The 71,252-nt window shown below is 31.9% G+C and overlaps 9 protein-coding genes across 16 annotated transcripts in view; 5 read left to right on the top strand and 4 right to left on the bottom strand.

The window, feature by feature from the left end:
- Positions 1-4,993, bottom strand: part of LOC130797279 (uncharacterized) — an 11,035-nt gene extending 6,042 nt beyond the window's left edge. The window contains exon 1 of the mRNA XM_057659822.1: positions 4,476-4,993. Within this exon, the coding sequence (XP_057515805.1) occupies positions 4,476-4,885 (410 nt within the window). The 5' untranslated portion in view covers positions 4,886-4,993. The remainder of the gene's footprint in view (positions 1-4,475) is intronic.
- Positions 4,994-6,205: 1,212 nt separating this feature from the next.
- On the top strand, positions 6,206-6,895 carry LOC130828458 (uncharacterized). The gene has a single exon (XM_057694446.1). The coding sequence runs from the start codon at positions 6,206-6,208 to the stop codon at positions 6,893-6,895; it is 690 nt and encodes a 229-aa protein (XP_057550429.1).
- A 7,271-nt stretch (positions 6,896-14,166) lies between these two features.
- LOC130797278 (E3 ubiquitin protein ligase DRIP2-like) lies at positions 14,167-20,479 on the top strand. The gene is made up of 7 exons (XM_057659821.1): positions 14,167-14,660; positions 17,014-17,113; positions 17,818-18,148; positions 18,390-18,796; positions 18,880-18,930; positions 19,241-19,313; positions 19,879-20,479. Exons 1-7 carry the CDS (start codon positions 14,537-14,539, stop codon positions 20,053-20,055), a joined length of 1,263 nt encoding a protein of 420 aa, XP_057515804.1. The 5' UTR covers positions 14,167-14,536; the 3' UTR covers positions 20,056-20,479.
- A 140-nt stretch (positions 20,480-20,619) lies between these two features.
- LOC130797276 (cellulose synthase-like protein E6) lies at positions 20,620-34,596 on the bottom strand. 7 transcript variants are annotated; one of them, XM_057659814.1, is made up of 10 exons: positions 34,351-34,596; positions 33,641-33,700; positions 31,584-33,022; positions 28,726-29,032; positions 28,225-28,365; positions 27,233-27,364; positions 26,855-27,067; positions 26,492-26,716; positions 21,966-22,310; positions 20,620-21,289 (listed from the first exon to the last, which is right to left on the bottom strand). In XM_057659814.1, the coding sequence occupies exons 3-10, from the start codon at positions 31,856-31,858 to the stop codon at positions 20,735-20,737; spliced, it is 2,193 nt and encodes a 730-aa protein (XP_057515797.1). In that variant the 5' UTR covers positions 31,859-33,022; positions 33,641-33,700; positions 34,351-34,596; the 3' UTR covers positions 20,620-20,734. The 7 variants fall into 7 exon arrangements, with proteins under 7 accessions (XP_057515797.1, XP_057515796.1, XP_057515799.1 ...); XM_057659813.1 differs by having other exon boundaries at positions 34,347-34,592; XM_057659816.1 differs by having other exon boundaries at positions 31,584-31,779; positions 34,347-34,592.
- An 853-nt stretch (positions 34,597-35,449) lies between these two features.
- On the top strand, positions 35,450-40,707 carry LOC130797275 (prefoldin subunit 4). Its single transcript, XM_057659812.1, has 3 exons — positions 35,450-35,607; positions 35,708-35,818; positions 40,257-40,707. Exons 1-3 carry the CDS (start codon positions 35,599-35,601, stop codon positions 40,515-40,517), a joined length of 381 nt encoding a protein of 126 aa, XP_057515795.1. The 5' UTR covers positions 35,450-35,598; the 3' UTR covers positions 40,518-40,707.
- A 2,071-nt stretch (positions 40,708-42,778) lies between these two features.
- On the bottom strand, positions 42,779-43,645 carry LOC130828457 (PRA1 family protein E-like; the record flags this gene model as incomplete). The annotated part of the gene is made up of 1 exon (XM_057694445.1): positions 42,779-43,645. A coding segment is annotated over one exon (681 nt), but the record flags the coding sequence as incomplete, so codon positions are not given.
- A 12,142-nt stretch (positions 43,646-55,787) lies between these two features.
- On the top strand, positions 55,788-60,007 carry LOC130797274 (probable amidase At4g34880). The gene is made up of 5 exons (XM_057659811.1): positions 55,788-56,554; positions 57,156-57,370; positions 58,504-58,749; positions 58,976-59,168; positions 59,370-60,007. The coding sequence occupies exons 1-5, from the start codon at positions 55,970-55,972 to the stop codon at positions 59,742-59,744; spliced, it is 1,614 nt and encodes a 537-aa protein (XP_057515794.1). The 5' UTR covers positions 55,788-55,969; the 3' UTR covers positions 59,745-60,007.
- Positions 60,008-61,621: 1,614 nt separating this feature from the next.
- LOC130797270 (zinc finger CCCH domain-containing protein 43-like) lies at positions 61,622-68,511 on the top strand. Of its 2 annotated transcripts, none has more exons than XM_057659806.1 (8): positions 61,622-61,934; positions 62,398-62,798; positions 62,919-62,996; positions 65,050-65,166; positions 65,271-65,579; positions 66,885-67,139; positions 67,250-67,486; positions 68,067-68,511. In XM_057659806.1, the coding sequence occupies exons 2-8, from the start codon at positions 62,457-62,459 to the stop codon at positions 68,265-68,267; spliced, it is 1,539 nt and encodes a 512-aa protein (XP_057515789.1). In that variant the 5' UTR covers positions 61,622-61,934; positions 62,398-62,456; the 3' UTR covers positions 68,268-68,511. The 2 variants fall into 2 exon arrangements, with proteins under 2 accessions (XP_057515789.1, XP_057515790.1); XM_057659807.1 differs by having other exon boundaries at positions 61,659-61,934; positions 66,969-67,139.
- Positions 68,512-68,560: 49 nt separating this feature from the next.
- On the bottom strand, positions 68,561-69,814 carry LOC130797273 (protein NOI4-like). The gene is made up of 3 exons (XM_057659809.1): positions 69,653-69,814; positions 69,223-69,429; positions 68,561-68,893 (listed from the first exon to the last, which is right to left on the bottom strand). Exons 1-3 carry the CDS (start codon positions 69,659-69,661, stop codon positions 68,861-68,863), a joined length of 249 nt encoding a protein of 82 aa, XP_057515792.1. The 5' UTR covers positions 69,662-69,814; the 3' UTR covers positions 68,561-68,860.
- Positions 69,815-71,252: the final 1,438 nt, after the last annotated feature.

Below are 71,252 nucleotides of genomic sequence, written 5' to 3'. Positions count from 1 at the left end.
ACAATTACATTGCCCTGTTGGTTTACCAAATGGGGACACCGTTATTGCATCAATGGAGGGATCAGTGTATTTGTCAGATACGATCACTCTAAATCATGTTCTTTATGTTCCTAACTTAAGCTGTAATTTACTTTCGGTTTCGCAACTTAATGATAATTTGCAATCAATTGTCACATTTAATTCTGATGTGTGTTTGATACAAGACCAAATGAAGGCTCTGATTGGAACGGGAGTTAGGCGGGATGGACTATACTACTTTAGCAAACCAGAGGTGGTGTCTGCAGTTGAAGCTACATCTGATGTGGAATTGTGGCATAGGCGAATGGGACATCCTTCTGAGAGAGTAGTTAAGTTACTACCTCCTGTTAGTAGGTCTAAGAATAGTTTGAATAAAAGATGTGAAGTATGTTTTCGTGCTAAGCATCACAGAGACAAATTTCCTTTGAGTAATAACAATTGTTCTAGAATATTTGAGAAAGTTCATTGTGATTTGTGGGGTCCTTATAGACATGAGTCCTCGTGTGGTGCTCGTTATTTTTTGACAATTGTTGATGATTTTTCAAGGGCTGTGTGAATTTATTTGATGGTTGATAAAACGGAAGTTTTTTCTATGTTTATGACTTTTGTGGTAATGGTTGATAGACAATTAGGTCAAAAAATTAAAATCATACAAAGTGATAATGGTACTGAATTTAATTGCTTATTTGATTTTTTTCGTGCAACTGGTGTTATTTTCCAATCCTCTTGTGTGGGTACACCTCAACAAAATGGGAGGGTAGAAAGGAAACATAAACACATTTTGAGTGTGGGGAGAGCGTTGCGTTTTCAAGCCAACTTGCCTATTTATTTTTGGGGTGAGTGTGACCTTGCAGCCGCCCATTTAATAAACCGCACTCCAACTCCTATTCTACACAATAAAACACCCTTTGAAATTCTCTTTAATAAATTACCCAATTTTGATGCTATCCGCACCTTTGGATGTCTTTGCTTTGCTCATAATCAGAAAACAAAAGGGGACAAGTTTGCTTGTAAAAGTAGAAAATGTGTGTTTGTGGGGTATCCATTCGGGCAAAAAGGTTGGAGAGTATATGATTTAGATGCAAAAGAATTTTTTGTTTCTAGAGATGTCAAATTTATTGAAGATGTGTTCCCGTTTAGTTCTCTCGATGATGTTAATATTGAGTTCAATGAGGATTCTGTGGGTGACATTCATAAAGATTTTGCGGACTTGGGTGTATGTGATGACGATTGTGGTGTGGAGATGCATAGTTGTGATCAAGAAGGGGAAGGAACGAGTAGTGAGCATGGGAATAATAGGGATTCGCAGCAGCTCATTCCCAGCGGTCAGCCAGTGGGCGCTGCGAATCCCACCAGCACTGCCGCCCAGCTCTCTGACCACCAGGCAGCTTCTGCCCAGCAGCTCCAGCCCACGACCACGCAGCTTGATGCAGGCAGCAATGCACCGCAGCCCATTGAGGTCCTTAACGATCTACAACAGTCCTCTGAAAATATGGGTCGAGGTTTCCGTACTAAGTATCCATCAGTTAAGCTTCGTGATCATGTCACTCACACTATTTTTGCTAGTAGTCCATCCTACCCGGCTTCAGTTTCTGATCATCCTTCAGGTACTCCGTATCCTCTTGTACATTATATACATTGTGATAATTTTTCTGTAAATTACCGTAAGTTTGTTGCAGCTGTAGTTAGTACCAATGATCCTAAATCCTTTAAGGAGGCGATGAGATATGAGGGTTGGAGACAATCAATGAAGGAAGAAATACAGGCACTTGAAAACAATGGCACTTGGACCTTGGAGTTGCTTCCACCTGGTAAGAAAGCTCTAGGCAATCAGTGGGTTTACAGGACAAAGTTCTTGTCCAACGGTGAGATTGAAAGACTGAAATCCCGATTGGTTGTACTTGGAAATCATCAGCAGGCTGGTATTGATTATACTGAAACATTTGCTCCAGTTGCTAAAATGATTACTGTTCGTATTTTTTTAGCAATTGCAGCATCTAAGAATTGGGAACTTCACCAAATGGATGTCCACAATGCCTTCTTGCACGGTGATCTTGATGAAGAAGTCTACATGAAGTTGCCTCCCGGATTTGAGAGTCCCCATCCCAATATGGTTTGCCGATTGAGAAAGTCTTTGTATGGCTTGAAACAGGCTCCTAGATGTTGGTTTGCAAAGTTAGTCACAGCTTTGAAAGAGTATGGCTTTCTTCAATCTTATTCGGATTACTCTTTATTTACATACACTAAGACAGGTATACAGATTAATGTCTTGGTCTATGTTGATGATATTGTTATTTCTGGGAATGATTCCGCTGCTTTGTGTACTTTCAAGTCTTATCTTAGTGATTGTTTTAAACTGAAGGACTTGGGTCCTTTGAAATATTTTCTGGGAACAGAGGTTGCTAGAAGTTCTGCAGGTCTGTTCTTATGTCAACGAAAATATACTCTGAATATTATTTCTGAGGCAGGAGTGTTAGGAGCTAAGCCAAGCAGATTTCCCATAGAGCAAAACCATAAGCTTGGCTTGGCCAGTGGTGCTTTAATTGAAGATCCAGAATCGTATCGCAGGCTTGTTGGTCGATTGATATATCTTGCAGTTACTCGTCCAGATTTGGCATATTCTGTTCATATCTTGTCTCAGTTCATGCAGGAACCCAAAATTGAGCATTGGGAAGCGGCCTTGAGGGTCGTTCGATATTTGAAAGGGACACCGGGTCAAGGCATTCTTTTGAGTGCAGATTGTGATGTAACTCTACAGGGGTGGTGTGATTCAGATTGGGCAGCATGTCCACTCACTCGTCGTTCTCTTACAGGTTGGCTCGTGTTTCTTGGTAAATCTCCTGTGTCTTGGAAGACAAAGAAACAGCAAACTGTTTCTAGGTCCTCGGTTGAGGCTGAATATAGGTCTATGGCGGCCATTACTTGTGAGTTAAAATGGTTGAAAGGTTTATTGTTGAGTTTGGGAGTAAATCATCCAAAGGCAATTGAGTTGTTCTGCGACAGTCAATCCGCTTTGTATATTGCGAAGAATCCTGTTTTTCATGAACGAACGAAGCACATAGAAGTTGACTGTCATTTTGTTCGGGATGCAATCAATGAGGGCTTAATTTCTCCATCTCATGTTTCTACATCTTCCCAATTGGCAGACATTTTCACTAAGGCTCTTGGTAAAATGCAGTTTGATAATTTACTCTCCAAGTTGGGCATTCATGATCCTCATGCTCCAACTTGAGGGGGGTATTACGGGAATATTTGGTAAATATCTTTTGGGAGTATTGGGAATATTTGATTGGAATATAATCTTTGGGTAAATATCTTGTAATTAGGCATAATTGATGTAATTGGTTATTGTTTCCTTATTTTCATAGATTAGTATGTAAACATATATACACTTTCCTTGGTTAATGAAGACAGGCCAATTCCGTTATTCTCTACAAATTTTCACAGTTCAAGATTCCAACTTTCCGATTCAAGCTTGAACTCCACAAGAACTCCACCATGCCCCAACCACTTCATATTTAGAAGCTTAAATTTAATCGAAAATCTAGAAATTGGAATTTCAATTTTCAATTTTCAATCTTTACCAAAAATAGTATTGTGCATTCATAATTTTCCATCTTCAATTCTTCTACTTCTTCTTCATGGGTGGGTTAGACCCAAAGAATTATGAGCTCATCATCGGCGTGTTTGAGATCGAAGGTCCAAGTTGGAATGTGTGTTGTATGAATTAGAGTTAATTAAAGGTCCAACATGAAGGAGTGATTTGAGAATTAATAATTGGCAAGAAGCAGAAGAATGGATAGTATGAAGAGTTTGAGAAATTGTTTGAGTGGTTTCATCACTTTCTTATTGCATGTTGCAGAACCCAGAAGACTTGAAAGTAAACATAAGCATGATTTCTGTTGTTTCTAATTCTCTTAAGACCGTTATAGTTCTGGGAATTCCTCACTGTCCTCACAAGCTTTAGGAGATAGTAACTCACTGTATTTTCAATGAACTACTTAGAACTTAAATGGCAGAGTTTAAGTAATTACCTTAATACTCCTAGAAAAATAAACAACTTAAAATAGGTAGATTTATATAGAAAATTCGGATCCCAAAATTAAGATAATTCAAATGTCAACCTGCAATCAGATTATATTAATGTACACATTACTAGTTTTAGGAATTGATTTTCAGAATTTAGAGGCTACTTTTAAAATATAATTGTTACTAATAATTCTTTAATGCTACGTCGAGGGAATAATATTTCATTTAGGCTCATATTTAATATTTGCAACCCAAAACACTCTAAGTTGAATTTGAATCAATTTTACCGTTGTTTTAAAAGTATAACTAGAATTGTGAATTCAAAAATTAATTTTCAAATTTTTTATTAAATATTTCAGAATTAAAATAAACAATTTGAAATATATAGTTATTCCCGAATACAACGTAATAGAATCGGAGTTGTATACCTCAAAATGGAAGAGAAGAAAGAGTTTAGAAGGTGGCTACAATGGTGATTGCTGGCGGTAGTTCTGTGTCGCCAGCAAAAAAGGTCGATTGATAATGGTTTTTGGCGGCACTTGTGACGGTTACACCAGGAATGGGTGGACATGGTGGCGTTGCGGCTGGCCAGAGGCGGCAATTGGTGGTTCAGTGCAGTAGACAAGAGGGAGACCATAACAGGCTCGTGGGAGAGGTGACTTGGTGCTGCAGGTGGGTTGGGTGCACTACTGACCGAAGGAACCAGCGACTTAGTTGGATGGCTGACCGCCAGTCGGAAGGTGAGAGAATCGGTGGCTAGGGTTTGAAGCCCTGAAATTCCAAACGTAAATCTCAAAAGAAAGGAATTTGGGTTCTGTTGCTGTGGCCTGTGGGGCATTTCCAGCTGAAAACTTGTTTTAAGGAAGAGTTTTGTGTTTCTCTATCATTAAGAAAATTATAGAGCGTAGCCCTAACCTTTTTGTCGGTTCTCAACGGAAGTGATTCCATGTAGTCCTCTTAAGTTCTTCATTGTGATTTCTTGCTTTGTTTACACTCAGTTCCCTTCAAATCATACTTCAAAATGGAAAATTAGGTGAAATTTGATAGGTTTAAATGGTAATACATTTATAATTTTTAAATGTATTTACTAAATCCTAAAATTTAGGGGTTTTAAGGTGTTGTGTATTTAAAGGCGATTTTGGTGTGCTTTTTGTTGGGTTTTAATCATGCTTTGATGTTTCGTGATTTTTTTTTGTGCACGTGTGTTTAGATTCAGTATGAATGATGTGGTGCTTAGATTTGTATACAAGAACAAAGACACTATGTTGATGATATAAACTTGGTGAATCTACTTGATACTTCCTCCTATGCAGCCTAATTATCTCATTTGATTTTTCACGGATTTTAAGGTGGGTCAAAATGGAACCCTTAGGATAGGAGACAGAGTGATGTTATGGATTTTTATTGAATTGATTAAGGGATTAATGATTCCCTCCAAATTTGAACATACTTGTGTGCATTTAAAAATGGTGAATACTTTTCACCTTTAAAAGTGGTTATAACCGAAAATTACATAGTTCGGGTTAATAATCTAAAATACATACGTCCTACAAATAAGTGCTACAATTACATTACATACTTAGTCCGGAAAATTAAAAAAATTACATAGTTCAATTACTTAATCTCGGACAACCTTCTCAAATCTTCAACAGATTCAGTGTAGTTCAAATCTTTGTTGATCATGTGGGTGCGGATTTGTTTCCGATCACTGACTTCAGATTTTTCACGTTAACAACAAAATCGATGCATTAAAATTCTCATAAATTGTCACGGTATTGTAAACAACCAAAATTTCATTTTTGTAAGAAATCATCATTGTACCATCACATTTTTATTCAAAAATCCAAAATGGATATCCAAAAAAATACAGAAAGCAGAAACCAAACAGCAAACTAAAGGGCAGAATAGGCGCCAAATTAAAAATAGAAACCCAAACAGCAAATAAAAAGGGAGAACAGGCGCCAAAATCAATTCATCATTGGTGCCATAAATGAAAATAGAACACAGAAACAAAGTGCTATAAATACCAAGGTCATCTATCACATTAATTACACCTACAAGTTAAAAGAAAATGGTTCCAAACAAGAATCTGTTGCCCTAACAAAAAACTCAAATAATGCAAAAATTATTGTGCAAATTAAACAAGAAGGAAAAACCGATGCTAGGTACAATTAATGAACTTGCAACAGAGTATGAAATGTGTAGGAAAACAATCACGAGATTATGGAAAGAAGTTCAAAAGCAAAGGGAAAACAACAACACAGCCATCAACCTCAACAACAAGAGGGTTGGGATACAGGCACCCAACAAAATTCAATTGGATGAGGAGAAGTTCAAGTCCATCAAATTTGAACTAAAAGGCATTCAACATTCAGTGGCAAAGAAAATGGAAGTATCACAGTCAACAGTGTGTAGGTGGAAAAAGGACAGAGTAATTAGAAAGCATACAAACACAATCAAACCCACACTAAATGATAATAACAAACTACACAGGTTAAGTTTGGCATTATCTAAGTTGCAATATGATGAACACATTGATACGTTGAAGTTTAAGCCACATACTAACATTGTTCATATTGATGAAAAGCATTTTTATCTAACTCGGGAATCACAGACTTACTACCTAGCACTGAGTGAAGTAGAACCACATAGGGAAAGTCAATCCAAAAGATTCATTCCAAAAATAATGTTCATGTGTGCTGTTGCAAATCCAATTTTTTTAACTAATCGTGATGTGTTTTTTGATAGTAAGATAGAGATATGGCCTTTTATTACTCAAGAGCCTGCCAAAAGGAGCTCAAAGAATAGAAAGAAGGGGAATTGGAGACCAAACCAATACAATCAATAACCAAAGAGCACATGAGATCAATGTTCATCACTAATGTCCTAACCACCATAGGAGCTAAGTGTCCACACGGAATGTCAAAGCACATTTTTATTCAACGGGATAATGCAAAGCCTCACATAGCACACAATGACAATGAGTTTATGGAGGAGGCACTGAAAGATGATTTTTTTATACAACTTGTACAACAACCATTAAATTCTCCTGACATAAATGTACCTAGATCTAGGTTTTTTTAGGTCAATTCAGGCTTTGCAATATCAGAAAGCAGCCTACAATATACCACAATTACTAAGTGTTATGAATAATGCATTTGCCAATTTAGGTTCACAATGTTTAAGATTTGTGTTCATAACACTACAAGCATGCATGATTGAGACCATGAAAAGGCAAGGGGGTATTGACATCATATCCCACATATGAACAAATCCAAAGCTGCTAGGGAGAGAACATTGCCTGACTCTCTAAGTGTGGACAAACATTTATTCACAAGAATCAGTTCAGTGACAATGAATCAATTGGTGGACATGATAGGGTATCAAGGGGGTCTAGAAGAAGGTCAAAACAATGAACAACAGATCCAACAGCAAGACAACATCACCATCACAGTAAGCCAAAACAATGATCAACAGATCCACCAGCAAGACAACATCACCATCACAACAAGCCAAAATAACGAACAACAGAACCAACAGCAAGATTGAGGCACAACAACAAGTACACCAGTAGTTAAGAATCATTTGCAACAGCAATGAACAAAACATCCAACAAATAAAACGAAGACCTATTTTGGGAAGAACAGAACAAGAAGCAGAAACATGAACAACAACCTCAGTCAACATAATTTTGGGAAGAACAGAACAACAACCTCAAACCCAACACAGCAGCTTGAACAACAAGAACGAACACCAACCACTTACCATGTGAAGTATCATGCATTTTTTGGACAATTTTTGAGATCTTGAAAATAGGATGTTTCAGATCTAAACAACAAGTATAAAAATTTTGATGTTGTTTAAAATGAAACATTTGTACTCATGCTTACATTAATGAAAAAAATGGTTGTTTTTACAAAACTCTCAGAATGTTGCCATTTTTAGTGTGAAATCATTGAGCAAAAAGCAAACATGTTTGCGCTTGAAGTTTAGGAAAACAATCCAAACCCCTATTTTTTGTTCTTTTTTCTAGTGGCAAAAAAAGTTGCTCTCACGTGAAGATCATTGAGCAACTGAAAATAATGCATCGAAAAACCCTAAAACACAAAAATCATCATTAGCCAGAACGCAACCACAGGAACAGAAACATACTCGAAAATGGCCCAAATTTGTCAAGCCAATCTTCATCCTCACAATCAGTGTTAGAGAAAACAACATCAATAAAGAACACTCACGATCAGGATAAAGATCATGCTCATAAGTGTAAATGGGTTCACCTTCAGAATCTAGTTCTCTACCCCACTTTGGATCTGTCTCAACTGAAGAGCATTCATCCTCATATGAGTCAAAAAAACTCATCATCAAAATACTTAGGGTTTGATAATGGCGATTTGGGGATTTTGAGAGGGAAACATTAGGGGAGTTAAGGCTCTTCAGAGGTGAGTTAATGGCGGATTTAGGGTTCTTGAGAGGGAAGGTTATTGGAGATTTAGGTTTTTCCATGAACACAGCTAACAGTGAATAACGCAAGAGAGAGAAGTAGGAGAAAAACAAAAAACAAAAAACACGAAGAAGAAACCAGAAACCCAGATCTAGGGTTTGAAGAACAATGAAGGAAAAGTTGAGAGTGAAGACAACGAAGAACAGAAAGGGAAAGGGGAATAGACAAGTAGGGTGGGTAACTTAGGGTTTAAATTGGAGGGAGGGATTAATTTGTGTTAAGATTAGGATTGTGTAATTGATTTTTTTAGGAAAAAAAAAAGAGAGTAAATTAGTTGAGTTTAATAAGGGTATAAAAGTAAATAAGTTAAGTAAAGTAAGGGTATAAGGGTAAACATTGCATACCAAAAATGGAAATGAGACATTCAGGGTGACTTGACCCTAAATAGAAATGAGACAGTTAGGCTGAATAGGAGGAAGTATTATTATTAAGTATTAGGATACACTTGAAAGAGAGATGGATAAACCATCAATTCAATTCTAAACTTAGATATGATGTTAAAAAGACAAATTTTGTAGAAAGCTTCAATGCAACATTAGATATTGATAGGTGTAAATTAGTTTTTACTTATATATAGTACTTTCTATTTGAAAAAAAATAATATTTACTGTAAGTGAAACAAAACTATATTTTTTATTTTTTTAAATATTATTTATTTTGTCATGATTGATACTTATATATAGTACTCCCTATTTGTATATGTTACCAAATATATATCATAGACAATGATATTATCAATACTTAGTTTGACATTAACCACTACAATTAAATTCTTAATGGTTTTAAAATTATAATCATGAAAGGACTATATTAAATTCAAAAGTATTGTTATTAATTTAGTCAAATTACATAAAAAAATGGTTGTACACAACTCATATATAGTCCTTGAATAACTATATGTTTGAGTTTCATCTTCATTTAAATTCATTACGTTAAAGTTTTTCATTGTTTGAATAATAATTTTAGAAAGAAAGAAAAAGAAGATAAATACTTGTGTGTTTAGGTGGCTTGTAAAGGGAAATAAAAGATTTTAGAAAGAAAGAAAAAGAAGAGAAATACTTGTGTGTTTAGGTGGCTTGTAAAGGGAAATGAAAGTAAATAAGAGAAAATGTGATCTATGAGCTTTAAGAAAAGGCCTAAATAAACTGAGCTATTCAATTCTCTTTGCTAATAAGGGATTTTAATTACAATTAATATATGTTCAGTTGTACAACAAAATTCAATTAAATGCAATTACAATGCCCAATACCTATTTAAAACCTAACTAATTTTTCTTAACTATCCCTTTTTTTTTACGATTAACAAAACATCTAATTGAAAACATTATTTTTATAATATATTTATGAGTTTTTGAATTTTTATTGATTTTTTTTATCAATTATGCTCCAACTAAATTTGAACTCTGATTTCCACTGCAATTGGATGTGCTAAGCTTGCTCTGGCAAGCAAGATTAAAATTCATGATTGAGAAGAGTCTGAATGTAGGAGTCTATATGTGCTCGGTCAAGCACTTTTATGGTTCTTCGGTCATGGGTGCTTGGGTGAGCACTTTTTTGCTCGGGCAAACACCTGGCAATGGCAAGCTACTTCCTTATCCAAACTAGCTAGTGATAGGGCGAGCATTTCATTCTTACTTGAGCGCGCACTTGTTCCCTTTCTATTTGCAATTCATCTTGTATAAGATCGTCTCACGGTGAGACAAGCCCATAACCTAAAATATTTTATTATTGGGCTGTTTAATCCAAGTATAAGGTATGTCTCACAGTAAAACTGTCTCATACAAGAACTCGTGTTCTATTTGAGAGATTTTATTTCCAATTCTCTTCCTTGCTCCCATACATAAACACCTTAAGTTATTGTAATATACCACATAAAGAGACATTCTTTGGAAGCTTATTGAAGGATTTTGGAGAGCAATTGTTTGTGAGATTTTAAATTCCCCAAAGGGAGGGTTTGAGTGTGAGATTACACTAGAAATCCTCAATTTTCTAACCTCTATTGCAAAAACTATACTAATTACATATTTTTAAAATAAAAATAATAATATAATATTTTTTCTTTATCTCGTCTTGTATGAGACGGGCCCATATAACTAACTCATTTTTCTAATTAATCACTTTAAAATTGTAAATATTGTTTGTAAAATAATTATTTACGAGAATTAAGAAAGATGAAATCTTTATGATTGTAATAATGATTAGGTAGATGGTGAAAATGTTTACATTGGTTTTAATTGTAAGTAGAAAATATGTAGAGCACATGAATTAAAAAAATGAAATTAGACATAGGATATATATGATTCTTTGTGGATTTGATATTTTATATTAAATTTAATTATAAATGAGAAATATATATGTACCACAAGAATATTATTGAGATTTTATTTTAAAAAATAATTTTGTCCAACATATATAAAAATAAAGGTTAAATATGAACAAAACTATGGTATGAAAATAGAAAGTTTATTTGTGGGAACAACAAAATAAATTTGCTCAAAATGATAAATGAAAACATCTTTTAGGATAAATGTATTATTGAGGTTGTGTACATCCAATTTTTTTATTATGTAAGTTTTATTGTGTACAAGCTCAATAATAAATTATCAAATTGATTATGATGAGTTGATGACTCCATACTTAATACTCTCTCTTTTTCACTTGTTCTATTTGATTTTGTCACATTTACTAATTCACTATTTTAATTTTAAATATTTTTAGTTATGCTTAAATAAAAATATTTTATAAGAAAATTGATATTAATAAAATTTACATTAAAACTAATCAAACAAATTTGGCTTCCATATGTTTTAAGTGCGCAATATTTGACATAAAAGATGTAAGGGAACGTCTCCAAAATTGTTCCGGGTAACCAGGATCTGTGGGTAGTCGTTTTTAATACACTCGAACAACTCTTCAACAGCTTCCATGTTATTGCTTCTTGGTGCAACATGGAATGGCGTGTTGCCTTGTTTATTAATCTCCATTAAAAAGTGCACAAAACTATCATTCTCATCATCAGTACCGCTGTTTTTGAGAAGGGAAATGAGGGTTTTGATGATCTCCTTTGATCCCCACTGGGCCGCTATATGAAGTGGTGTATCACCATTTTTGTTTTTCTGTAAGAGAAACTCTGGAAATTTATTAATGGCTGCTTTAAGGAGATCTAAGTGGCCGTACTGAACTGCTATGTGGACAATGTTGTTCTCAAGACCAGGTGTTTTGCGAACGCGGGCTTGTACTGCATTATAATTAGTTGCTTCATCTAGGACACTTAAATCACCTTTAATTGCCTTCTCGAATGTCAACTTTTGCATAATAATTATGCACCATTATATTGTTCGATAAATCTGAATTCGATTCTCGCTCCCCTAAATTGTTCGGCCATACAATAGCTAGTTCTTGGAGTTGGTTTTGGCTGAAAGTTTAACTGAACTTATTGTGAATATCAGTATAAAATAGAGAAAAGGTGGATGGATATAGCTAATTCAATGAAGAAGAGAAGTATATTACATAGGAGAGAAAACGACTGAAAGAGATTAATGACAGATTGACAGTCAACTTTGAAGGTTTGGATGAGAAAGACAAAAGGTGGAGATGCAAATTTAAGAACTTTTTGTTTGGATGATAATTAATTGAAAGAGATTGAATAGTTTTATAAATAGTTGAAAATAAATTAAATAATATAATAATTATATATGTAATTTTCTAATACCCATTTTCAGACCCCACCCACTATATTAATTAGACATAGTCAAGACTTAAAAGTATACTTGTGATGAATAATTGGATATACCCACCTTACATATAATCTATGTTCCCATTAATTATATATATGTTTTATTACAATCGATATTTCTTACGAATTTAATTGTATAAAGTAATACATTATAGATATGAAGCAGGCAGATATGGCGGGTCGAGTGATGATGCAACGGAGTAGGTGAATATGGGGTTGACCGAGTAAGTATGAAGCGAAACGGGTGGATATATATGAGTCGTGTAAGACTGGATCCGAAGGATACAAATGCAATTGTTGCTGAATATTAAGAAGGTCACCCTCGGCTTGTAGCACAACAGCTTGCAAGTCATTGATTTGGAATTCATCCTTCAAAATGGTTTTTAATATCTTCAGTTTTTGAGAAGTTTGAAAGCTTTTACAGCTTTGAATCGAAGAGCTTCAAGCATCTAAAATACTCTAAAGGAACCCATCCTGCTCAGCCTAATGATTAAAGAACTTAAAATTCTTCTTACCCCTAGGTTGCTTGATGAACTGAATCAACATACACATATGATCAAAGGAACCTTCATTCAAAAAAGAAACTTCAACATTAGGATAAGAGTTCACCCAAGCCTGATTACCAAGAACCCTGTCAATCTTGCTAAATACACGAGCCTCCCCACTTCTTTTATTCGACCAAGTAAAAAAACAACCATTAAAGTTCAAATCATGAAGGCCACAAGAATGCATACAATTTCGTAAAGGAAAAATCTCTTGTAACCGAACTGCATATCCAGTACACTCATTTACATCAGCCAAATAGTTGAAATCACCCAAAACAATCCAAGGACCACATGCCTTGATTGTTCACATTTCCTACATCAAGAGGGTTTGCAATCATAAATGATGGATTGTGAAATTAACTCCCCATATTCATTCCCAAAGCATAATTCATCAGGAAACTCATCAGTGATGCTCATGTCAATTAAAACTCTTGCAAACATCCCTCTTGTTCTACTAGTAGTAGCTGTATCAAATTTTTTAACTACCCCAAGCATACCAGCTATCTTACCTAGGCTTTTTTCAGCCCAATACATGACATTAAGACCTGGAAAACGAGTCCATATAGGCAACGTAAACAAGTTTTCTTTATCATAAGACATAGAGGCTACCCAAGATTTAACAATAAATGATTTTTTGTCAAACATAAACCCATTCATCTCACAAGCCTTTTCACCAGCTTGTTGTTCCATAACCTCACAAGGAAAACACCCTTAACCACCATCACAACTTTATCAATGCCCAGATCCTTCTTTATTATTATTATTATTAAATTGTAGTAAGATGTGTACATGAAATTTTATATATAGTACATTTTTTTACGGCAATAACTAATTAAGAATTAGTCCATGTTTATGTTTCATAAAAGTATTTATAAAATACAACTAGAGGAAAAAAATAATACCTTTCTCGTAAATTTTTGTAATATTTTCTATTTTCGACCCTTATATTTTCTTTTATAGAAATGTTCATGCAACTTTTTGAAAATTTTCATCTACTCATTTTAGTGACATCTATTACAAAATTTAAGAAGTGGTTTGTACTAATTGAGGAAATAATTAAATTCCTATGTCGATGAGAATTGCTAATTCCTACAAATTTATATCCTTTGAAAAATTCCTAAATTCATGGAAATTGTTTGTTTTTCTTTTTTGAAAGGAAGGAAATTATTTTAGACAAAAGAAATTTTCAATATTATAGAAATTGCTGATAACCATATGATAATTGTGAGTATAACCGTATAATAAATTAATTTTTTTTAAATAATAAGTATTTAAATGCAAACAAACTACCTTTAAATGTCTTTAATATTCCCTAATATTTGTTGTAAATTAATCGTAGGTCTTTCTCTCTCTATCCCTTTTTCTATACCTAATTAAAATTCAACTCTCTTATCTCTCTCTCTCTATTAGACAAAAAATAAAAAAATAAAAAAAACCCGAAACTAACGTCTATATAATTTCTTAGCTTTTTTTTTTTGTCAAAATAAAAAATCAATTCAAAACATTTTAAAAATCAAAAAATCTACCCAGAAATTGCATCCTGTTAAATTCCCCCCAAATTAATTCCCCAGATCCATTTTGATTTCTTCTCTTAATTCGACGTCTGAAATTAATCACTATACCCTCCATCCCACCTTCTCTCCAATTCATCCTCATCAGCAAAAAAGCTTATTCTAGAAAGAGAACGAGTGATTGAGTGTTGACGAAGATGTCGAATTCTCGTGGTCAGTTTGTAAGGGTGAGTAGAGCAGTGTTAGCGGCATGCATGACATGCCCTATTTGTAATAAGCTTGTTCGTCAGGCTACCACCATCTCCCTTTGTCTTCATACGTGTAAGTTAGCTTTTACTTTTCTGGGTTTTTAATTTCAATTGGGTATATTTTTACATTGCATTTGTGCTATGTTCGTTAATTGGGTACATGAGAATTGAATATTTTACATTACTTATGATTTTGTGGTTTAATCGTGAATTATTTGATCTGAGTTGTGTTCTTTCACTTCAATTTGGTACTTTCGAACGTAAATTATTTGTGGGTAAATGTTAATCATTATTCTTATTGATTGATTCTTAATACTTTCCCATTCCAAATTATTTACAAATTAGAAATATTGCCCTATTTATTTATGGCCGTTACGGGTAAATGTGAATCATTATTTTTATCGATTGGTTCTTATTACTTTCTCCGTTTCAAATTATATTCATGGCCCATAAATTGTGATTAGTTTTGATCTATAATTTAAAATATATTAAAGTGAGATCTTATTTAATTTGTGTGTAAAGTAAAATTTATTAATATCAAATTATATATTTAAGTTAAATTGTGTAAAAAGTGCAAAAAATGAGGAAGTATTAGTTATGTTTTCGTGATTTAATCGTGAATTGATTGATCTGGGCTTGTATTTTTTCATTTCGATTTGGTATTTTTGAACGTAGATTATTTTTGGGAATATTAAATTATTGCGGTTATTGATTTAATCTTTACGTGAAGTTTAATCTCGTTTTCATCATGCAAAATTTTAGCGTGATTGAAAACAATTGTTTCATGTTGATGACACGTAGTGTGATATAACAGATATTTTGATTGAATATGGGTTTTGGTTTGTCAATAAAGTCAAACACAGTTCTCTTTTTGGTCTACGCTGTAATTTGAAATCGTGTTTATGTTAATTAAATTCTTATCGTGTTTTCGAAGTCTAAAAAGTTTTTGTTTCGTGTTTCAGTCACTGAATGATAATTATTTGTGCCATGCTCATGTCATTGCTGTGGAAGCTACTGAATTTTCATTATTTGGGAATTAGTTAATGCCTATAGTTTGAAAGCCAATGATCTATAATTCTTTTGTTTTGAATTATAATGAATTCATAGCCTTAAAACAAGGTCGCATCGCATCGTCCGTATCTTAAAGGTAAAAACAACGAATCAACATTTCTCGTGTTGTAAAGGTGTAAAAAGTCTGCATTTTGGGTCATATCAAGGGATATTTTATAGTTTCGACCGACATTTAGGCGCGTTACCGTATCACCATTAGCTTACCTCGCGACGCTAACTCTATGAATGAATTAGATTAAAATGACTTGTCAAATCATGTGCACTTTTTATTCATGTGATGTTGGGGATATACTTACCACAAGGGTCAATCGGAAATAACTTTTTTGTTATCACTAACAAGGCTTAGGTTGCATACATCTGACCTCCCTTAATCCCACTTAGGTGGAGTGACTAAATGGCATTAGGGTAATAAAATGTTGTTAATTTCATAATCATTATCTAAACAATTGTGAAGGGATGATGACATGTTAATTAAAGAATGTTTATGTTATGTTTACGTAATTGCTGTTGAACTTACTTGTTTTTTTGTCTTTGAATGTAAATCAATGCTCCTGAAATGATATACTAAGCATCATGAGCTGATTCATGCTTTAGTTGGTTTTTATAATGTTTTCCTAGAATTACTGATGCAATTGGATCTACTGAATATTAATTTGATCGTGTATTATCAAAATTTTCATTATTTAAAGATAACATGATGGAAAATTTTCAGGTTGAAGGATTGATTTATACTTATGGTTGACGTTCTAATCATTTTAACATATTGTAATCATTGTGACTGATGGCTATGCCTTCTAGGTTTAAAACGATAAACATACATCAATTAATGACCTGTTGATTTACATGAAAGGATTTTCTCGTCCATGAGTGTTAATTCCTGGTAAACAATGGAGAAAGATGTTTCATTAAGTATAGTTGAGATTATGTAGTTTTAGATTACAGTTGATCGATTACATTTATTGGTTTTGAAATGCTAATGGTGTCATTAATATTTTTAGATGGTTTGATCTCTTAATCTCTGATGTTAAATGACTTACAGTGCTATAATTTTACTCTCATGTGTACCCTATTCTGATCTTTTCAATTACTTATTATACAGTTGTGAACCATATCAGTATATTTGGTAAACTAGATTTATGAATTTGCTGCTCAGCCTTTTCACTTTCTATACTCGGAATAATGTTGTAGCTTTATTGATTGCGTGAGCTTTTAGCTTGAATACTCCATGATGAGTTCCTAAATCCCCTTCGGTCAAAAGAATAAAGATATATCATGAGTGATGTGTTGAGATTTTGATGAATCAGGTGATTTTGGCTCTTCTGAATTCTGATGCATTAAAATTTTGCTTTTTTCAGTTTGCAAGCAATGTATTTACGATAAACTATCCGATGAGGATGTTGATAGCTGCCCAGTGTGTGATGTTAATCTTGGATGTATTCCAGAGGAAAAACTCAGGTGTGTTGCAATCTCTCTCTCGCTCTCCACCTCTTGCTTCCCTTGATTCTATGGTATTTGAAAAATGTAATTTAACATCTCATGGCAAATGACTTCCTTGATTAAATAGATGATAGTCATCAAAATAGTAGAATGCCCTGTTAATTTCTTCTATGATCAGATTTACCCTGAATTGGGTTATAGATTGGCATGAGGGAGGAGGGGAGTAGAGGTGGAATTGTATTACACTTATTGAAATCAAGAAGGTAAAAACCGAAGCTTCAAATGGATTTATAGTACTACCCATATCAACAAGGTGCATGTTCTTTTCAAGGTTACTCATTTGAAGAAAAATTCACTGTTAAGCATGCTTGGTGTGGTGCAGTCATAGGATCAGTGACCTCCTAGGAAGTCTATTGGGTGCACATGAGTGATGACAAATTCACCCAAAAAAGGCTTGTGTTGGTTTTTGGGGTCAATCAACAACCCCTATGGGTAATATCGCCAACCCGGACCAGTTCAGGGTGTTACAGAATTGTGGTGTCTAAATATATTGCTAGATTCAAAAATTTTTTGCTAATTGAGCTATGTCAATATATGGATACATGTGCGTGGAAATTGAATATTGAATTCTCTACATTTGCAATCGATATTAATAAGCTTTGATGTGCATAATTTTTCTTCTTTCTCTTGTCTAATTTGTATTCACCTTTGGCATAATGCAGGCCAGACAACAATCTGGCAGATATCAGGGCCAAGATTTTCCCTCCTAGAAGAAGACAAATTGCAGAACCTGAAGTTACCCCTGTGAATTCCCCTCCAGCTAAAAGAAAGGAGAGATCACTGTCATCGTTAGTGGTCAACACACCTAGAGTATCCATACAAGCTGGTGTCACTGGTAAAAGAAAAAGAGCTGGAAGAAAAGGTTCTGCACCAAGGGTTGCAAGTCCTGCCACTGAAGAAACTCCCAAGAAAGAGGAGTCTTCCGTGGAAGATCATCTTGATGGGTCAAGTTCACCTGAGACGTTAAATAAGATCATGCAAAATAAGAAGCAGGTAAATGTCACATTAACTTGTTCCTATAATGTCTATATGTATTGAACTCTTTTTGCCCCACATTTTTGTGAGTTATTTACTGAAACCTGATAACTTGCGGCCTTTTTTGTATGTCCAAACTCTTCAGTATTTTATATATACTTGAGTTGCCAATCACAGATTGATGTAGCAAATGTTTTACTGGTGTTTTAAATCTGTAATCTGTATTATGTTAATACATCAGTTTTCCTGATTTTTCCAGAGTTCTTCAACCAAATCTTCCAATGATCAGATTCGTGGTGAGCACATCAAGGGAAAAGTTGATGACTGGAAACCATTAAATACTCTTGTTGAAGCTGCTAATAGAAGCAAGTTCTCTAAGTCTAATTTACAAGGGCCTTCTCATGCTAAAGAAGAGCCATCGGGAGAACAAGATGTAAAGATGAATAAGAGGAAAATTGGGGAGAATGGACAGAGAACCGAAGTCCAGGATGACAAAAGTGGTGTGTCATCAGTCCCGGGGCCAGTAAAACGTAAAAGGATGCGCCCATCTAACAGAAACCGATCATCTGGAACTATAGAATTCAGTCCGCAGGTCATGGTCAATGAGACTTGTCGGAATTGGAAAGATGGTCCAGTTTGGTTTTCACTGGTTGCTGCTAAGAATCAGTAAGTGAACATAGCTTAGTCTATAATGTATTCTCACTTCTAGTTCCAATCGGTTTTTCATCATTTTTTATGTGTTGATTCAGGGTTGGAGAGGAACCTCTTCCACAAGTAACAGCAGCTTTCTTGAAAGTAAAGTGAGTTCTCAGCTCTCTCATCTAATATTAATTTTTTTTCCGTATTTTTGTTTGCATTAAGCCAAGAGAACATCAGTAGATTACATCAGTGAGAAATCAAATAGAATACTTGAATAACCTTGGATTCGGTCGCAAAAATGTATAGTTTTACACTTGTTATTATCTGGGTCTTATAGCTACCAGCAAAGGAAATATTCCTGATTGATTTTTGATACGTGTATCTATGTTTTTATCATGTGATCTACGATAACTGATTACTCATGTTTGCTTGTTACTGTATTAATACTTTTGTTACTTGTTACTCGTGTAGGGATGCAAACATGCCTGTCTCAACAATTCAAAAATACGTTGCAGCGAAACTTGATCTTGCAAGTGAGGCAGAGGTAAGTACTAAAATCCTCCATTGGGGGGGTAGTTAGACTTATGCAATTTGATTTGTGTGTTGATGTTTCTCATATTTTCCAGAAGCGAACGATGTTTGGTTAAAACGTATAAATGCTTGTATAGAAACTCGGTGCAAATGAATGCCAGATCAAAATTAATTTAATTGGAAGCTGGTTTTCTCGAATGTCATATATATAATCGCTGAATATCCATTAAATCTGCAATAGATACCTAAAGGCTGGTATTTGCTTTAGATGCCGTGTAATAGGCTTGCTTAATTTTAAGGCCCAAGGACTATCTTAGTTTACACAGTTTAGTCGTAGGTTTGAAGTTTCCGCACTTATTTGAAATTCACATGAAGAGTTCTTAGCCGCGCGTTAGTTTTAACATCTGATTTTTCTCAAGCTGTAATCGTGAAGCATTCTTAACATGAAATTTTCTGTTTAGGAGCAAAAGATGCTTGAAGGATCATGTTTCTTATAGATGATAGATCATCTTAGAATTTATCCAAACCCGTTTAATCTATACGTACAACATACTTACGGCAAAGGATATTATTTGCAGGTTCAAATTCTGTGCCAAGGACAACCTGTAATGCCTCACCTGACACTAAGCAGCCTACTGGATACATGGCTCCAAAATTCATCGTCCCAGAAGGTACATACATCGGTAGGCAACTCTGCTAAGGAGTTCGTGATGGTTCTCTCCTATGCACGCAAGGTTGAACCCTTCACTGTTTAATGCTGCAGCATTAATCGCCTTGATCCGTCTCCATTAAATTATCGTCGTCTTTAGTTAAATACAGTGACTTTTCTGCATCTTGCAGAGGAAAATGGTGTCATATTCAGTATCCAGCATTTACAATTTTTTTTTTTATATATTATAGAGCTACACATTGGTTATTTGCGAATTACAACCTACGTTTGTAAATGAGGTCAAATAACAGTTTTTAAAATTGGTATAGAATATAGACTATAGGTAGTTTAGCAATCTTTTCATTTTTCTGGTGCATTCTTATTCTTTTCATTTATTGTAGAGAAATTACCTTGAACACTATGGTTATGTACTACTACTAGTTTCCTATTCTTTTTATTTGATTGAAATTATTTTTAGTAATTGTAACTTTTTTTCCTATTATAGTAAATTGGAGAGTTAAATTAGTTGTACTTTTTTACTTACATTTGTTATTACAAATAAATCAATAATATTGTTTTTTTAGTTTTTAGAAGGGCATGATAGCTTACGTTCAATTTCTAACTTTGATTAAATTTATTTCAATTTATGTTACATTACACACATAGAACATTAAGCTTATAATACCATAGACTTTTTAGAGTATATGGAGTGAAAAATATTTACGAGTGTTTTAAATTACAATATATCGACGTCTTTTCGAATGTTTGTTGGTAATTTGTCATTGTTAAAACATTAAAAACAGAATACAAATAAAAAGAGCTATGAAGATTGCCTTAATGGTTACAAAGATGGGCATCTTGCCTTTATCATTCCTCAAAACACTCCCATACAAAGGCAAATTGATTAGAACCAAAACTCCACATAGTACAATTTGCAATGCCAATTTATCAATGAGCATCTCTCTTTCATTCTTCATCCCCATCATAACCTTCTTAACCATTGCCAAGAAGGTAAACAAATTCAACAATGCTATGGATTCCAAGATGACAAACATGGATGAATCAACCCCGAATTCCATGATATCGTTTTCGTATCTTTTCGACACATTTTTATCTGTTATTTTGGATGTTATCACAAATTTCATGCTAGAGAATCCCAAGAGTTTTAGAATTGTATCAATGATTGCCAAGAGGTAAGAGGTTGTTCTCTTGTACAACCACATTCTTTGTTCATTCCACCAGCCTAAAAGAGTGCTGCCGCAGTGTAGATATTCTCCTAGACTGTAAGAGTTCTTGGCTATGATGATATAACCAAAAGGAAGAAACCATGTGCTTGATATCTAACAACAAATCAATAAGGAAATCAACGTAAGTGATAGAGTATATAACAAAATGAGGGTTCAATCATCCGTTTAAGTTTTTAGTTGGTTTGGTTTTAGGGGCGGATCTAATATAAAATTAAATAACGCTGACAATATTCTGAAAAATTGTGCTTAACGAGGTTTGATCTCGAGTTAATGTTGTCATATAGCAAAACTCCTACCAACTTAATCAACACATATCTTATCATCTATAGGTATATGGTTTTATACATTACTTGAATGCACTTAGTTGACAACGTTGATAAGCCTTGGATCCGCCTTTGTTCAGTTCCTTGACATGGCATCAAAAACCAACATTACAGTAGGTCACAGACTCACAATATATGAGGTAGGTCTTGTGTGAACTAGAGGGTATGATGGAGTATATAACATATTCAAATGTTTTAGCCATCTGTTTAAACTTTTGATTGAGATTATTCTTTTGAGAATATAAAACAATAGAAAAACATGAAACTATTCTTTTCAACTGAATAGAAATTAACTAATTACTAGTGTATACAACATATATCTTGGAGGTTAACCATCAGCTTTAACATTTAATTGAAATGATTCCTTAACAACGTGACAGAAGATCACGAGCACTCAACTAAACAAGGAACAAGTGAAATAAAGTTGATGAAATAGAGTAAATTACCTCAGGAAATAAGGAAGTGCCTTTGAGCATATAAAGTGATGGGATGATGCAATAATAAAAGGTAGCAAAACAATTGAATGCCCAAAAATTATAGTGCAAGTAACCCAAAAAAAGACCAAAGCGTAGTCTTGCAAGTTGAAACAATAAAGAAGAATGGTATAACATGATCTCAACCCAACCAGCAGTCCATCTATTATGTTGGATTAAGCTATCGATCAATGTGATTGGAGCCACCCCTAAGAAAGCACGCCTTTCTGGATTCATCATCACTGATTTCCATCCTCGACAATGGATTCCCAACCCTGTTAGTATATCTTCAATGGCGCATCCATATTTCAAACCCATCTGTAATTTAATGTCACAATGCTCGGTGATTATGATATATTGGCTGGAGTTGTTGGTTGGCTTGATTAATATTGAAGTATTGATTGAGTTGGTAGTTGTTAAACACTATTTTTCATCAAATTTATAAGTCATTATCTTAACATATTAGACCTTATTGACCATAATTTATTGTTGGGATGGTTTGTCCCATATCGATGATTTATAGATGGTTTGCACACTTTATAAGTTATTAGAGCTCTTTCTTCTATTTTCATATGATTTTGAGATGGTATCTCCTTGCTTATGAAGTGTTACACCCCTTATTTTTCTAATTATATCCTAGCATTAATATTAATATATATCATAAGTTTAGCTCAATTTAACATGTCATCAGAGCTAGGGGTGTTCAAAACTGGGTAATCCGGGTACCCGCTTTTTCGGGTACCTAAATTGTGATCCGGTTTCGACCCGGTTTAAATCGGGTCGGAAACCGGATACCCGGTTTTCTTAGAATGTTTTTTTTTTTTTTTTTTTTTTTTGTCTTTTTTTCGTTTAACTATGCGTTTTTATCTCTATTTTTATTTAAAATATTTTTTTATATAAAATTCAAATACTAACTCTTCAAAAATATTTAGGTTAATTAGTCATAAAAGAAAAATTAAGAAAATTAAAGAATAATATTGTTACACATTGGTTTAAGTAAGAACAATTATACAAAAAAAATTTATCTACGGGAGAAAAATTATATTAAGATTCAACCCAAAATTAGCTTAATAGATACCATCATTATCTTACTTATGAAAAAGTAATAAAAAAATATAAAATAAAATAAAATAACCGGATACCGGGTACCCAGTTTGCAAAAATATGTAACCTGGATCCGGATCCGGTACCCGGTTTAAAAACCGGGTACCCGATCCGGATTATCGGCTTTACAAAAACCGGGTAAATAGAAGAGCTCTTTCTTCTATTTTCATATGATTTTGAAATGGTATCTCCTTGCTTATGAAGTGTTACACCCCTTATTTTTCTAATTATATCCTGGCATTAATATTAATATATATCATAAGTTTAGCTCAATTTAACATGTCATCAGAGCTAGGGGTGTTCAAAACTGGGTAATCCGGGTACCCGCTTTTTCGGGTACCTAAATTGTGATCCGGTTTCGACCCGGTTTAAATCGGGTCGGAAACCGGATACCCGGTTTTCTTAGAATGTTTTTTTTTATTTATTTTTTTTTTGTCTTTTTTTCGTTTAACTATGCGTTTTTATCTCTATTTTTATTTAAAATATTTTTTTATATAAAATTCAAATACTAACTCTTCAAAAATATTTAGGTTAATTAGTCATAAAAGAAAAATTAAGAAAATTAAAGAATAATATTGTTACACATTGGTTTAAGTAAGAACAATTATACAAAAAAAATTTATCTACGGGAGAAAAATTATATTAAGATTCAACCCAAAATTAGCTTAATAGATACCATCATTATCTTACTTATGAAAAAGTAATAAAAAAATATAAAATAAAATAAAATAACCGGATACCGGGTACCCAGTTTGCAAAAATATGTAACCTGGATCCGGATCCGGTACCCGGTTTAAAAACCGGGTACCCGATCCGGATTATCGGCTTTACAAAAACCGGGTAAATAGAAGAGCTCTTTCTTCTATTTTCATATGATTTTGAGATGGTATCTCCTTGCTTATGAAGTGTTACACCCCTTATTTTTCTAATTATATCCTGGCATTAATATTAATATATATCATAAGTTTAGCTCAATTTAACATGTCATCAGAGCTAGGGGTGTTCAAAACTGGGTAATCCGGGTACCCGCTTTTTCGGGTACCTAAATTGTGATCCGGTTTCGACCCGGTTTAAATCGGGTCGGAAACCGGATACCCGGTTTTCTTAGAATGTTTTTTTTTATTTTTTTTTTTTGTCTTTTTTTCGTTTAACTATGCGTTTTTATCTCTATTTTTATTTAAAATATTTTTTTATATAAAATTCAAATACTAACTCTTCAAAAATATTTAGGTTAATTAGTCATAAAAGAAAAATTAAGAAAATTAAAGAATAATATTGTTACACATTGGTTTAAGTAAGAACAATTATACAAAAAAAATTTATCTACGGGAGAAAAATTATATTAAGATTCAACCCAAAATTAGCTTAATAGATACCATCATTATCTTACTTATGAAAAAGTAATAAAAAAATATAAAATAAAATAAAATAACCGGATACCGGGTACCCAGTTTGCAAAAATATGTAACCTGGATCCGGATCCGGTACCCGGTTTAAAAACCGGGTACCCGATCCGGATTATCGGCTTTACAAAAACCGGGTAAATAGAAGAGCTCTTTCTTCTATTTTCATATGATTTTGAGATGGTATCTCCTTGCTTATGAAGTGTTACACCCCTTATTTTTCTAATTATATCCTGGCATTAATATTAATATATATCATAAGTTTAGCTCAATTTAACATGTCATCAGAGCTAGGGGTGTTCAAAACTGGGTAATCCGGGTACCCGCTTTTTCGGGTACCTAAATTGTGATCCGGTTTCGACCCGGTTTAAATCGGGTCGGAAACCGGATACCCGGTTTTCTTAGAATGTTTTTTTTTATTTTTTTTTTTTTTGTCTTTTTTTCGTTTAACTATGCGTTTTTATCTCTATTTTTATTTAAAATATTTTTTTATATAAAATTCAAATACTAACTCTTCAAAAATATTTAGGTTAATTAGTCATAAAAGAAAAATTAAGAAAATTAAAGAATAATATTGTTACACATTGGTTTAAGTAAGAACAATTATACAAAAAAAATTTATCTACGGGAGAAAAATTATATTAAGATTCAACCCAAAATTAGCTTAATAGATACCATCATTATCTTACTTATGAAAAAGTAATAAAAAAATATAAAATAAAATAAAATAACCGGATACCGGGTACCCAGTTTGCAAAAATATGTAACCTGGATCCGGATCCGGTACCCGGTTTAAAAACCGGGTACCCGATCCGGATTATCGGCTTTACAAAAACCGGGTAAATAGAAGAGCTCTTTCTTCTATTTTCATATGATTTTGAGATGGTATCTCCTTGCTTATGAAGTGTTACACCCCTTATTTTTCTAATTATATCCTGGCATTAATATTAATATATATCATAAGTTTAGCTCAATTTAACATGTCATCAGAGCTAGGGGTGTTCAAAACTGGGTAATCCGGGTACCCGCTTTTTCGGGTACCTAAATTGTGATCCGGTTTCGACCCGGTTTAAATCGGGTCGGAAACCGGATACCCGGTTTTCTTAGAATGTTTTTTTTTATTTTTTTTTTTTTGTCTTTTTTTCGTTTAACTATGCGTTTTTATCTCTATTTTTATTTAAAATATTTTTTTATATAAAATTCAAATACTAACTCTTCAAAAATATTTAGGTTAATTAGTCATAAAAGAAAAATTAAGAAAATTAAAGAATAATATTGTTACACATTGGTTTAAGTAAGAACAATTATACAAAAAAAATTTATCTACGGGAGAAAAATTATATTAAGATTCAACCCAAAATTAGCTTAATAGATACCATCATTATCTTACTTATGAAAAAGCAATAAAAAAATATAAAATAAAATAAAATAAAATAAAATAACCGGATACCGGGTACCCAGTTTGCAAAAATATGTAACCTGGATCCGGATCCGGTACCCGGTTTAAAAACCGGGTACCCGATCCGGATTATCGGCTTTACAAAAACCGGGTAAATTATCCGGTTTTGAAAACCGGATACCGGATAATCCGGATCGGATATTTCGGATCAGGTTTTTTTGCACACCCCTAATCAGAGCTAACGATTCTGATTAATTGGGATCCTAATTAATTACTCTCACATGTGAGGGGGTGTTGGGATGATTTGTCGTACGTCAATGAATTAACGATTGTACTTATAAGTCATTGGATCATTGGAGCGCTTCCTTCTTCCATTGTCATATGGTTTAGGACTGATGTCTCCTTGACTTATAATAAAGTAAGCACACCCCATAATTTACCAACTATATGATGACATTGATAATAAGTCCAATTCAATTTAATACTTTTAATCTGAATTTATTTTTAGTGAAATCAATTTTACAAACAAATCCTAACTTCTTAAGTTTTTTGTCATTAGCATTTTGAGAAAGAAAGAAGTAAAGAAATCGGACCTCTTTTCCCCATTGAGTGTTCATCTCATAAGTACAACTAGCAAGACCCTTGGCTTTATCTTCCAATTCATCCACTTTACCTTCCACATATATACCATTTTGCATATTCCACTCAAATTTATAGTCTTTGCTATACTTCCTTCCGTACAAAATCTCTCTTTGGTGAAAACAGCCCGTTCCAATATAGAATGCACCTCCTAACGCATCCATACCCGGCAACTCCACCTTCATGTACATAAACCAACAAATATGTTGTACGACTTAAACTCACTATACGAATATTCAAACATAATAAGTATTATATTACTTCTGTTCTTACAATCTCACATCAAAATAAAAAGAACGGAAAAATTAAAAACGTACTTGTTGGATGACTCTGATTGAGGCACCATAAATATTGTTCTTAGTGATATTTTCAAATACTTGGGGAAATTGTACAAATGCAATGCCTTGGCTCTTCTTCTCGTCCATGAAGAAACAAAGTGCGTCACGAATAGATTGTGAATTGTTTGAGTACATATCACAATCCACATTCAGGATTATTGGTGCATTGCTAATTTTTGAAGATATTCGAATCTGCATTTACAATTTTACATAATTATATCTTAATAATAGGCGTCAAGAGAATTAGGTAATGATCGTGCTATAATATAACGTGATACTATATAACACATCATAGTACATTACTACGTGTTACGTACAACTAAAATTAAATTTGAGTTGATGGCTGAATGAGATTACCAATGCATTCATAGCTCCAGCTTTAAAGTTGTGGAAGTGCTGAGGTCGCTTCTCTCGGGCTAAATAGACAAGAGTAGGTAAAGTGCACCCCTCAACATCTTTTGCCTTTGAATCTCTGTTATCTATTAATATCTACACGCAAAAACATTTGAGCTAGCTAGGAGATATACTGGCTCCGTTTGCAAGAAATTGTCACGATTATATATTGTATACAAATTGAGAAATAATGTGAACATTGAATTGTTTGGATAATATTAAAGAAGATTTATAATAAGTGAACATTGAATTGTTTGGATAATATTGAAGGAGAGTTAAGAACAGACTAAAAAGAAAGTGTGATAATTTTTTAAGTACAAAAGGAATATAAAGTAATTTCTTTGTCCCATTCATTTATCATCATTAGTTATTTTGATATGTCTTACTCATTTAGCATATTTTTTAATTTGGACAATAGTACACCACTTTCTTCTAACATTATTCATATATTTTATTTCTTATTTAATTTCATCCACACGATTTAATTTATCACTTCATTTATTACCAAATATTCATATATTGCTTAAAAATTTCCATCTTCAATGTGAACAATACTTGTTTAAAGGAAATCAAGTATTTGTTATAAGTATTGAAAATATGAGAGCCATAAACTAAATTCAATTAGAAAAAAAATTTGAAGAAACCAAACCCTAAACGAACTATACTTGTTCGAGTGCAGGTTATGACTTATGACCTTAGGCTTGGCACAAAGAACAATACAAGGATTTATGAAACTTCAATCATGAAGGTCCTACTTAGTTAAACTTTGAAAAATATTCACTAAAAATCAATTTAACTCAGCAAATATAGTTCCAATCGATAAAATTCAGCTTTAATTGATAAAAACAATTTTGATCGATAAAAACTAACCCTTTGACTTTAATTTGGAACCGCAACATATCTAACCCTTTAGAAATTTGTTTTAGAAAAATCATAAATGAAGAATTAGTAAATACCTGAAGGATAGTGTCATGGTCAATTTTAGAAGAAAATGAGCTTTTCCACTGCAAAAATCCTTTGTGCTGATCATACACTTCTGGAATTCGACCAATTTTTATTGATTCTTCGATTCGCTTTTGCATTTCTTCATAAATTTTCTATAAAAGACATATACGGTAAGATTTATATAAAATTATGATAAATAAATAAATAAATACACACAACATGAAAAATTGATAGAAACATACGTCTAAAACAAAGTAGTGCATGTAATAGATACATAAAAACACAAATAATAGAAAAGTACTTGTGAAACAAAGTAACACTTGTTACCAAAAAGAATCATTTATTAAAAAAAGGCCTGTACTTATTTATTAATTATAGAAAGATACGTGCATGTATAGACTATATAATATATCTTGAAGTTTTAACCATTAACTTGAACTTTTGGTTGAGTTGGTTATTTACAAAGCGTAAAACAAGACTTACATAAGTAGATTTAAATTTGGAAAGCATACCTTAATTTGTACAAAATTAGTAGAATGGTTGGTATCCATAGAGGCAAAATAGACAAGAGGAGACCTTGGCTCAACATTAAATTTTCTACAATAAGGCAACCAATATTTAGAGAATTTGGAAGCCTCAAAGAGAGAATAAAAGGTTAAAATAGAGCAGGCATCATCAGATAAATAAATGGTGAGCTTGTTTGGTGGGTAATTGTAAGCCATGACTGATAATACTGTGTTGATCACCATTATTGGTGGCTCTCTCACTGGATCTGCAGTACATACAAATATGTCCACCTTCGGTAGTTCATTCTCGTACCTATAATTACGAGAATCACAGTTATATATATGTTGTTGTATCTGGAGTTACCAGCAAACAAGAGTGCGTATTAGAACTCTTGATACAAATATGTGTCAAGGAACCAACTCAACCAAAAGCTTAAGCTGATGGTTGAGGCCCCAGGATATGTTATATACTCTATTATAGGATAAAATTGTAGAAACTAACAATATGTAGTAACATTATAAACATACTTGCAAAATTGTAGGTTCAAAGACGATCTATTCCAAATATTTTATTTGATGTTTATATAATTAATTAATTAACATTATTATTTGGTATATACTAAAAAAATAAATAATTTATCATTTATTATACGTAAAATATTTATAATAGGCATGCATACTGATATTACACTAGGGGATATCATAAATGTATAGAAACTAAGTACCGTCTATGTTATAAGAGTCATTCAAAGATATTTAGTGTTGTTTTTTATTATTTGCTTATTTGTTGTATAATATACGGTATTTTGTAATTTATACTTTAAAATAAATCATTTATTATACATAAAATTTATAGTACTATAAATATTACACTAGTATAGTTAATTAGGGGATTCATAATATATAAAAATTAACTAATTAATAACGATATGTCGATATATATTAATTTCTTAATTTTGACAGGAAAGAAGAATGATTTCAGTAAAAATAAGCTAAAAACAATCTACAATATTTTTAATTATAAAAGGATATTTAACCCGGATAATTGAATCTCTTATCATATATAGATTCATAGTGTAGCATATTGATTGATGGGAAATTGGGAAAGAATATCTAATCCCACTAAAAATAATCAACCAATCTACAATCTACTACGTTGGGTGATTTGATTTGAGTATTTTCTTGACCTAAATGGAAAAAATGAAGAAATGGAAAGGCCACTTTTTTTTTAGTCAAATGTGCTCTAAAAAGTCATAAAAAGTTGATGGAATCATTATGGAAAACTCATTAGTTCTTGATTTTCCATTATATAATCTACCATTACTATTGTGAGATATTGTCTATTCATGAGATAAATAATTTATTATATTTTTATAATTTATATTAATTGGGCTATGCAGTTTATTTATGAGGTGCGTGACACAGTAAGATCACCTCATATAACAATTTGTGTATAATATTGTTTCTTTGAATTCTAAAAGTCTAAATTCACATAGTTAACACTCATTTACAAACTTTATTTGATCTTTTGTTGAGTATAAAAAAAAATATATAATCAAGTAGAATTTTGATTCGGGTGTATTTCTAAAATATTAATTTATAAAATTTCATTTATGTGTTTATACACAGATTGTTAAAATAAAGTAATATAGCATTAAAAATATGAAATGATACATGATTTGAGAAAAAGAGAAAACATGGTGTGAGTCGGCTGTACTGGTATATATATGGAGGCAACCTTCTCGGATATAATCGTAATAAGGATTCATTTTTCCAGGTTTTACCAAACAAAAATTTAATCCGTCGGTCACACAATATTGGTAACATATTAGTAACATATTTCATTTTGGATTATTTAATTTTATTGGTTATATTTAAATTTATTTTTTTTACAAAAAGTGAATGAGAAAATAAATAAAGTCATGATCATAAACAAAGTTGTAGTCATCATCATTCCAACATTTCGCTCGAAAAAAAATCTGAATGAAGGAAGATAACAAACAATTCCTACTCATACTCCTTCTAAAGATTTTTAAACAATTTTCAGTTTTTGTGTTAATCACTTGATTAATCAAGGACTAATAATATTTGCACTATTGAAAATAAGCTGTCTACTGCGGATTTGGAGAACTCAATTGACAATAGAATTCTAATGGGTCCATACCTTTGTACTGTTGGCATTAAATCAAAATTAAATGATAATTTAAAGTAATATAATAGCTTGAGAAAATATTTCCAAACGTAGAATTCGGTTTTGTTAAATATGTTCTAACCCGACTTCACCTGACTAAATAAATTTATAATTATGTAAAAATTAATGTAGACACTAAACTTGATTTTAAATCGACCCAAAGCACGTGACTCGAAATCAATCCAATAAACATCTCTAGCTTTTTGATCGATCAAATAATTTAAACATATTCGTATAATGACTTAAGCTAGTTAAAAGCTGATTTTTAAGGTAAAACTAAAAATTACTTCTAATAGTTTTTTTCATTGACTTTTGCTTTTGGTCTACTTTTACTCTTACAAAGGTCCAATCATTAGCAAATAATTTTACCAAATAGCTAGCTTAAACAATTGTGTTATCAACCAATATTTTTCAGCTAATAATTTCACGTAACAATTTCAGCTAACAACAATAGTATTTGCCAAACATAGCCAAAGAGCAAATTTTATTGAATTCTGTTGAGATGATTTATCTCAAATCGATAAATTAAAAATGGTAATAATTTTCTGATTATATGCTAGCAATAAGTCCAATTTAATTTAACAAATTTTATCTGCTTTTGATATGAAAATTTCAAGTGAATTATGAGAACATGATGCAAATAAAAACAATATAGAAAATAGTTATAATTTACCTAAGAGAAAGTCGATCTTTAAAGGTAGTACGAAAAACAAGATTCCAACGAAGAACTTGAGTAAGTATCCAATAGAAAGTGAACCAAATTTCAGCCACAAATAATCCGACCCAAACCCATCTTCCTTCATCATCCTTGGAGCGAATATGAGTGATTCTATAAACCCATACAACAATTATTGATATTAAAATTGACCCTGCAAATAATTTGTTAATCAACCTTCCTTTAGCTTTCTTTGTTTCAAATAATGATTGATATTCTTCATCGTTTTCCATATTTCTTACGTCACTCTTTATACCTCTTGATTTTTTGAGTTGGAAGAATATGAAATACTTATTAAATACTAACTAGTATTGTCCAAATAAATAGACCTAAGCATTAAGTGAGTGCACCCGTCAATCACGTCAATTCCAATATTTAATATTTGTCTAACTTTATAATTGAATTAACCTATCTTTAAAATGAAATTTAAATTATATAAAAATTAATGTGAAAATAAGATCTGATTTTAAATAATTTGTAATACATGGCCTAAAATTGACCTAATAATTCAAATTAACACCTCCATAATAAACTCAAAATCTTACAAAATTCATAAATTGATGAAAACCGTCTAAATTCACCCAATTTAATCCTTTTTCATTTATGAAAGGTCAATCATTTTTTTGTGCAATGAAAAAAAAATCCAACAAAAAGAAGAAAAAAATTATAATTATGAACTTGTGGTTGGATCCAATCCTCCAATCATAAGAACGGTTTTCACAAATTCTCATTTCAGACAGTATTTTAAAAGGTCTTTTATATATGAGACGACTTCAAAATAAGGATCACATCCCACCCCATTCCACAACTCATATTATGTCAGAGGGTTACATGCTTAAGGTCAAAGGCTTAGTTGCGCAAAAGTGATACGGTAGAGGAAGGGGCAGGGTAGGGTTGGTTCAAGCACTAAAGGACAGGGGAGGGTATAACGCCCCTGAATTTCGAGTGACTAACTATACTATATTATATAGCATAATAATTCTACCGAAATTTCGGCAGAGTTCCATTTGAAAAATGGACTGCCTAAAACATTAATTTAGGACCGACGTCCAAAATATAAATCTGTTTCAACAAATCAATCATTCCATATTCCAAACTTTCAACTCCACATAGCTCAATCACCAATGCCTTTCCTAACTCGTAATTTCAGGCGTGTTATTCCACGATTATTATAAGAATAATCGCTAAGGAAAACTATCTAACCAAAATCTAAATCATAACTTATTTAAACTATTACAACCTAACCGAAAAGATTTAACGCAGATTAATATTTACATCTTTAAGTTTTAAAATACTAATTACACATAAAACTAAGGCGGAAAGAAATATTATAACTATATACACAAAATGAGAGGACGTAGCTCTCTGCCCATATCCCGACTCTAACCTTCAGGCACCTGCATATAACGACATGTAATATCAGCCAAATAGGCTAAGCTAGATTCCATACTGTGGATCCAAACATATATGCTGATAGGATACATTAAATATATCCTACAAACCATTTACTTTTCCAAACACAATACTAAAAAAAATCACTTTTCCTTCATTTTATGTTTTCATAAATTAGACACTGTTCATTTTTCTTTACTAAATCATTTTCTTTCAGTCAAATCTATGGAATGGAACGAACTTTATTTCCATTGGGCTAACTAGGCCCTCCGGATAACTATTATACAAAGATCCCTAGTGTGCACACCCCACAAACGGCCAAACCATAGCAGAAGATCTATGTCCAAGGTACTAATCAACGTACACCCAACTATTATGTAGCGTCAAGATAATCCCGACGAGGTTCCAATTCCTCGAGACACCACAAAGGTAATCCCAACCATTTTAAGACATTAAACAATTAGTAACTTTACTGTAATTATTTTATGATTTCAAGGTTCGAAAAACCACATTCTATATTAAGAAGACCATCTCCTTGAGCTTAAACCAATCTGAGCTAAAAAAAATACATATCTTTGTACTCTTTTCTTGTAACTATTAAAGATTCGAGTAAGAAATCTAACCTTTTAAATTACAGCAAACCAACTAGCACAATCAATACGACTCCTCAATGAAATCAGTATCTACAATATAAACAAACATGTATGTGTTTAATAATCAATGGTAGATTTGACTTGACTAGCTAATAAACTTTGTTTTATTTTATTTTATTTTTTTATGAAATATCAACTTTTTATTTGAATTTAATATAACTTATTAGTATGATTTATCTAATTAAACCACCAATATCTTTAATAACCAAAGTAATATTCACCATATCAAAATACTCCCTTAGTTTATTATTAATTAATACTAAAATTACTAATTTAATTTTGAAATTTCAGCAGAAACTTAAAATGGGAATAACTTCTTCCATACAGATCCAAATTATATGTTTTTCGAGCCTATTTTGGGTAAAATTTCAATACGAACAACTTTTGTGAAATAGTATATTTATAAAAACTGCTCAGAAACTGATTAAATTGGTATTTTTTGAAACTGCCAGAAATTCTTACGAATTTCTTCTACATAATACTTCAAGATAAATGATAGAAAATTAATAATCTAGGTTACTAATAAACACATAACTAACTCTTAATTACAATTAATTCATCCATAGAACCTCAAAATAAAAAAAAATTAAAAAAAAAAACCCAAATCAATTTCCCTACATAAACCCTATTTTGTAAAACTTAACAAAATCAAAATTAAATGAAAGATTGAACTTACCCACCATCAAATGAGATTAGAACTCAACAAAGCTCGGAAAATCACCACTTGAATGGGCCCTAAACGCTCAAAATGAACCGAAACCCTAAATTCTTGTCTCGTCCTTAGTTGGTTGAAGAAGTGTTCTTATAAGATGGTGAGGATTAATGGTGAAGATACAAATAGTAATGAGAATAAAAGATAGAGTAAAAGATATTGAGATGAGAGACATAAAATGAGAATAAGCATGATAAACAAATGAAATTATGTCTATCCTTCCACCGTTTCAACTATTTGTTTTATTATTATTATTATTATTATTATTATTATTATTATTATTATTATTATTATTATTTTTCTCCTATACTTTTTACCCTTAATTATACAAATATATCTCTTTGTTTATTGTTTTTAATATCTTTTAAATTATTATTATTTTATTATTATTATTATTATTATTATTATTATAGTATATATGAATTGAGATTAAAAAAAATTAGGGTGTTACAGAGGGGTTGATCCTTTTTAATTTTTATTTTTTTTTTTGTTAACAAAATAACATGTTATAAAATGTAGAAGGTTTTGAAGATATGCCACAAGCAAATGTGTTGTAAAGGTTGAATTATTAAAAATTATCCCGAAGGTGAAAATATGTATATTCAAGTCGGTTTAAAATTGGATTTTTTTTTTTACCATGTTCGTTTTATTTAATTGTTAACCTCTTTTCTATGTTGAGTCAAATCAAGTTCGGTTACAAGGCCGGGTAAATTTCGGGTCATCAAACATCGGTCTTCGGGTTAGTAGAATTATATATTGACAACAGACAAACGAAAGGTAAAGTTATTCAGAAATTTTTTTTTTTTTTTAATATATTATATTTTTAGGTTTAAGGGTTTGCCACAAGCAAATATGTTCCAAAGGTTAAATTATTAAAAATAATACAAAGATGAAATTATTCACAACAAATTTATCCCTAACATGGTCTCTCTAACACGGTATTGTATAAAAATTGCTACAGAAGTTTCGATAGAATTCGACTATCATGCTAGCTACTAGGTTATAATCTTGTATAATTTAATTTATACTATTTTAATCTACATCAACTTTAAAATTGTTAAAATTATTTTGTCAACATATACAATCATTAAATATACTTAAAAAACTTTTACAAAAACCGGCGAAATAGACCCAAAAGACGGTGACAAATAACCTCGCCTTATTCAGCATCTCCGTTTTTCAGAGTAAATCTATCTTCCTCCAATCTTCCAAAAACATGCAACAGGTTAATCTTGTCACCAATTTATTCGAAAATTTCCCTACTTTTTCTCATATTTTGTGTGCGACTACTTCATGAATTTTCATGTCTATGAATTCTAATATAGGGTTCAGGATCAGAGACTCAAGTCACTTGGGAAGATCAGCAAAACATCAACAAGTTTAGTAAACTCAATAATCGATTTCACGAGCTTGAAGATGAGATTAAATTCACTAAAGTATGTTTTTCTTTCTCTATATAATTGTTTCGATATCGATTTGGGTGTTTATATTTGATTGTATTGATGCTGTTCGGTCTTATGTTTGTTTGGTTTTCATGACATAAATGTTGAGGTTTTCTAGGTTAGCCTGTCATTGTAACCTGAATGTCGGCTTATTGAAGAAGATTGTTGTAGGGTTTGTAAGGTTTTTCTTAAATGCTTAAGTAATAATCAATATAAAGTGTAGACGTTGGGATGATTGAAAGATTGGATTTTTTTTTTTTTTTTTTTTTGTTAATTACATGTTCTCCCGGACATGTTAGGGTGTGTTTGGAACATGAGAATGAAAAGACTTATTTAGTGAAAATATGAGCGTGAAAGTGCTTGGCAAAGCTTATTAGAACTGAATTGAAATGAAATGAACTTAATTCAAGTGAATTGAACTGATTATGTGTGTTCTATTGCAGTTTATAATTTATTCACGTTGGAGTTTTTACCAGATTAGGATGACTTCAATGGAATGAATCTTAGGATTATCTACTTTGGTGTAGTCATTTATTTTCGTCTATTAGTTTGACGTCATTTTGTTGATGGCAAATGAACTAGACCCATTTGGGAATTGGGAATCATAAATCTTGATCTAAGCATATGATAAGCTAGGAAAAGTCCTTTTTTTGTTAAAAGTTTCTTAGATGAAGCTCAGCCACTTGTTTAATATTGAGGATTTTTTGGATGGGATATTCATACAACTCGAGGAATGTTTAGTTCTCAGAATCATTTGACTTGATATTGCTGTTTTAGTTGCAAGAAATCAGTTTTCATTGCCTGGTGTGGATGAGATGTTCTTGCTTTTGGGGGTGTTCAACTAATTAAAATTCTGTTTCTAGAAGTGTAACATGCTTATTTGTTGAGATGATATGCAAATTGGTTACCAATATAAGCACTATAAACAAATGAAAGGTAAACTTCTAACTTCTAACATTGTATTTCAACTTAGAAACTAGAGAAAGATTAATATTCTAGCTTCTTGTTTTGACAGACTGTTATTATAAAAGGAGAGAAAGATAACTTACATACAACTTATTAACTGCTTAACTAACTATATGCAGTAATAATAAAAGCAATTGTTGAGTTCTTCTTGTTGTTGAGCTAGAAGGTAACATGTAACGAGTTGTTGGGTGTAGCTTTGCCAAGTTCTTATGTGCCACCAACATAGTTGTGTCCACTAAATCTCTAATACCCCACCCTAAAGCTGGAAATTCGTAGAATTTGGCCCAATCCTAGATCAGAAAGGAGTTCTTTTTGATGGGATTAGAAAGAACTTAAGTAAACACATTTGTCAAATGTGAGAGATTGGGACATAAGGAAGATTAATGAGTCCTTCATGGACCTTTTTGCTTGTGAAAGGACAATCAAGCTCTATGTTTTTTGTTCATTCATGGAAAATTGGGCTCTTATTGGCATTCATAGAGGACTGATTATCACAATGGAGGATGATCAATTTGTGGCCTTGTACACTTTATTCTTGTAATATTGACCATTGAAGTGACTTCAATGGCAGCAAACACGATTTATCTATACTCTGCTTCAGAGGATGATTTAAAGATCATTCCTTATATTCAGGATTGCAGGATCATTGCCAAGCATAAGAATGCAAGGAGCAATTAATCTGTTGAATAAGCCTTGTAAAGTTAGCTAATCAGTAGCCTGCGACCTTATTTATTGGCCTAAAGTGCTGGAGATATTGCAGAGCATGATGCAATGCTTCAACCTGTGGAAGTCTGGGATGCTGCATGAATTGAATAGGCTTTGAAAAGGCTATAAAGGGTCTGGAAGACTATGTGTCAAGAAATTCAGCTTCTCGGCCAAGCATCTGTATGGAGAAGGATTATCGTAGAGGTGTTACCGGTATTTTAGAGATAACAAAAACACAATCTTGTATAAGTTCCTTAATAAAACTTTGTTGGGTATTAACAATACCTTAGGAAGGTGGCAGTCTGGCAGACATCAATGCCCAAGAAGAAAATTTCAGATTTACCCAAATTTTCAATATTGAAAGTTCCATCTTGTGTTACTCAGCCATCAACCTAGCAAGCCTTGTCGTGAAGCTTGCTTCATGTCATATAGAGTTCTATAGTTCGCATACGTTATGGCCTGGGTTAACTTGTTAAGTACACCCTAAGGAACCTTCATACGAACACCTACCAAATCCCTGTAAGAAAAGCGTTGTTGACAGCCAATTGAAACAAAGCCCCATGCTTGTTGGTTGCAATACCAATGAGGAGAAAAGGTCTCCAAATAAACGACTACATAATTATGTATAAAACCCTTGGCGACAAATTGGGCTGCCATTTATCTTTATAGAATAATGTCTGCCTTACATTTAATCTTATTTGCAGCCATCCACATTCTTTCCCGGTGGAAGAACTACAAGATCCCAAGTGTGATTCTCATGTAAGACTGGCAATCCCTTGGTCATGGCTTGAATTCTGTTGGGATCCTCGGAAGATAAATCCTAGGTTCAACAGAGTGGTAGGACTTTAAAATGGATGCTTGATGAGAAGAAGGGCGATCATCATAATGGATCAGATTACACCAATGTGTGGACTGAATTTGAGGGCTTAGGTTGCAAACATAGTCTTATAGATGAGTACGAGGCTAGTAGGCCTGGTTGACTTTCTTATTGATGGGTTTCAGAGGAAGAGATGCTAATATCATGTATTTCAGAAGAATAAAGAACTGGAGAGAGAATGCTATTGGAAGTTAAAACTAGGAGAAGAAGTGAGTGAGGGATAGAAAGAGGCATTATATTCTGTTACGGTAGGAAGATATATTTTGGAGCAAGAATTTGTACATTTTGGATCAAAGTGAAAAGATAAATGATGTTCAAAGAAAATAATGTTCCTAAAGATATAAGTGGTGTTGGTTTTTAGGCTTAATATTCTATTATCTTTTTTGACCATTAGGATAGCCCATGAAAATGCCAAGGAATAGCCATCAATCCAATTTGGATCAGTGAGCTTTGGGAGTAGAGATGTAATATAAGCATCCAAAGACTCAAAAGATGTCTAGTAAAGGTTTGGTTTCATATATTTACTCTTAAGGAGTAGAATATGCAAGAGTTTCTAGAGGCATGTGATTCACCGGATAAGTAGCACAAGGGACGCATTCCATCTTAAAGTGAATTGTATGATTGGATTGAGACCATAATTCTCTGTCGGTTTGCAATAAATGCTCTTGTTTCCATCCAACAATACGATTTTTCTTTGGTGTATAGGCACCACCTTTTGGTTGTTCAATGCCTTTGCTGCATAAAACATTGGAATGTCTCCCTCACAAAGTTCCTTGGCATTGTCTGTCCATGTCCATATGCAAACTGAACAACTAAAACGTGTCGCAACATGCTGTATAAAAATGTTTGAGACATCAACATCAGATTTTTATTTCAGCAGATGTGTCTATGCTGATCTAGAGTAGTCATCAAAAGTTACAAGCAAACTACATGGATTGCCAGTTTTATGTTTATACAGACCCCACAAAATGTATAAGCTGGAAAATCATGGTGCTTTTGATGCTACTACTAGGAAAAGAAGTTCTAGTTTGCTTTGCTGGAGGACATATATGACAAATGGCTTCTTTTACACTAACCTAGATCAAACACTGACTTAATTTTATTAACCAAATCATAAGTACCATTGGTAGACATCATGCACTGCACCAAAATAACGAGTCTTCATAAAAGAGATTGCTTAAACAGTGATCATGCTTCTCAATAATCTAGTGCCCTTTTGTTGCTTATCATGTCCCTGTGGCCTTTTTATTGAGTAGCCCTCAAACATGCACATTTCAGGTTTATATAAACGTCGCGGCCAAGCTCTTGACAAATATCTGGAGTGAAATGGCGATGAATGGAAAGTTGGGACAACGTTTAATCTTGTCTACAAGTGTGACTGTCCCAGAATGTGTAACATAAATTTTTCTTCCATCAGATATAGTTATTTAGTGATCATCAAAGAATGAGGAAAGGTTCAATGCCATCAAACCATTCTAACTTGGTTTAAATGTGATTTGTGGGTTTGCTATCTGCAATCCAGCCATTATCAAAATAAGATAGGAACAAAATGTTCCTGCTAAGAAAGCAAAATGAGTGTCTGTCTCCTCTAGTATGAGAAGAGGAGGATGCCTCATAAGTTTTCTGTTTGAAAACTGTTGAGCAATTGCCAGTGGAATGTTTTAATCATGGCTTAAACAGCTAGCACAAATTCAATCCTCATGGTGAACAGTATTTTCATTAGTTCAGCAGTTCATTACACATAATATCTCTGTTTTCCTTTCCAACTTGAATGTTTCATTCTGCCTTTTAAACAGTTTTCGCAAATTTGTCTTCCTTTTCATTTGTGTGCATGTCAAGTTTCTGACGTTATTGTAATTTGCCGATTCATCTTCCTCTTCTCAGGAAAAGTGTGATAATTTAGAGGATGCAAGTAACGAGCTGATCTTGACTGACGAGGAGATAGTGCGGTTTCAAATAGGTGAGGTATTTGCTCATGTGCCAAAGGATGAAGTAGAAACTCGTCTAGAGGAGATGAAAGAAGCGACTGTCAAAAATTTGGAGAAACTGGAAGATGAAAAGAAGTCCATAGTTTCACAAATGGCTGAATTGAAGAAAATCTTGTATGGCAAGTTTGGGGACTCCATCAATCTAGAAGAAGATTGAAGAATAAGATTTTGTTAACTTTTTTCCTCCCTTCATTGGATTATAAGCTTGCAAACTTTAACAAGCAACTATAAGAGATTTCACCCTGAATTGTTGTACAATTATATGATTATTGAGCTTTGTTGCTTTTTTCCCTGGATTTTGAAGCACAAATTTGCTTATCGGAAGTGGTACATTTGAGTGTTCTGAATTCCATAGCTGTTCATGCGGCTTTTTTTATAGAAGTGTAGCTATTAAAGAAAAAAAACAACATTGATAAGTAAAATTTGCCTAAGGTGTCATAATAAAGCTTTGATCTAAAGAGAGAATCAGATTTATGTCAGATGAAGCATATACTACTTTTCTTCGGAGAAAGATTTGATTCTCAACTCTTTTCCTCAACCTAACTTATAATCTTTAAAAAATAAAAAAAATAAAAACAAAAGTTCTTATCTAAAAGGGAATTGGGTTAAATCACGCACTTAACACTTCAAATTATGATGGAAAGATCAAAACACTTGATGTACTACCAACAAGTAGGGCCTGAGTTGGGTTCTCTTAAACTCTATTTGTTTGTTTTCAGGCTTTTTGTCTTGTTGTTACCTCTAATCAAAAACTCATAATTTCAACTCCTTCACCCTCATTAATATGTCATCTTGTTCAAAGATTATGCACAGGCAAGAGGCAACTCAATCATTCAATCATATCTACCAACCAAAAACTAGTAATCAATAGTCTATACCATGTCATGAGCCATTTGTTCTGCATTACAAGTAGAGCTAGCTATCTCAAATACAGCAATAGTCATCACACAGTACGTTATTCATCGAAATGTTAGCTCTAATTTCAAGCTCTTTTCAAATCACGATGATCACCAAGCCGCCAAAGCCATAAGGACTTAACTACAAAAAGAGGCAATAACAACCTCATACACCCTTTAGACCATTACAAGCTTATCTTATTATATTTCCCTGAAACCCTAAAAAAATGTTTTTAGCAATTACATCAGTACGCATTTAGTCTTATTAACACCAGATTATTTCTCTGAAGACAAATTGCATAAATAGTCTCCGTCCAGATTGCAACAATCACCTTAGCTCTCGGAGTCTTCTTGCTATTAATCTTACCCATTTCATTGATCCCATGGAGGAAGTTAGAGTGCCGAGGAGTAGAGCTGAGAAAGGTAGAGAATTTGTCTTCGACTTTCTTAGCATTATTAAACTGAAAGAACATGCTCGGTAGTTTCAGGCACCGAACTACGGAGTTTACAAGTATCATCCACATTCAATTTCCACATTTCAATCTTATCCAAAGTAGAGAGCTTATTCAGAACCATAAGCCACATGATGAACCTAGCATGGGGATTAGCAATATTTCTGATCATCAACCTACTCCAGCTTAAAGGATATCCTCTAGGTTTTTATTGTACACCTTATGAATAGATAAAGCACCAAAAGTACTAATCAATTCATCCATATTAATTTTAAGCTCTGTGAATAACTATTTCCTTCAATTAAGTTCACTACTCAATCCCTTCCTTTATCAATTAAGTCATAGTAAAAAAGTCAAGCTATAGCCCTATTTGGTAACATAGTGAGTTTGTTCGGCACAAAGGTAGTTGTCAGAGTAGTTGTTAGCTGCTATTGTAGCTCTTATATATTAAGAGTCTAATTCACTAGGTAGAGTATTATGGTAATTGTTCACACTAACACCATATTTGAGAAAAGAAAAGAAAAGAAGGAAAAAAAAAAAGAAGAAAAGGGGTAAGGAAGAAGAGTACATCTTGTTTGTTTAAAACGATAGGAAGGGAAAAACAATAAATTGTATTCTTAACAAATGTGTATGGTTTTCCTTCAAAACCTTTCCGGTTTAAAAGAGATGTATTCTTAACAAATGTGTATGGTTTTCCTCCAAATCTCTCCACTTGCTTTTGCTCCATTTCTCTCTATCCAAACACCTTCGTTTCTCTCTGTCCAAACAAAGTTTAACAGCCACCTGCTACACCGAACCCACCTACTAAAAGAATCTTTATAAAAGAGCACCCCATGGTTCATACTCCTCAATAAGGTAGTGAAATGCCCAAAATTGAACACAAATGCAATGCAGGAAGAAAAGAAAACAGCTAATAAGACATTGCTGACAGCCTGAAACCTTCAAAACCACCATATTCCCATTGACAAACCAACAAGCTATCTTTAAATCGAGCACAGCAACAAAATTTCTAATAACAATAATCTTTAAAGCTCAAATGCACAACAAAATTAAGCAAACAATACAAGAAAGAAATCAAACTTATTTTTTGGCTTTATAAATATCCAGTGTTACAACAAATTGAAAAATCTACCTAAATTCAACAATCATAATTCAACTACAATTAACAAAAAACACAGAAAAACAAAATTCCTCGTGTTACTTACTTTTGTGCAAATCATTCCCACCCCTTTTCTTGACTTGAGTACCCATGAAAATCAAACTATGGCATAGGTAGGTCTCAAAGGTTGACCTTCAGAAACCGAGATTAACCCACCATCAACTACATCATCTTCATCCAAGAACAAATCATCAACACTTCTAAAAGCAGCATGTAAACCCACAATCACAACACCAATTATAAGCGAAATCAATACATTCAACCCAACTTTGGTGAAAACCAAGGCTAAAATGGTGATTATAGAAAGCCCAAGAAGAACTATTCGATCATCAATTGAACGGCCGAAAACAACAACTGGGTCATCCCGTGAAAGATATAGGAAAATCCAAAGGACAAATATAGCTAAGAAAACAATCATAGAAATAGGGTGCCATAAAAGGCTGAGAAAAAGGATGGTGAGGATGATGAGGGAGTAATTGAAGCGGAAGTAGTTGATGTTACGACGAATACGAGCCATGGATTCGGAGTAGGAGGTGGGAAGAGAAAGTGAGGAGAGAGAGAGGAATTCTCGCCATGGCCGGCGGTGGGATATTAGGGTTCGAGTTTGGTGGGTGGTGCGTGTGATGAAAGTATCGACGGATGAGGCGGAGTTGGCAGCGGTGGTGGTGGTGGGAATTGTGCCGTAGTTTGGAATTGTGGGGGTGCTTTTGAAGACATTTTTCTTGATTTTAGGAGAGAATAAGGTATTGGAGTTGAATTGTTGTTTTAAAGGAAGATTTTAAGATTTCAACGGCCAACGGTGGAAAAAAAATTTTGACTTATTATGAGATTAATCTATATAATTAGTTAATTTTTTAAATAATTTTTTTAAATGTTAATTGATTACTTACACACTAAATGTAAATGAGTCAACTCAATAGAGATAGTCTCATAAAAGAATTTGTGAAAAATGTTTGGGATGGTTGGTAATAAATTGTTGTTCATGTTTTGATAATTCGCTTATTTGATCGATTGAAGGTGTTTACTATTTAAGTCAGCCAGATAAGTCATAAAAATATGACAACAAACCAATGGTCAAGAAAGGTTAATTGTGTTATCTTTTTACTTTCTCTGGTTTTAATAGTTGTTACATTTTTGTATTTCACGCTATCTAATACACGATTTTAATCTTTAATATCTTTAATTTCATATGATAAAAAATTCTAAAAAGTTAATATTATGAAAATATACATTAAGATTTAAGACGAATCAAACTAAATTCCGTTTGACTATATTTTATATTATACATGGAGAAATATATACCAAATAAGATCACTTGATGAACAATAGTTGCTATAGCAAATGTAGCAACTATTAAAAACTGGAGATAGTAAATTCGGTTAAAAGTCAGCTTTGTAGCTGAAAAGTCATTTATCAAGCTTTTTTTTATTTTATTTTTTGACCAATTAAACAATTAAAAATCAATTAAAAGTCATTTATCAAACATATTTTGATGGGTTGGTTATGTATAATAGGTACATTTGGAATTTGTTCTTTGCAATCTTGTTGAAGGATAAGCAAATACGAAACAGCCAAGTACAAATCTTTGAATCTCATATCTAAAGGATTACCATTTGGTTTTCAAAAGACCAAACCCAATTGATTGGCTCCCCAACTAACATTGTTGAGCAAAATAATAAGGAAAAATTATAGTGAATAATTTAACTTATTGTTCATTATTTGTAGATAGGGGTGTTTAAAATTAGGTATCGGGTCGACTTGGATTCGGAAATTCGAGTACCCACTTTTTTAGGTGCCTAAAAATGTGACCCGATTCCGACCCGGGTATCCATTCCGGATACTCAGTTTTGTTTATTTTCTAAAAATTGTTTTTTTTTTCCTTTTTTTTAACATTTTTTTTATATAAAATTCAAATTCTAAATTTCTAGAAATACTAACTTAATTAGTCATAAAATGCAATTGAAGGAGTAAAGCCGTAAAAGATGGGGAGAGTTTAGAGTTTAAAAGTTAAAATACAACCATAAGTTAATGAAACCATAAGTTAATGAAATGATAACTTTTTTTCAGGTATAGAAAGCTAAAACAAAATTCCAAACAACAAATTTATTTTCCAGGTATATGAAAATGAAGACTTGCACTTGTTTAATCAAGAAAGATGAAGAACCTTACCAATTATTAGAGTAAAACAATGATTGATACAGATATGCTTTCAAACGTAATAAAATGGAGGCCTAATTATACCAAATCATAGAAACAAATTACAAGAATTTCACCATTTAAATCATCAGTTCAGATTTCATAACTTGTGGGAGTATATTCAAAACTCCAATAACCTGTAGAAGCATTAAAAAAAATATTAAAAATAAATAAATAAATAAATAAATAAACCGGATATCGGGTACCTGGTATTACTAAAATTGATATCTGAATCCGACCCAAATACCCGGTTTATAAATCAGGTATCCGGTCCGAAATACCCTTTATTACAAATCGGATTAATTATCTGGTTTTTTAAACCAGATACCAGATAATCCGGGTCGAGTTTTGCAAACCGGGTTTTTTTGAACACCCCTACCTGTGAATAATTCCACCTTTTGAAATAATTTAACTTTTACTTTCATTTTGTTGTGAATGGACCATTTAAAATACAAATCGGTTATTCCATGTTAATACTAGCCATAACATTCAATAGGTCATCTTACTCCTTCTTTATAAGCTTACTTCCATGGAGTAACACCATACTCAACACTAAAAGTTTAAAGAGAAAAAAAAAAAAAAAAAAAAAAAAAAAAAAAAAAACATTATCTCTAATTTAGTGAAAATCTTAATAATTTTAAAAGATATGAATTCTAATTTCTCTTTTTCTCAAAGTGTTGATTCAATTTTCAGCAATTATGTGAAATGTGAGCATAGTTTCAAAGTAAAGTTGCAAAGGGCGAAAAAAAGCAGGTTTTCGAGCAGGTGAGAATTTTTATTTGTGTCTAAAATGAAAAAAAAGAGGTAGATGGAGACTTTAATGAAGGTTAAAGAGATTTTTTAATTAGAAAAAATAAAAGGTGTTTATATAAATGAAAAGGAAGAAGGATTACTGGTTACTGGTTGTAACCGGTTCTTTACAATAAAGGTTCATCCACAGCAAAAATTATGCAAATGTTGAATTATATAAAAAATTTTAAAAGGTGAATTATTAACAAAGAATGGGTAATAATTAGATTTTATTGGCTTACTAACCTCTGTAATGTCATCTTATCCCACTGTTCAAAAATAAGGGTGATGCACAAGTATGCGGAAACCATAGAGGGATTAAAATTCTAAGCCACACTATAAAGCTGTGGGAAAGATTGATTGAGAAAAGAATTAGACGAAAAACAGTTATTAGTGAGAAACAATTCGGATTCATGTCGGAAAGATCAACCACCGAGACAATTCATCTTTTGAGGAGACTGATAGAAAAGTATAGGGAGCGAAAGAAAGATTTGCATATGGTGTTCATTGACATGGAGAAAACGTACGATAGCATACCACGAAGCATTGTTTGGGGTAGCCTCAAGTATAGAGGTATTTCACGAAGGTACATTAAGGTAATACATAATATGTATAACAGAGTGTCGACTAACATACGTACACCGGTGGGTATGACAGAGTCTTTCCCAACTAAAGTGTGACTACATCAGGGATCAAATATAAGTCCTTTCATTTTTATGGTCATTATGGAGGAAATCTCTAAATCTATCTGGGAGAGCGTACCATGGTGCATGCTTTTCGCTGATGATATTGTTTTGGTCGCAGAAACAAAGGAGGAGGCTAATAGTAATTGGAAGAATGGAGGGAAGCCTTAGAGGATAAAGGGTAGCGCATAAGCCGTACGAAGACATAATACTTGCGATGCAATTTCAATGGGACCGAATCGATACGGGAGCCAGAGGTGACCATAGGGGGAGAAGTTGTTGCATGTATGTCCAAGTTCAAAGATTTGGGATCAGTGATTCAGAGTAATGGGGAGATTGATGGAGACGTTACTAATCGTATACAAGCGGGTTGGCTTAAGTGGCGAACAGCAACCGGGGTGCTTTGTGATAAAAAGTTCCTGAGGAGATTAAAAGGTAAATTTTACCGCGTTGCAATTAGGCCAATGTTGTTGTATAAGACAAAATGTTGGCCCGTAAAGAAGGTTTTCGAACAGAGGATGGAAGTAACAGAAATGTGTATGCTTAGGTGGATGTGTTGTAATACTATGATAGATAGGATAAGAAACCAGGAGTTCCGGGAGAAGTTAAGAGTTGCACCTCTCTCCGTAAAGATGCGGGGGAACAAATTGAGATGGTTTGGGCATGTGTAGAGAAAGACACGTGACGCCCCAGTAAGAATTATCGAGTGCATCATAGTGGAGGGCAAGAAAAGTCGAAGAAGACCTAGGAGAACGTGGGAGGAACATATTAAGAATGACATGCATGAACTTCACCTCTCAAAAGACCTGATCAGGGATAAAGGCAGTTGGCGGCGCCTTATCCACGTCTTAGATTACTAAACCCGTCCCTTTTGCCCATTGTTTGTTTTGTTCATTGCCTTTAATTATCGCTCTTTACCTTCTTCTTTACTTTTATCTTTATTTTTAGTTATTTGTACATATTCCACTTATTCTATTTGTAATTGCAGGTTTCTCTCTCTCTTTGAATACCTTTCTCGAGCCGAGAGATTCTTTGACCGCACTCTTCTCTATGGGTATGAGTTGCCGTCTTTCTTCCCTCCTCAGACCCTGACCATAGTAATCTATGAGTGGGATATGAATATGATGATGTTGATGGTGGATAATAAATTAGATTATTGAAAACAATTTTCCAAATAATAATACAAGAAGAGAAATTAGTTAACCTTACAAATTTTGCATAAGTGGGTATAAGTAAGACACTTATTTATGTAACAAATAAGTAGCATACATTATAAAGATATTGATGCCAAATTGACCAGAAGCTAATCTAGCGCCAAATTATACCATTCAAGAATTGGACATAATTAGTTTTGCAGAAATTTGTCTTTTACAAAGGGTTTTAGGTTACTAATAATAATTAGTGGTGGGAATTTGTATTTGCTATTTGGCTCTTCTCTTCCAAGATTACTTCAAAGTCTATTACACATAAAATGGCATAGAGGGTTGCCTTTGTAAGTAATAATTATGATATGTGTGCCTTAATTATCAACTCTAATGACTTTTAGCTTCAGTAGATAATTAGACTTATTTATGACTCGAGGTTTCTTATAAATAAAAATTTCAATAACTGTTTAAGGGAGTAAATGCTAGTATTCATTATAGAGAGAATAGTAACAAAAATTTAAGTATCTCATACGAAAAGTCAAAAAGTTCTTATAGTGAATATTGGTTAGGAAGTAGAAAATCTAGTATAATAAATAAATAGTCTTCTTTATCCTCTATTTCAGTCGTTAGAAAGAATGTGACATATTATTTTCTTTTTAACTTTCGATATTTTTATGTTACCTCACACGTTACATAGATGTCAAAGCTTTATGTTGAGTTGTCGACTTCTCACTAACAAAAAAATTATAGATTAAATATATTATTGTCTTATTACCAACTTTAACGAGATTTGCTTTTTCCATCTATGTATATCTTAAAACAACTATTTTTATTTTGTTTTTAAGAATCTCATATTCACCTCAACTTTATATTACTTTGAAGCTTAAAAACCCAACTTAAGTTCTTAAAATAATAGTCCACTTTTGGTGGTTTAAGAATGGTAGATTGGAGTACGTTTTTATAAAAAGTTCTAAAAAGAAGAGGAGACAATTGCTAAGAAATGAAAAAAGTGATATGTGATATTGTAAAAAGAAGGTAGGAATGGGATATACTAAGTTACTAATTTTTCAAAATCTCCTTTTAAATTAATTGTTGAATTAGAGAAGTCTCTTAAAAAATCATTTATTTCAAGAATTTGTGATTATTTATTTTGAAATACATTGAGTGTATGCATTTAGAGGAGCACAAGTACCATATATTTGCCACTTTTCTCCCCTTCGAATCTTGACACTAAATATATTTAGATCAATCTAATAAATAGTGTCAACCATAATAACTTTGGATTAGTAAAAACCAAACCAACTCTCCAAGAAATTCAATCTTTATTAATTTCTTGTTCATCAAATTTCATACAACTCCATATTGACAATTCGATGTATATTGGGTGAATTCAACTATTCTTGATATTTAGGTTCCGTAATAAATATTCAATCAATATAACAGTACCAAACCATATTATCATAATTTGTATTTTGTAAATAGATATAAAAAATTAGACAAAACAAAAAAAATCATCTAAAATTCATCCTAATAGACTTGGAGATAGCTTTATTCTTGGAATGAACATCAATGGCTGATTTCCTCCTCCTAAGATTCGATTCCGAAACCGAAGTATACGTAATCAGTGCATCAGATCTGGAAACTTCTAGAAGTAATGATGAATCGAAGAGATGAGTAATATCTTGCAGTGGTTTTCTAGAAGAGATTTTACGACATTTAAAACTCTTACTGTGAAATTGAAGAACTGGATTTGTAAATTGCTTTGAAGAACTGAAAGGCGCGGTATTCTCTTTATTATCTTGCTTTGGAAACTCCATTCAAATTGTTAGAGAGAGAAAGAAAGAAAGAGGTGCAAGGTGTTTAACAATGGCTGATATTGGAAAAAAATGGGTTGTGAAGAAGGCATTGAAGGAAAAGATTTATGTATATACATATATTAGAAGGGAAAGAAAGCTTTGTTAGTTTGAGATTTTGGCATTATTTTTCATTCAAATGAAAGTTTTTCAGTTTTGGTTTTGATTTTGGTTTGTTATTTTGAGTTTGGAGGGAAAATTTAAGGGTTCTTGGTTGATTTCACAAGCTTCAAAAGCACCTGAAATTTTATTATTTATTTAATGAGAATTGATAAAGAGGCAGAATGGAGGGAAATCGATTTCTAAATTTTGAGATGTCATTTTTTGGAAATGTTTGTACTTTTAAGTCCTATGGCTATAGTTATATTTTTATTTGTTATAGGGAAGGCTAGGGAGCAGGGATGGGCATGATGTTAGATTTTAAGGGTTTACATTTGATTCGATTCTAATTTTAAGGGTTTAGATCCATTTATTTTTGGACCCTATGGATTCGGTCGGATCTGGGTTCATGACCTTAGGGTTCGGGTCTACATGTTTGAAATCCAGATTCGACCCATGGATCTATTTACATCTTTTTTTTAAACATATTTATACATTAGCTATCATGTGTATTTAATTATTTGGTTTGAAATTTTGTTATATTTCTGAACATTACGTGATTTTGAACTTTGTCGGTTCATATAATTTAAAATGTGGTCGTTATATCTATACTTTAAAAATTAAAGAATTGATAAATATTTCGTTATAAGAACCTAGAAAACTTCATATATTTATTCGTTCAATTAGTATAAAGTATTAAAAGATCCTCATCAATCGAAAATGTTTAAATAATTTTATGCGAATAGTCAAAATTAACTTCATGATATATTTTTAATTTTCAGAAAAAAAAAAAGAATTTTTGGATCCTAGACCCGCCAAACCCTAAGGGTCTGGGTCCATGTCAAAAAATTTCAGACCCTACGGATCTGGATCCAATAAAAAAATCAGGGTCTTGATCTGGGTTTAGCTGGACTCGTCCTAGATTCGACCCATGTCCATCCCTAAGAAAGAGGGATTAGGAAGAATCAAACTAAAATTGCACAAATATTAAAAAAACTAATATAGAAACTCGTGCACTGCACGAATTTTTTAGTATGAAATATATATTAATATAATTTTAAAAAATAATGCAAATATATATTATTGTGATGAAATTTATCGAATAAATTACTTTTTTTTACGCAAAAAAATCAATACTAATTTTTAAAAAAAAAATTGTTTATCAAATACATCACTTTTTCATTTAATTAAATATATAAAATTCTAGGTTAGGTATCTACAATTTCTATAATTAATTATATAAATACCTAATTTAGCTCTAATTTATAAAAAATCAAACTCTAAATTAAATAAATATTGTCATGTAATCAACTATCATCTATTAAACTAATTCTAAATGTCAAGGCTTCATAAGGTTAACATTTGTCATTTTTCAGCATTTTTATTAGTTAGTATATGATTTATAAAAATCTGATTCTAAATTAGGCAAATATTGTTATGTAATCAACTATTATTCATTAAAATAATTCTATTGGTGAAAGCTCCCTAAGGTTGACATTTGTTATTTTTCAGTATTTTTATTAGTATAATTAAAATAATTCTATTGGTGAAGGCTCCCTAAGATTGACATTTGTTATTTTTCAGCATTTTTATTAATATATTCAAATTAAAATTATAAACAAGGTAAATTTATACTCCCTCCGTTCTTTTTTTATCTTCCACTTTGGGTTTTTCACACTTATTAAGGAAGATAGAATCTTTAGGTTGTAGTGGGTATTATTTTAATTAAATAGTAGTGTGAAGTGATGATCGTATTGGAAGTATGAGGTTGTAGTGGGTATTATTTTAATTAAATAGTAGTGTGAAGTAATGATTGCATTGAAAGTATGAGAGAGAAAATAATTATAAATAAAAGAGAAGGGGTACATTAAAAGAAAATGGGGGTTTTAAGGGGTAAAAGTGGGATAAAAACTTTTTAAAATAGAAAGTATTCTAAAGTGGAAGAACTTTTGAAACTACCCGTTATAGTAATATTGAAGATCAAATAAGAACGAAAGGAGTAGTATCTAATTTTTTAGTTTACAAAGATCGTAAATTTACGGTATGTAATAATTTGAATCAATTTTTTATCTTTCTTTTAGTTAATTAATAACTATCTAATATAGCTCAATTTAAGTTATTCTGTTTTAAAAATGAAAAGTTACTCAATTTAATTAATTTTTGAGAGGCTAAAAATTAGATGTTGATCTACTTTATTTGTCAAGTAATTCAATCTCAAAGATTGAAATCGGATCAAAAAAATCCACATTGCAAGTGTCTTAGAATGAAGACACTTGGCATTTTACATTCTTTTAGTATATGTTATTATTATTATGATGTTTGATTGATAGCAAAATACTATTATTATCCTTAAATAACGACAAACGTGTAGAGTAAGACCATGTTTAATTCACCTAAAAAACATAAGTAATCGGTAAAAAATCAATTTTATCTGATAAAAATAAAATGTAATCAATAAAAATCGATTTTAATCAATACAACTCTATAACTTCAAATCAGTTATAATCAATAAAAATCAATTTCGATGAGTAAAAGCTAGTTTCAATCAGTTCAATCTATTTTAATTGCTAAAATTAATTTCTAACAGTTAAATCAGGTAAATCATGTAAACTAAATAGAGTATAACCTTAAAAAGATATTAAGTAGAAATAAAACAGGGATAATTAGACAATTTATAAGTTGCTACGTGACTCATAGTGATATAGGAGTGAGTAATTAATACCTTAACAAATATATATTATAAAAAAAATTAAAAAAAATATAACAAATATTATGAAATCAATAAAGTATTATCAGCATCCAGGTAAGAGGTGATATGTTACTTCACATAAGATTCCCGGGATTTGGAAAATTTTGAGGTATTGAAAAGTGTGAATTGTAAATAGTAGTTGTGCGGCGGCGCAGGAAGTGTAAAATTTGTTAAAGGGCGGGTTTTGAGTTTTGGGGGTGGCGGGGTAACATTTGAATATGAACAATATATTGCCAGGCGCCATCTATGCTTGATCACTCCCTTAGTCATTTTGGAATCAATATTTATTAAAAAGTTAATTTTTTAATCTCAAAAAAAAAAAAGTTTATTTTTTTGTCCTTTAAATTTGTATCTTATGAATAAAAAATATTTTGTATATTCAAGTCATACTCTCTTTGTTTTATGAAAGTTTTTTATTTTTCTTTTTAATTTATTTTATCAATTTTTTCTCATTTATTTTACTTTTGAACATGAGTCATAAACCATATTTATTTTTTATTGTTATCTACACATTTAACTTATTTATTTATTTTATTCACATATTGTTTTTTACTTTCTCATAAATACTACTCCTTTCGTTTCTTAATGTAATTTCTACAAAGAATGTTCTTGAGAATTAAAAAAAATAGAATTTTTTAGATAAAAGATGTAATATTTATTGAATAATAAATTTAATGGAGAAAAAGTGGAGACCATAAACACTAAAAAAATATTAAAAGAAAGTTAGTGAAAAAATATGGAGATTACAACAAATAAAAATATATTTTTATAAAGTTAGTGGGAAACATATAGGTACCATAAAAAATAGGAAAATTTATCTAGAATAATCTAACATTTTCATGATTTTCCTACAATAATCTCACCTATTGTTTAATCATGAATAATCCCAACTTTTCTAGGGTAAACTAAGGTAACCCAATGACCTGCTATAGTAGGTAATGCACTAAAAAAATAAATTGAATATTAATTTAAAATTAGAGAAAAATTTTGAAAATTTACATAAAAAATTATGAACAATAAAAAAAATTATATTTTTTTTTAACATTTTTTTCGACATTTTATTTTAATTTATCTTTTTCTTTATTAAAAAAACTTACTATAGTAAGTCATCTAGTTACCGGGTTTATTTTAGGAAAATACCCCTAAAGTTAGAATTATTCATGGTTAATCAATAGGTGAAATTATTGTAGAAAAATCATAAAAAAATTGGATTATTCTACATAATTTTTCCTAAGAAATATAAAAATGTTAAAATAAAATTAGTAGAAGATATGTGGGGACCATGAGCATTATTAATTTTATTAAAATGAGAATGAATAAAGTTATTTTGTCCAAAATTTATGATGTAAATAAAAAAAATTATTATAGGAATAACAAATAAAACTCCAAAAAAATGACAAATTGAAACTTATTTGACTGTATACATTTGTCAATGCACTATTTTTATCATAAAATCACAAATTGTGTAATTTAAAAATTATAAAAAGTTGAGACGAATTAAACAATGTCTAGCTTGACTATGTTTATAGGTTACAAATTAAAAATAAAATACAATTTAAAAATATTGAAGAAATAGTGTTAAAAGTCAAATAAGATACTTAAGATGAATAGGTTTAGTGTAAAAATTTTAAACTGCTTTCTATATATAAGAACAAAAACTACAATTACATTTGTCTTGTGCATATCAGTGCATGTGCAATTTGCATTCGTCAATAAGAATGTTTGAAAATTAGTAGTAAAATGAATTTCCTTCCTTTTTTTAAGTTGTATTTAAGTAATCGTGTTCAAATTAAGAAAATGTAATTTCTTAAAAAAAAGACTTTAGTGTAAAAATGATGAAATTTTTCGTATTATCATTGCTTATATTGACAGCAAAAGTAAAGGTCGGGATTCGGGAATTTATTTTTGATTTTACAGCATATTTAGAAAAAAAAAACTTACAAATAAGTAGATAGAGAAAATTCCATGATAACTTAATTGGTAGTAAAAAAAATTCAATATTGTTTTTGTTTAACAGTTAAGTGGTGGATCAAGAATTTTTTTTTCTTAAAATGAAAAGAATATAAGTAATGAATATTTGTTAAATGAGTAAAATGCTGCAAGTTAAAAAAACAATGAAAATGTTGAAAACATTGTTAATTATTGTCTTAAAATATGTGTGCCACAAATGCTTATGTTGACACTTATTTTGTCTAATTTATAGAAATAGGTGTACGACAAATTCTTTTTTCCATTGAAATATTGCCTTCAGCCTCAAGGCTCAAATGAAGTAAAAAGTTGTCTCAAAGTCCATGTAACAAATCTAGATGTATTAGTATTCATTATAATTAGTTTCTCTGCTAAGTATATGTGTCTTTACAAATACATAATAATATTTGTTTTGCAAAAACATGGTATTTAGTGTTAAAAATATTATTGAAGGTAACATTAAAATTCAATTTAAATAATGAGCATATTGGTACTAATTTGGACCAATCTCTCAAAATATCATCTTTACACAATATAAAATTTACTTAAAAGTACTTAATAATTCTATGATATATATTGATGTTTTTGTACGTTAACTATTTTTGAAAAACACTACACCATATCACCAATGCTTTAACGTGTATCACATATTCACATGTATCGCAAATCATTTTAAACCAAAAACAATTGTGCCCACGTAAACATTGGACCAATTTCAGGTTATTAAAAAGTTGGCATTGTTTTAAAATAATTTCAGCCTCATAATGATAATATGTTTTTTATTTGACAGTCTTACTCTGAGACGCGTTTTATATATAAGTTAAATAGAGGTTGATGGTTTATTTGGTCAATGAGTGTAATCTAAGTTGTCAGTTGTTTAAGTTAAATAGAGCTTGATGGTTTATTTGGTCAATGAGTGTAATCTAAGTTGTCAGTTGTTTAAATCAGTTGTTATAAGGATATTTGGTAAAAAATATTTGTTGGTTACTAGTTATTTACCAGAGAAATCAAAAAGGCCAAAATTCAACCAATAAATAATAGGGTGTTTGGTAAAATACCTTATTCAACAATTTTACATCATTTAAACAAAATAGAAGGTCGAGTGGTTAAATCATCTAATGTTGTTGTCTAGTATAATAGCTGGTAGATTCAACTTATTGTTATGAATAAACTATTCATAGCAACGAATCCAAAATCAACCAGTCACTCTATTCAACTACCAACTACCAACTACCAACTACCAATTATAAGTTGTTTGTCAAACACCTCATTAATTTTATGTTTTCGCTTACTCGCTCAAAAGTTATTTATCAAATATTTTTAAATTATTTGATATATAAAAAATTAAAACTCTATATTTAACCAAAAAGTCAACAAAAAACGTTTACCATAAAAAAAATATATAATTATAGATTATTGTGACTCAATAGATAGAACATCTGCATGTAGAGTAGAAGGTTTGAGATTCAATCCCTATCGGATCCAGATATTAGCTTATTGTATACAAGTATGATTTGTCTGCCTTTTTCAAGAAAAAAAACCCCAACCCAAACCCTACCTTGTACTGAGATTTTCCGATACTTTTTTTTCTTTTCGTTGGGATATGGCATAGTTTGAAGAATGATAAACATAAAACATATGATCAATTACCCAATTTCAAGTTTTACTACTTGTCACTTCTTGCTTCATTTCCTCTTGATTCTTCTCACAATATGTTCAACCCCAACCAATTCCAAAACTCAAAAATTCCCCATCAAAGAAGCTACCATAAAAGACTTACAAACAGCCTTCCATGAAAACAAGCTTACTTCAAAAGAGCTAGTACAATTCTACCTAAACCGAATCCAAAAACTCAACCCTGTGCTTAGAGCTGTTATTGAGGTGAATCCGGATGCTCTTCATCAGGCTGAGGAGACCGATAAGCGTAGAGAAAACGCTAAGAAATCGACCTCATTTAGATCTGCAGGACAATTAAATGGGATACCAGTATTGTTAAAAGACCTTATTGGTACCAAAGATAAGATGAATACAACAGCAGGGTCTTATGCATTGTTGGGCTCTGTTGTGGGTAGAGATGCTGGTGTTGTTAGGAGGTTAAGGAATGCTGGGGCTATTATTCTTGGTAAGGCTAGTTTAAGTGAATGGGCTCATTTTAGGTCTTTTCTTGTGCCTAATGGGTGGTGTGCTCGAACCGGCCTAGGCCAGGCAAGTTTTTTTTATTTATTTTGATTTTGTTTTGAGCATGAATTTTTTGGATAGGGGTTCATTAGTGCATAATTAGACTAGACCGGACTAGAAACTCGAAAGTAAATTGTTATTTACTTGTTGAAATTAAGTATTGTTTTTTCTGTTAGCTGCTAAGCAAGTTGTTTAAGTCAACTATTAAAGATTGTTTGTTCTCTATTTGAGAAATGACAGATCAAAAGGCATATATTTTCAACTTTCGGTCAATTTAAAAGTCATTTACAAAATGTGTTAAGAGTATATAACTTATTTTGGACCTCAACGATTAGCTTAAGTTTTTGATTGAGTTGACTGTTTGACATGGTATTATAGCCAAGAGGTCACAAGTTTAAATCTCCACCACCTATTATTTAAATTGAAATATTCATTGTCTAGTATAAGGAGAGTCTCTGCTGCCTCCACAATTCTAGACTAAAGGCTCTTGTGTGAGTAGTTTCTTAGAGTATATAACATATGTTAGGGACTCAACTATTAGCTAAAGCTTTTGGTTAAGTTGGTTGCTTAATCATTGTCAAATACAATCAAAATTGAAAACAAAAACATGTATTGGGTATGATTGCAGAACCCTTACAATTTATCAGCAAATCCTTGTGGGTCGAGCAGTGGATCAGCCATAGCAGCAGCAGCAAACTTAGCAACAGTTACTCTTGGGACAGAAACTGATGCATCAATACTTTGTCCTTGTAGCACCAATTCGGTTGTGGGCATTAAACCCACTGTTGGTCTTACAAGTCGTGCTGGGATCATACCAATCTCTCCTACTCAAGACACTGTTGGGTATATACAAATCACACTACAACTCTTTCTCCTTTATGGTTTATGGTTCACTATATATATATGGGCGAAAGTCATGATTTTAAAATAGAGTGGACGCCAATCACCGATATACTTGTATCAAATGGTAATATAATATAAACAAATTTAGAAAAAATTGTTCGTGATAATCCCATCTATTATCTATCTGCTGTGAATAATCTGTACAATTGATTATTTTTAAATAATCCAATTTTTGTATAACATTTGCTGACAGCATCTCTTTCCATATTTTAACCACCTACCCTATGTACTTACTGACCGTTACACTCACTTCTTCTTCCCCCTTATGCTTTTTTCGTTAGTCTTACCCTACTCCTCTTTAGTGGTAGATACCTATAATATCCAGTTAAAATGTGAAAAGTGGTATTGTCAGCAAATAATATACAAAGGTTGGATTATTTAAAAATTATTAATAGAAGTGATTATTCACAGTAAATGGACAATAGATAAGATTATTCTGGACAATTTTTTCAAAAATTCAAAATGTAAGATTTTGTTTTTAAACAAAAAGTTTTATATTTTAAAATAAAAATCCACTAAATTATCAGCTTAAAAAAGAAAATATAAAATGTATAGCTTATATAAATTAATTTAACATTTTTTTGTCTTCTTGTTGTCATTTTTTTTATAAAACTTTTTTGCAATTTGTATTTATGTTAGTTATTTATATTTTTCAATAGCAAATCCCTAATCTCGCTAGTGTTTTTTTTGGAAGTTTTTTTCATTTAGACCCGATGTCCTTTATTTGGGATAAAATGGACAACATTTCTCTTTTGCCCTCTCTTTGGAGTACGGGTATGACTTGTTCGTTTTTTTCCCCATCACCCGAACTCTGTTTACGATCGGCATATTGGATTGATAACTATAATTATAAACCTATAACCATGATTATATAAAAATTTAAACCACATACCTTAAATTTCATTCCTACAACGATTTTAGCTAATAAACTTTACTTAATTTTGTAATATTTAATTAGTTGTTATGCAAGACATTATAAATTAATATGAATGTTGTATTAAAAATACAATAGAATGCGTATTTGGATGGTTACTATACTAAGTACTAACCTTGTTAAATTGAAATATGAACAGGCCTATGTGCAGAAGTGTGGCAGATGCAACTTATGTTCTAGATGCCATTGTAGGATATGATCCTTATGACTCAGAAGCAACATCTAATGCCATTAAATACATACCACAAGGAGGCTACGCCCAATTTCTCAAGCTAGATGGCCTTAAAAGGAAAAGATTAGGGATAGTGAGAACTCCTTTCTTTGATAATATCGTTGGATTTCCTGAAAAGTCCATTGCTTTTAATCAACATTTTGAAACCCTAAGGTAATTATACATAATTATAGCAAAACATACTACTATGAGCTGTCCCTTTGTTTCTGAAAGTTTGTCCATATTTTTATTTAAGCAGTATTTAAAACGTAATTTAAGTCTTAATATCTTTATAAACATTTCATGTATATCTACGAAAAATAATGTTTGGACCAACTTTTGGAAATGAAACAATAACAACTAATTTAATATACACTTATTATGTTCAATATGAATAAAGGGAAAAAGGAGCAATACTAGTTGATGATTTGGAAATACTTAACATTGATGAAATTTTGTCATCTAACATTGGGCTGCTGTTGATCCAATCTGAATTCAAAATATCCCTAAATTCATACTTGAAAGGGTTGCTCAAGTCACCTGTGGAATCTTTGGCTGATGTCATAGATTTCAACAACAAAAATACCCAAAAGGTAATAGACAAGGTATTCAAAATTATAGGATCAGTATACGACTATCTCTAATGGGTTGATCCATGTATATTTAGTGTGTTAAATGATCACTTATAATTATAAAGTAAATCAATTGCTGAAATGGACTAATTATATGAACTTGTCTCATATTTGACGAGTAGAACAATTAATCATAGTATGAATAATTAGGTGAACTTGTAGGAAATGATCAAAGAATATGGGCAAGAAAATTTCTTATTGGCTGAAGCAACAAATGGGATTGGCCAAAATGAGAAGAAATACTTGGAAAAGTTGGGAGAATGGGCAAGAGAAGGGTTTGAGAAAGTAATGGTAGAAAATAATTTAGATGCAATTATAAGCCCAGAATCATCATTTTCAACTGTTCTTGCCATTGGAGGATTTCCAGGTATAAGTGTTCCAGCAGGATACGATAAAGATGGAATACCATTTGGTATATGTTTTGGTGGCTTAAAGGGTACCGAACCTATACTTATTGAAATTGCTTACGGTTTTGAGCAAGCTACAAAAATTAGGGTGCCTCCTTCATTTTTATTTGGTAAATATTTTTCCGTCTAATTATGTTTAATAGTCAGGGTTGAAATATTTGTCATTTGTCGAGCTTTTTATTAAATTGTATAATAATTGAAAATGTTTAAGTTAGAGCCTTAGGACTTAGAGGAAACAAGCACTTATTTTTTGGTATATATATTGTCTAAACTTTCTGTAACTTGCTTAACTCCTCGTGCAAGTGTATTGAATGTCTTCATTCAATTATTATTATTAGCTTCTCATAAATCAACAAATTAATATCATACTTGAATATACATCTACAATAGAGAATTTTTATATATTTATCATGAAGAATATATTATTTTATATATTGAAAACAATTATTATTTGTTAATTTCTTGAGTATTTGTCTTTTTATCCTTAGATTTTTTATGAGTAGGGTCAGAGTCGGAGTATCGGAATTTTTATGAGGTCCAACTCAGGTTTGTCTTTAAATCGGACTTGGACTATATAAACAAATTCATATATAGTAGGATATTTCTTTTCCAAGATTTCGATCAAATTAAATTCCTCGGATGGGGTTGGATTAAGGGCGGATTCGGACTGAATTGTCATCCCTGACAAAAAATAATTGTTTGAAGTAGTTTATTCTAAAATATCGACAATTCGTATTACATCACTATAAAACGAGCTCATATAATTAATATATTTTTCTAATTGATTACTTTAAGATTGTAATTGATCACTTATAAGTAATTATTATAAGATTATAAAAAATGATCACTATATAAGTAAATACTTTAAAACAGAAAGTGTAAATTAGTTCAATCCAATAGAGATGGTCTCGTCGTGAGACTGTCTAATTATAAAAATTGTATTAATAAATTTAGTTTTAAAAATTCTTTTATGAGGCTATTCTACCATATGACGCACTTTATTTATATATATATATATATATATATATATATATATATATATATATATATATATATATATATATATATATATATATATATATATATATACTACTTCCTATTCAGCTGAATTGTCCCATTTTTTTTTGGCACTATTCACTTATCACTCTTAATTTGTATTTTACTCTTAATCTATAAGTTAAAACATAGTCATATGGGATCTTGTTTGATTTGTCTCAATACAAGGATTATTAATATCAACTTTTTATAATTTTTAATTAAGCATAATTTGAGATATTAAGAGTTAAAATGTTGCCTCGGCAAGTGTGAAAAGTCAAATGAGACAGTTCAGCTGAATAGGAGGGAGTATTAAATAGCGTAAATTAATCCAACCTATTAACATAGAAACTACTTATTTTTAAATTCCCTTTTTAAAATACAGTCTCACACCAAAAAAACTTTCAATAAACCACTATAAAACATGGCAAAAGTATGGGCTTTTGAAGAAAAAAAGGGACTGAGACAAGAAAGGGTCCATATCAATTGTCCACTTCCGCATAATTACACAAACCCAGTTGTATTTTTAGCTCAGTCTATAAAAGATTAATATCTACTTATCGTATTCTTAATATCTATTTATATTATCCTTAATGCTTACTTACCGCATTCTTAATATCTACTTTTAATTTCTTAAATGTCTACTTACATCATTATTAATGCTTACTTACAATATTTAAAAATATATAATAGATTAGGTCAACTAGAGTCACAACAATTTGTGTTTTTACCCAAATTCAAAATTGTATAAAATAAAACTGATGATGTAACCAACAGTAAACACTCCCAGAATCACACAACTGTCCAAGCACAAATTCCGTCACATATGTGTTTATTCGGGTCAATTTTAGGTCTTATCTTTCGAGTTGATTTAAAATTAAATCTAATATCTATATTAATTATTATATAATTTTAAATTTATTATTAAATCAAATCAACTCACAAAATCAAGTAAAAATAAAATTATCGGATATGTTAACACGTACACTAAACTAAATGTTGCAAAATTAGTAAAGGAGTACTCCACTCCTCCAGAAAGAAGTATTCTAAATGGGTCAGTGCGAAATGACGAACCAATAAGAATCACCTTCCTTTTTTTTTTTTCCAATCTTATTCTCATTTTATTCACTTCATTTCCCAACCCCCTAATTTTTAGGGTATCTTCAAATCCCATTAACCCCTATACATTTTCAAACTTCCAAACTTCTATCAACCCTAACATTTCTGAGCAATGTGGTTTTTCTACTCAATTTTCACTTCAATCACTCAATTTTGAGCTCATCTGGTAATTTTTTCATGCTTTATTTGGTTATGGTTTGATTTTTATTACCCCCCTTTTTTTAGGGTTAATGTTACATGCTTCTGATGATTGAATTTTACTGGGATTTCCATTCTTAAATGTCAGAAATTCATTCTTTTGAATTTTCAATTTTCTGCTGCAATACTTAACTAAGAAGGTTTGGTATTATTTTATTCGGGTATATAAATAATTTTTAAATTATTTGATCTGGGTTTTAAAATTAATAATTATAAGACTAAAATAAGATCAAAGTCGGCACTTGCGAGAATCTGCACTGATGATGTGCTTTCATTTATTTTCACACCTAACAGTTGCTATAATAGTACTATTTTTACTTCCACTTTATTTCTTCACTCACACAAATTATACAAGTGTCTGTTTTTATGATTTTTTTATACATAAAAAAGTTTCTGTCTTATTTTAATTTTTGTGGGTCATTGATTTTCAGTGTTGGGATTTCTTTGAAAAAAGAAATAAGAGAGACAGATACATAAACAGAAAAAAATTATGGGAACCTGTGAAGTTATCAGTTCATCCCTTGAAACCCAAGATGAAATTCAATCGGGAATTTCAATTTTATCAAATGGGACCCACCATGAAGATCATCAACCTACGGAGGTTGAAATTCTTGCTAAACAACTTGAAAGCGTAGTTTTGCAAGCTATTATAAAGATTGAAGAAGAAGAAGAAGAAGAAGAAGATGAAGAACAGGAGGAGGAGGAGGAGGGGAAATCCCATATCTACCCTTTAAGGCCTTATGCTACTGATTGCTCCTTTTATATGAAGACTGGTTCATGCAAATTTGGGCAAAGTTGTAGATTTAATCACCCCACTGAAAGGGCTTTTCAGGTATTCAATCTGTGGTTGATTTTATTTATTTATTTATTTGGATTTATTGTTTGTTTTGATGTTGATGCTGACTTTGGGTATGTTTGTTTGTGTGATTTTATTTTGTTTTGGTTATACTAGCCTGTGCAGGACCAGGAGAAAGGAACTGATGAAAATTATGGAGCTACTGTTGTTGATACTGGGAAAATTGATTGCAAGGTTGTTGCTTTTAATACATTATTATTTTAAGCATGATTAATAGGAGTATTTTAATATTATATTGATTTTGATTAGCTATTAAAAATGATGTTAAGTTGACTTTGACCTTGACCTTGACCAGTGTTAATATCAGAATTGTTGTTTATGATTTGTTTAAGAATGCTTGAGTTTGGTGTTTGTAAATAACTGTATGACTTATTATGTTATTCAAATTGCATTTCTAGAAGATAAATTGTAGTCCTGGTTATTTTGTAAAGGGGAACTTCTTAAAGGCGGTTCATTTTGTGGGAAACTTTTTAGGGGGTTGCTAATTTGGGAATTGGAATTATAGCTAAAATGTTAATGTGATATGTTAGTTGATGTGGGTTAAATTAAGTGGGATTGTTTGGATGGTTCAGCTTACTTTTTGTTCTGTATAGCTTAATACCATGTTTGTCTTCTGATTTGACTTCCCATATTCCTTCTATCCCGTTTCATATGTCTATTCTGCTGCTGTTTGTGTCATGTAAACGGATGATAGATACATTTGTTAAACTTGGGTGTTTAAGATGGTCTACATAAGGAATGAATAGAGACGCAGTAATACAGGTGAGTGGCTAGAAAGAAGGTTGAACGTTCTCTTGGATATCAGGAATGAGACAGTAATAAGATTTGGGGGTATTGTCTTTGCTTAATGGCGATGAATAAGGAATATAGCCACAAACAATTCCTTAGCCTCCATCCCAACATATGGGGTCAATTACATTCAAAAAAAATTAATGTGAGGGATCGTGGGCAATGGGATGGAAAGGTAATAAAATATGCACTTGATGCTTATCTTTTCTCTTAAGTTTTTAGACCTGTGGTTTAGAGGTTTTTTTTTAACCGAAACTAGTTTTTTTTTTTTTTTTTTTTTTTTTTTTTGGTAAAATACATAGAAATCTATGCAAATTTATACAATTAATTATTTAATCAAAATATATAGATTTTGTGTATAATAGTCTCTGTACATGAAGAATCTTAAAGTGTCTTTTTGAGTATAAGTGTTTCATTCCAAGAGAAACATACATGTTAGCATTTATATATCTCTGTTTCTCTTGTCATTTAAAATCAAATTTTGTAAGCTATTTCTTTCTGTTGTGTCCTTGTATGCATGCCTCAACATTTTTCAAAGATTGGACTTATTGAGTTCACCTTAGTGGTTCAAAAGTTGAAGTAAGCTGGTACATGCTCATTAGGATTATCCTCTGTGAAATAGAAGTATAAGCTGTACACCGTCAATTTTTGAAGTCTTGGGTTCTATTTAGCAAGAGCTAATTTAAAGTTGATGTTTGCTGGTTTTAAATATGAATATCACTTTGACTATCCTACCTCTATTGCGTATATAGCTGTATAAGAAATGCTCAATGGAGTAATGATGACAAAGTATGACCAAATATGATGACATTGCTTTTGAATATTGTTTGGTCACAGCTTGGTAGTGTAAACTATAGTAAATAGTAATAAGCACTGGAAGATTTTATTAGTCTAATTTGTAAATAGCTCATTGGTGAGCAAAATAAACCTTATTTGAACATGAAGCACTGACCTCTATTGAGGTGTGAATCAACATTTTTATTTTTCACCATATAATTAGGACATGCATTTTTGTTCTGTAGATTAGAGAACTCTGCATCTTTTGCTGCAGAAAGCTGACTGTAACAGCCATCTTAGATGTATTCTTATATGTGGCTGTGTCGAAATCCCTGATAACAATGTTGCATCAATAGAGTGTGCTGATGCAAATCATGCGTTGAAACTTTTTTACTTGTTTTACTTCACTACCACAATATATTTGGGTTATTTGCATTCATATGTCAACTACATGATGACCTTTTTTTCAAGTGAGGTAACTGTTCTATCCTCGATAGGCATGTTCAATCTTGTGTCTTTATCATCGTTGATCTTGCCCTTTGAAATTCAGTCCTTCTTTCATCATGTTCGGTTTATTATTTATGTTTTTGTGCCTTTTACTTTCCATGGTTCAATAACTGTTTCACTTATTTGAAATTTGTTGCGGTTTGTTTCTTCCTAGTATTTTCGAACACCCGGAGGATGCAGGTATGGAGATTCTTGCAGATATAATCACCCTACGCAGATATCTGAGAATGAAGGTCCAGAGCTTAATTTCCTAGGTTTACCAGTTAGGCCAGTAAGATAACTTCTTTTTCCGTTTTTCGTTGTTTGTGTTCTTGTTTACTTATTATGTTTGTCAATCTATGATATATGGTTTTGATCTCTGCTTTTTTAACCTAGTCGGAAGTGGAGTGCACCTTTTACATGCGCACTGGTTCTTGCGGCTACGGAGCTAATTGCAGATTCCATCATCCTGATCCTTCTGCAGCAAAAGAATCTCAGCCTAGGAACTCCTTTCCCAATGGTGCATATGTTAGGGGTGGCAACAACCTCTCTGGAATGTATCCTGGTGATACAATGCAGGCTTCTGGAATATCACGGGGTATCACAGATTTGTCAAACGGCATATCTTCATTGAATGGTTTACCCTATTCTGGGATAAATTATCATCAAGCAATGTCCCCAAATGCTGGTTGGAACCAACCTAAGGTATTCATCTTGACCTTGGTCTCATTTGTCGGTCATTTGAGCTGTAAAATTTTCCTTTCTACTTCGTTTTGAAAGCATTTTGATCGTGTCTATTCTTAGTTTACCCATTCATTTGTGCAATTTTTTTATGGTTAGTCTTGCAATTTATGTTTACGAAATAGCTGTGCTTACGATTAAGGGTATAGTCTTGTAATTTAATCTGCTTGGCAATGCCATTCTTTTCAGCCATGGCCAAGCCCCTTCCTCTTTTATGGAGAGAGATTGTGGATTCAGAGTTTACGTTCTCTAATCAATAAAAATCTTTAATCTTTACAAAATGTTAGTTTTGGATAGTAGTTCGTCCTGACTTTATGTCCATTTTGATGAAATTTGAACATTCAAAATTTCGAAATTTGGAATATTGTGAACAAAAATTTGGTCTTTAATTTATGTAGTATGAAAGAATAGTACTTGAAGCGTATCTGTTTATGCCCAATTAAAATTGAGTCAAATATCTACAATTCTTTGAGTGCAATAAAAATAACTAAATATTCAAGGTCAACTTGTTTATATCAGATAGCGTTGTTTGACATGATGGAACTTCACAAATCCTCTTGTTTTTCCACTAATTTGTTTACTTTTGCAAAGGAATTCATGAGTTCCAACCCATATGTTCTCTGAGTCAGATTGTGTGAGTCAACCGTTCTTATTCTTAAACCTTGAAGGGCTAAAGACATATTAGTTTGCCAGCTCAAAATCTCACGATCACTTGGGTACTTGCGGCCGGTTTGACTGTTGGTATAAATGGTGGAAATGGTAATGAAAATTTAATGTAATTTAGTTAGGGAATATACTTAACAAGGTTAATGAACAATTCTACTCTAATCATTTATTTTTTTTGCCTAAAGTCATTCCTTTTTTTTTTACCAATTGGAAATCTAGTAATGGGAAATTATGAACACAATTATTACTAAAACCCGTTCCTATTACCACCTTTTAATACCCATATCAAATGTTTGGTTAGAATCCAGAATTTTAGGGTGTAGCTGTTTGAAGTTGTAATATACAAATATGCTCAATTCCCTGCATAACATGCTTGTGGAATGGCTTCAAGCTGCTCAAATTTCTATTTTGAATAATTGTACGACTTACGAAAATTTTAATTTCCAACATCCATTCATCTTTTGTGTTTTGAAGTTATTAATCTGCATATTTCTGGCCTGTATCTTGCTAATCCGTAATGCTTTTGTTCTTCGAAAGAATGACATTTCTTCTCTTAAAAGAAAATAGATCTTTTGATCTAATTGTTTTTATCGATTATATTAGGCTCAGCTCAACTTAAAGACTCATCTGCCTCATCAAATGGTGAATATCTCAAAAAAACAAGATCCTTCAATGCTTTATGAACAGGTTATGCAGTCTGAGGAGTTTCCTGTAAGACTAGGGCAACCCGATTGTGATTATTTTATGCGAACTGGAGACTGCAAATATAGAGCTGCTTGCAGGTATAACCATCCAGTAAACCGTTCCTCTAAGCTACAACTACCGCTACTTTCTACAAACAGCCCGTATACGAAGTCTGTAAGTCTACTGTGCTTCTGCAATACCTGAACTATGTGTTGTGATCCCATTACTTGATGTTTTCAACTGTGTTTCATATGCAAAATGGTGTTTTATCTTGGCTTCTGTAGAAAAACTCTGATTTTCTTGGATTAACTTCCGGCAACATACGGAGAAATGGACCGACTTCTCTTCAGCTGCAGCAAATGCCAAATGGACAGTACCCTGAACGACCTGGACAGCCAGAATGCGAATTTTTTATGAAAACTGGGAATTGTAAATTTAAATCTGCATGTAGATTTCACCATCCGAAGGACCGAATATCTTCACCATCTGCTCTCAATCAAACTGGCCTTCCTTTAAGACCTGTATGTTCTTTAATTTTGATCGCTGCCGCTTAAATTCTTGCTGTGATTGCATTTTCAATATTTCCTAGTTTTGAATGGGATATCGTCTTCATGTCGTGGTGTAAATGTCTTTGTTGATTCTTCAACATGTTCCTTTTATCATTGAATTATGATAATCCAATTTTCTTTTCTAGGCTTCTACAGATTCTACCCTCTTGTCCTGAGTTAGTCACATGTTTCCTAATATATAAAGTTTAAGGATTCTGTCGCTGCTTTTCATCACTATAGTACCCTTTAGTTTTTTCTCCACTTAATTATGGAGTATTGTTAATTTCTTTTCAGTAAAGTATTTCTAAGCGTATTTTATGGGGGTGTTTTTGGCAAATGGCTGTTGGATGTTGGTTGTTGACTATTTTTTGGTTGGCTTGTTTCAACTGTTTTTTTTGTTGACTTCTAGTTAAAGGAGGTACTTAACATGCTTACTTTGGCTTTCTAACAAACCAACAAGCTAACAGCCAAGTACGAAACACCCCCATTTTTTTCGGAAATATGACAAATATATGGTAAAACTGACAAATTCTTGAACTACTGCAATCACCAGGGTAGCAAAATCTGCCGGAACTATGAGCTGCAAGGTACATGCAAATACGGTAGAAATTGTTTGTTTGATCATCCCGACAACACTTCATCGGCAGTTTCAGTTGGTTCTGCCAATGGTGAAGATTACCAGCCATCGAACCCTGTAATTGCTGCTGATTTAGAGCCTTCCAAGTCAGATTGGGGTGACGACTGGGTGATGTAGTTTCATCTAATGAGAATGTTTCTAGTGATATTGCAACATTGCTGGCGTTATCATCAAGAAAAGAATGCCGTCTCCAGTTTTTGACAATGTTGAGCCTACTACTTATCGATCAATAGAGGAATTTGACATCTTTTTGTGGTTGCATAATGCGTACCCTTTTGTTTAAGCAAACCATTTATCAATACCAATCCTATCTATACAAATAACTGTTAAAACGTAAAACCCATGTTATTTTCCGTTGGAATTTTGTCGAAACAGAGTACAGGTGAAAATTCTTGTGTTTATTTTCGTTGGAATTTTGTCGAAACTAAGCAATGGTGAAAGTTCATATGTTTATCCTTCTTGTACCCACAAAATTTGTATCGAAATTGTTGGATTACACAATTGTGTATCGTGTTCATTGGTTCGGAATCTCAAATATGATGGTTATTTAGCTACATCAATGAAGAGTAAACAAACAAGATAAAAGGTTTAAAGGATCATTTATGTGTTAACACTTGATTCTTACTCAAATACACAAAATTTTACAATATTTTTGATGTACAATTGCTGCACTCTTCCAATTCTGATGTTTTCAGATCCGTTGCTTCTTCTTAACCAAATATGCAGCTGAACCATTTCTTCGTCTGCGTCCAAGCAAAAGAACGACAAGATTGTGTTAGAAAACACTTTTTTTTTATCGGGAGTACAACTGGAAAATCCCCTATAGAGAAATTGAGAAACAAATCTTTTATGTAGCTGGTGAAAATCAAACCCTTGTCACAAGGGTGAAAGGGAGTCTATAGGGTTGTTCAAAAAATTAAACCCGATGATTCGATATTTACCCAACTTTGGAACCGAATTTGACTCAAATCGACTTCAAAATGAATTTAAAATAATATAAAGACCCGAAACACATGACCTAAAATTGACCCAATGACTCGAATGAAAAAACATTAAATGAGTAATTTTTTACCTTCGAATCTTTTTGATCTTTCTGTTTTTGGTTTTGGTTGTTCATAGAAGGGTTTTGGTTTGGTCCAGCAATAGGATTAATCTTATCATTTTTCTTTTGATCTCTTGCAGTGTTGAAGATTAGAGTAAAACCTTCAGCTGATTGTGGATTGTTTACATCCCATTCTCCAAACTTCGGCAATGATCGACTACCTCCGTTGTTTGATTTCTACAACAATTTATTTTTCGTTTGATTAACTACGCAATCATAATGGAAAATGTGAACGACAATGACAATAATAGCAATTAGAAATCGATACTAAAAGTGTAAAGCACAAAACGAACATGTATAGCATTAACATAACATACAAACGACAACAATTCATTTTAGCATAAAAATGAACATACATAACATAACATGATGCATGTTTTATTTTGGAAAAAAATCTTACCGGCGGCATGATGAAGGTTGTTTGAGCTCTAAGAAAAATAGCAAACAAGAATTTTTTTTTTTTTTTGGAGAAAATAAAGATGTAGGAGAATATGTGTATGAAGAATGAGACGGACTAGAAGTGGAATGCACGTTACAATTTGTGTTGGTGGCTATGAACAATAATTTTAATTCATTATAAAAAAAAAAGAGTTGACAAATTGACAAATTCTAATTGGAATTGGAATTTTGAAAATGGGCGTTTGGTATTAGAAGTTGTACACTTTAGAATGACATTATTTCTCCCCTAAGACCCAACTGGTGTATTACGTATTAGGAGTATTTTATTGATATAAAAATGTCATTTGTTGATGTGGTTGTCTTATGTATTGTCAAGTGTTACAATCGCGTTAAAAAAATGCCATATGTATAGCCATATCAGAAAAAAGCTACATTTATAATCATGTTTACCAGTAAATGGATGATCTAGTTACCAACATGTATAAAATAAATAAAAATGTCAGTTTTGTTGAGTAAATCAAATTATAATATTTTGGATTTATTTAAAGAAGCAATGAGTTAATGTTGTCAAAGAGCTAACTCATGCATTCTTAAACTTTTAAATGAGTTGGTTCCATTACATAGTATCAACGAGATATAAAAATTACAAATTTAAATCTCATCTACCTCTCATTTTAAGTGGAATATTTAATATATATATCATATATAAGGAGTGCATATATGGCATTTACATTGCTACTCGAAAAATCTTTTGTGTGAAAGGCGTTGATATAGAATATATAACTTTTTTAAAGGCTTAACCAAAATTTAAGTTTTTCGATTCAGTTTGTAGCTTAAGTGATATACAATAAATTGTCAATCTAGATATTTGTAGAGTACTCAATAAATATTTTAAAACGACAAAATTGTAGAATATTTTAATAACAAGACTTTTATTTTTCAATAAAAAAATGTATTAATTAATTAATTAATATAAACAATATATCCTCACTCCTCAAAATAATGACCGGTAACTCGTTCATTTACTCATCGACCATGAAAACACAAATAATGTGGAGTTGATGGATGGCTTATCTCATTGTATGTTTCTTCATATGATTTTAGGGTGAAATCATTTTTATTAGACTGACTTAATATACATTTATAGTTTTAAAGAGATTACTTATAATCATAAAATGATCACTTACAATTTTAAAGTAATCATGTATAATCATAAAGTAATTAATTAGAAATTTATAGGCTAATTTCATAGGCTTATCTCATGGTAAGACGGTCTCATACAAGATTAGTTGATACTATATGATAGCAAGCCCATGCGGACCATCCTTTTTAAAAATAATAGATATTACATCACCAAATAATGCTTCAAGGATCCTCTAATTTATTATTCAATGAATGTCCTTTGAATTATATATAGATATTATGATAAGTTTTATGTTAGATTATTACTTTATTATTGCTTATTGAAATTAAGCAAGGGAGAAGGGAGAAGGCCAAGAAGGGAGAAGGGACAAAGGAAAAAAGATAGTTTTAGATTTTAGTAGTCCAATCGAAAGAGAAAGCGAAAAAAATAGAATATTTTCCTGATTTGAGTAATGTTA

The sequence above is a fragment of the Amaranthus tricolor genome, chromosome 12 (assembly GCF_026212465.1).
Source record: "Amaranthus tricolor cultivar Red isolate AtriRed21 chromosome 12, ASM2621246v1, whole genome shotgun sequence".
NCBI classification, from domain to species: Eukaryota; Viridiplantae; Streptophyta; class Magnoliopsida; order Caryophyllales; family Amaranthaceae; genus Amaranthus; species Amaranthus tricolor.
Note: the sequence above shows the minus strand (reverse complement) of the source record. Positions and strands in the feature narration are given on the sequence as shown.

Coding starts and splice junctions, on each gene's coding strand:
- LOC130828458 (XM_057694446.1), top strand. CDS start 6,206: ATGCTAGGTACAATTAATGAACTTGCAACAGAGTATGAAATGTGTAGG.
- LOC130797278 (XM_057659821.1), top strand. CDS start 14,537: ATGTCGAATTCTCGTGGTCAGTTTGTAAGGGTGAGTAGAGCAGTGTTA. Junction 18,931..19,240: donor GCAGCTTTCTTGAAAGTAAA/GTGAGTTCTCAG, acceptor TTACTCGTGTAG/GGATGCAAACATGCCTGTCT. Junction 19,314..19,878: donor ATCTTGCAAGTGAGGCAGAG/GTAAGTACTAAA, acceptor TATTATTTGCAG/GTTCAAATTCTGTGCCAAGG.
- LOC130797275 (XM_057659812.1), top strand. Junction 35,819..40,256: donor ATGAGATTAAATTCACTAAA/GTATGTTTTTCT, acceptor TCCTCTTCTCAG/GAAAAGTGTGATAATTTAGA.
- LOC130797274 (XM_057659811.1), top strand. CDS start 55,970: ATGATAAACATAAAACATATGATCAATTACCCAATTTCAAGTTTTACT. Junction 58,750..58,975: donor CAACATTTTGAAACCCTAAG/GTAATTATACAT, acceptor ATATGAATAAAG/GGAAAAAGGAGCAATACTAG. Junction 59,169..59,369: donor ACAACAAAAATACCCAAAAG/GTAATAGACAAG, acceptor GTGAACTTGTAG/GAAATGATCAAAGAATATGG.
- LOC130797276 (XM_057659814.1), bottom strand. CDS start 31,858: ATGGAAAACGATGAAGAATATCAATCATTATTTGAAACAAAGAAAGCT. Junction 29,033..31,583: donor AAAGATCGACTTTCTCTTAG/GTAAATTATAAC, acceptor TCGTAATTATAG/GTACGAGAATGAACTACCGA. Junction 26,717..26,854: donor CAATCAGAGTCATCCAACAA/GTACGTTTTTAA, acceptor ATGTACATGAAG/GTGGAGTTGCCGGGTATGGA.
- LOC130797273 (XM_057659809.1), bottom strand. Junction 68,894..69,222: donor AAGATCAAAAAGATTCGAAG/GTAAAAAATTAC, acceptor GCTTGGACGCAG/ACGAAGAAATGGTTCAGCTG.
- LOC130797270 (XM_057659806.1), top strand. CDS start 62,457: ATGGGAACCTGTGAAGTTATCAGTTCATCCCTTGAAACCCAAGATGAA. Junction 62,997..65,049: donor CTGGGAAAATTGATTGCAAG/GTTGTTGCTTTT, acceptor GTTTCTTCCTAG/TATTTTCGAACACCCGGAGG. Junction 65,167..65,270: donor TAGGTTTACCAGTTAGGCCA/GTAAGATAACTT, acceptor TTTTTAACCTAG/TCGGAAGTGGAGTGCACCTT.